Here is a 67669-nt window from a genome sequence, read left to right on the forward strand (position 1 = left end):
TTAGGATTTAGGACACACCTCACAAGAGGGCCACATAAATTGGAACAAAAGTAAACGTTTAAGGGGGGATAAAATGGTGCTTAGATAAACAATTTTAACCTAAACGTCTGTTTTAAGGGAGCATGAAAGAATCTTAAAAGACAGATAATATGAATCGGGAATAGTAATTAGGATTTAGGACATACCTCACAAGAAGGTCAGATAAATTGGAACAGAAGTAAGACGTTTAAGGGGAGATAAAATGGTGCTTAGATAATAAATTATCTTATCATAAACGTCTGTTTTAAGGGGCGTATAAAAGACAAGATAATACAAATCGAAAATAGTAATTATGGTTTAGGACATACCTCACAAGAGGGCCACATAAATTGGAAGAGAAGTAAGACGTTTAAGGAGAGATAAAAGGGTGCTTGGATGATAAATTATCTTATCATAAACGTCTGTTTTAAAGGGCGTGTAAAAATCTTAAAAGACAGATAATACGAATCGAAAATAGTAATTAGGGTTTAGAACATACCTCACAAGAAGAAACTCCTTGAACATCATCAGGTAATCTCATAGCTGCAAGATCACCATAAGTACAATCTCTTCTAAATGCCAAAATTGGAGGAACAACAAATTGGTGAAAATGTGTTCCTTTTGGTGCATAACTTTGTTCTCTTGGTGTTATCCATTTTCCAACTATCCATGCCTATAAATATCACAAGCCAAAATAAAAAATTAATTAGCTGAAAATATAATAATAATAACAACAACAACGTACGAAACACCACCAAAGGATGTAGTGCAGTGGATGGGCCTGGAAAAATCCTTGGTAGGGAGAGCTCCCCCTCCCCCTAATGGGACTTTACTCGGCGCAAATCTGGATTAGTCGGACTCCAATGCGGGTGCCGAACACCGGATGAAAAAACAAAAAAAAAAAACATATTTTTTTCACTTTATTCTAATTTTAAGTGAATATAACTTTCATCTATCTATCAGGTCACCTAACAAATAACTACGTATCTACAATGTATTTCTAACCAAAAAGGACAATGACAACAACAATAATATTAACACATTTTTATTCTAATTTCAATCGAATATAACTTCTATACGATGACAATATAATTATTTTATTTTATCAAATACATAATCGACGCATGAGCAGTGGCGGAGCCGTAACCAAAGAAAGGGATTTCAAATGAAACACCTTTATCGGAAAATTATACAAAATAAATTGGATGATTTGTACATAGACCTTAAAGTATGAAAAGAAAATAATGATAGAAAAAGTCATGATAAAAATATTTGCAAATTGATAAATAAATAAATAATATATATACCTTGCAATTTTTGGCAGCTTGATACTTTGTGACTTGGACTAGGTATTTTTGATATTCAACAGGAGCCTCCTTTTGGATCTTCTGAAATCTTTCAGTTGACAAAGTTAACATCTGCAATTTTCCAATTTAAAAAGAAAAAAAAAAAAGTTATAAATGAGAATTGGTAACTTCCAAATTAACAAAATATTATACAATTTATATTCCCTATCTTCATTAGATGTATCGGGAGCTAATTTTGACAGATCTGAAATCAAAGTTTTCAGTAATTATGCAAAATATCAAAATTTTATGTAATTAAACTCCAAACTATCGGGATTTATATACGTTGTTTCTCCTATTAAGTAACTCGTCTAAACTTCGACCTACTTATCAATTAAGCTATTTTTAATCATCGCGTAAATAAAGTGCATCACGTAAATTGAAACGAACATAATAGAGAGATAGATACAAGTACGAACTTGTCTTGTATCTTTACAAAGAAAAAAAAAGTTATCTTCATTGGATGTATCGGGAACTAATTATGTATCTCGACAGACCCAAAATTGAAATACTTAATAATTATTCAAAATAACAATCGAAATTTATGTTGTTTCTCCTATTAAATAACTCGTCTAAACGTGAACCTTTACTTAGCAATTAAGCTATTTTTATCAAATCGTAAATAAAGTGCATCACATAAATTGAAACGAACGAAATAGAGAAGTACTTACCAGTACACGAACTTGTCTTCTACATAGGTAAAGTGCAATAACTCTACCAAGTTTAGAAGTAGCTCCAGTTAAAAAAACTTCAGTAACATTTTGTGGAATTTCTTTAAGAATTACTGCTGCTGTTAATGTATTTCCATGAACAACTCTCACTTTAAGATTTGGATGTTTGTTCACAAATAATGTTCCACCTCCATTTAGTGCCTCATTCTGTTTAAAAAAAAAAAAATCCAGTCGGAAAAATAAATTATCCACAATTATACATGTTATAAAACGGACAGGAATAAGCAATACCATAAACTAAAGAAAACAAGAAGAACATACAGATTTTACGTGAAAATCCTTGATGGGAAAAACCACGGGCAGAGGAGGAGGAAATTCACTATGATGGAGAGGAATACAAGGAGGAGACGAAAGTCTCAATGACGTATACCCACCCAAAAAAAAAATACTAGATCGCACTTATATAATACGTGCGTACAAACAAATCCTAAGCTCAAAAAAATCTCAAACATGGATCGCAACGCCATCTTTTCAGAGCCAGATCAACAAAATTCGAGTCGCAAACTCTAACAATATATATAGGGTTCATTTGGTTGGAAACGAGGTGTTGATTCTGGGATTAGCTATTCAGGGATTAGTTATCTCACCTTCAAGGTGTGATAGAGGTGTACAAGAATTTAGGAGTCGTGGATGCTCGGGAGATTTAGACATATATATTGACACTCAAAGCTTTAAGATTCCGCATGAAAATCAAAACACTCAATTATCTTCTTGATTTCGCGGGTTTTTTTTTTTCATCTTATACTCATTTTTATATATTTCTTATATAATTATACTTATTTTGCATCGGGTTTAACGGGTGCTGGAGCACCACAATTTTCAACCTAGGTTCGCCCCTGGGTGTGATTGAAGTAGCACTACAATTTCGGAATTAGTTATTCCATGCATTTTATCCCAACCAAATATGGGATAAATTCATCCTAAAATTAATCTCAGTATTAATTATCTCTTATCCTTGTACTAAACGACGTCATATTGTACCTGGATTATATGTATAGTACATCTGGTGGTTATTTTAAGTTTACGTGGTTGAGTGAGCAACTATTCAGATTAAATTCTTCCAAAAAAAAAAAAAAAATCAAGTTATATTCATCGTTAGTATAAAACAATATATACAAAATATGATTACAGGTAATTTCTACGCCGACTATAATTGATAACCTGATTATAATTGATAACGTATTTCTACAACACATTTTTTCACTCGCATGATTCGAACAAGAGACCGCTGATTAAACATAGAATTTATTCCACCATAATTTTTTTTAGTGGTGAATAGATCAAAGTATTTCTATATCTTTTAAATAATGGAGCAAATAAACAAACACTATTACTACCTTGAAGTGTAGGTTAAGTACTTTGATCATAATAAATGATTAATTAATGATTACGCCCATATATGTTCACCATTTTTTATAATTAATGGAATTTAAGTTATGTACCAAATTTTTAAAAGTTTCAACCTACCAAAATGTCCACCACATGCAAATATATTATTAATACTTTACACGTTAAACTTGACTTTGCATAAAAGGTACGTTGCTACATTTTTTATAAATATTTTAATTTATGAAAATTATAAAATCGTCAGAAGAGAATTCATCATTTAAAATTTATGAATTTCTATAACGACTTCAAGTTAATACGCGTAATATTTTCTCACACACAAAGAAAAACTACTATTATATTTCCATGAATCAAAAGCAATTTCATCTATTTTCAAATTTTTTTGTAATAGCTATATGACTCTTATTAATTAAGATATGGGAAACATGATAAAAAAAATTAATTGATGGTTTATTTTTATAATTTCATCTGTTTACGTGAGTTTGTTCACATTATCGGTTCTGATCAAACTCAAACAAACAAAAGGAAGGGAATTTTGATATATAGGTTAAGAACTAACGAAAAATTAATTAATTTATGACAAATACTCACATGATATTATTTTATATAATAGAATAGAATTATTTATTTATTTTTAAAGAGAAGATTTTTTGTTTTTTTTTGTAAATAAATACCTTATTTAATGCAGCAAGGCTGATAACTTTGACTCCCATTTTATCAGCTCTAAGAATTGCTTGTTCAATTTGGTTATTAATTCCTTCAGCAGCAAATGGCAAGAAATACTGTCACACAAAATAAATAAATGAGAATTAATTAATATCACTTCAAAATATAATAAATAGAAGAAATTAATTTCAAGAAAATAAACAATAAACTATATATTATAAAACATTGTCGAAGATATAATTCAGTAAATACAAGTGTATATTTTGTCAATTTTTAGATTAAATGATCATACTGTTTAATATGCATGGTATCTGAACATGCAAGAGGATCGGTTCGATTAATATTTATCTTGCTTCTGGCGTTTACACTAAATCAATCAATTTAACCTTAGAAGTTCAAAAGTTAAAATGAAAATACGTATACTTAACCATGGTTAATTTATAAATACGTGTACGAACATCTACAGATTCAAAATTTCAAGTATGTGGCTCGTACAATGACCCTAAATTCAGATTTTAGCGAATATCTAAATGTATATACATGGTCTGAATAAAAGGTATTGTATTTCACGTGAACCAATAGGTTACAAGCTAGATTCGCCTTTGTATATTCTCGAAATACATACATCATGTGTTCTCGAAATATATATATCAAAAATTAAAGAGAGAATACTATACTTAACCATGGTTAACTTAACGTGTATGAACATAGACAGATTCAGAATTTCAAGTATATGGCTCCTACAACGACCCTAAATTCACATACAATAACAACTGAGTTCACAGAGAAATATCTATAAAATTTTAGCAAACTCCTTAATATATATATTTTTTTTATTATTATTTTAATTTTTTAAAAAAAAATTATTCCTTAATATATATACATGGTCTGAACAAAAGCTATTGTATATTCTCGAAATACATACATCATGTATTCGCGTGTTCGCCTCATGAAAAAAAAGTAGGAGAGCTGAAAGTATAATAAAGAAACAATGAAGGGACCAAAAGGATATATTAACAAACCTGGAAACCAAAGCGAGGAACTACCCAAGTTTGATGCAATCGGCCCCTCAAGTTATAAAAAGTTGCTAAAAAGACCTTAGAGTATGCCCACATGACAAACATGGTCACAAAAACTATAGGCAAAAAAGGTATCAAGAAGAGCCTAGTGCAAAATGGAGTTGAGGCAAATGATCTGAATATAAATGGTGCATGCATTGCAGAACTCATGTCCACTATATGTGCCAAAAATACAAAATCTGGCACCCTACCATTTTTACCTGCAAAAAAAAAAAAAAAAATTAAATAATTTAGTGGAATTTGAAAATAAAAAAATAATTCAGAATTAAAGTCTAAAAAAGTTTTGTTGAGTAAAAATCAGACAATGACAAACCAAGAGACATGTGATTGAGTGGTAGGTTGATCGATGACGGAACGAATGGTCGAGATGTATTGAGATCGGTTGATCGATGACGGAACGATGGTCAAGATGTGTTGAGATAGATTGATCGGTGACGGAACGAATGGTCGAGATGTGTTAAGATGGATTGATCGATGAAGGAACAAATGGTCGACATGTGTTAAGACAGGTTGATCAATGATGGAACAAATGGTCGAGATGTGTCAAGATATAAGTTTTCCATGGGAAAAAAGGTTAGTTTAGAATTAAAATCGAAAGAAGCTTGTTGAATAAAATCAGAAAATGACAAAATAAGCGAACATGTGATTGAGTGATAGGTTGATCAATGACGGGACGAATGGTCGAGATGTGTTAAGATATAAGTTTTCGATGGGCTAAAAGTTAGTTTAGAATTAAAGTCGAAAAAAGTTTGTTGAATAAAAATCAGATGATGACAAACTAAGCGACATGTGATTGAGTGATAGGTTGATTGACGACAAAACGAATGGTCGAGATGTATTAAGATATAAGTTTCGATGGGAAAAAGAAGTTAGTTTAGAATTAAAGTCGAAAGAAGTTTGTTGAATAAAAATCAGACAATGACAAAGCGACAACAAATATTTGCAATTAATAGAAATAGGATTAATGTTAATATAATAACATAGGGACGGATTCAAAATTTTAATTTAATAATTTATGATAAAAGTTTACTTTAAAAAGCATAAGCCATATACTACTTAGAATATTATTTTGTTATAACTAATGTGTACATATAAATTCTTTGCTTGTACTTTCACACACAACTTTATAAGTTATGATAATAAATATGAACTTTATTTGTACAAATAGATACATTTAGAATTATTCAACTATTTTCAAAAAAAAGAATTATATTCAACTAGATTTTGTACTGGCAATAAATAGGTGTCTCATTTATTTACTAAAATAAATAAATGACAAAACATTTAATGATGTTCAAAGTTATCCTTGTTGTACAATAAATAAACTCAACTACTTTGTGTAAAGTGTAATATTCACAAATATGCATAGGGCTGGACATATTTTGGTTCAAATTAAAATTTAATTTTAGTTTCGATTTTTTGATTTCAATTTTCAATTTTTAAAATTCGGTTTTTCCAAAAAAAATTTGGTTAAATCGAAAAAATAAAATTTTTATAAATAATATATATTTTATTATATATATAAAAAAAATAATATATAATACATTATATGCATAGTCAATTCTACATTTCTACTGCCTATGTAAATAACTAAGTTAAATTTAATTAATATGTGTATTTTATGTGGTAAGTACTTCTTCGACCTTAATTAGGGTTTCGGGTTCAATCCCTATACGTATAAAGTTGTCTTTGTTAGGGAACCGCTTCACCGTTTAATCTGAAACTTTTCGATACGAATTTAATTTTAATTAAATTTCAATATGGATATCGAACAACGTACAGAGAAAAATATACGTATTTTATGTGGTAAGTACTTCTTCGACTTTAATTAGGGTTCTCGGATTCAAACCCTATATATAGAGTTGTCTTCGTTAGCGAACCGCTTCACCGTTTAATTTGGGACATTTCGATATAAATTTAATTTTAATCAAATTTCAATACGGATATCGAACAACAGAAAAAAAAATACAATTATTACCTGATTCAACACTTAATTTTGTGTGCATATCCCATGATTTTGGATTAAGTGTATTCCCTAACACATCAAAAATTGGCATAAATAAACAATAATTGGTCCCCTTTTCTGTGTGGTGTAGGCTATGGTACCTGTCAAATTTATGTCCAAAAAAATAGGGAAATAATATATGAGTTATCAGAAAAAAAAAATAGAGAAAAATAAAGGTTGTACTTGTTTTTTGTTTTTTTTTCAAAAAGTAATAATTTTTTATTATGGCATTAAATGTTTTTTGTTATCTATACCAGAGGGTAGGCATCACCTTTTTTCAACCATATAATTTTATTTAATGCCTTGTCGATATGTAAAAAACACTTTTTCTCTCCCTTAATCATTTCATAAATTATTGCAATAAAACTATTCAACTTTTAAAAAGTAATAAATAATTTTTTTTCCAAACCATCAAATATTTCTATATAGATAAAAATGATCCTATAAATATTTTTGTCTTATTAATCTCTCCCGTGTCAAAATAATCTACTTTATTAAGATTTGATATGAAATAATAAAAAATATAATTGGCCACAAAACCAAGATACACAAAACTTTCTGCACAAATTACTGAAAAGCAAATATAGTTTTCTAAAATCAAAACAATAATTAAATCATATTAGTACAACATGTTGACGACAATTTATGCACAATTTTTTAAAAAGAAAAAACAAAGTAGCTCAATGTACATATTCTAATATTAGTATTAATAACTGTTTCTATGACTATGACTTGAACTCGTGACGTATAAATCGAACGAAAATTTATGTATAAATTATTTAAAAAAAAAATAAAAAATTTACTTACGTTGGGGTGTAGATTAAATATTTGAGAAAAGGAATTGCTTGAAATAATTGATGAGGAATAATCTCAAAATTGCAATGTCCCAAACATCTTAGCCAATCAAATATCAACAAATATCCATAAATCATAGTTAATGATCCATATCCCAATAAACAAGATCCAAGAATTGGAATTCCAATAATTCCACCTAATATTATATGCTCCAAAAATGTAGCATGACCAGCTGAAATTTCCACAAAAAAAAAAAAGGAATTAAAAATTTATTAAAACATATAAAACAATAATAATAAATACAATGAGTGTGGATTTATCTTATATATATATCTTATATATATCGATCGATAGGGTAAAAATATTTTTACATTATTATTGTTGTTTAACCGTTTATTGCAGGCAAGGACAGAGGTAGACGCAAAAAATTATACTGATAAAGGGGTTCAGAAATTGCTTTTAAGTCATCGCCGTTCAAAATCCTAGCTGTGACATAAATTATTATTTTCTTAAAATCATATTATTTAAATTTCTGACTCTACCAGTAATTTTTGCCTTATTTTCTATGTTGCTAATTCCATTTAATATGGACAACTACCTCTTGTTATCTTACATTTAAAAGCAAGTACAAATAATAACTCATAGTAATAAATGAAATTAGTAACCTAAAAAAGTACATATGATATAGTATTCTATTATGACGTGTTTAAATTAAATTAACACTATTTAATTAATTAAATTAACACTATTTAATTAGTAAAGAAATTAAATTTACCTGTAAATGGTTGGGGTACTGGTGAAGAATGATGAAGTGAATGATAATTATTGAATAAATAATTTCCATGAAAGCATTTATGTAATAAATAATAAAGTGGCTCTGAAATTGCAATATGGAGAATTATAATAGCCAAAAATCCTCTTAAATCCCATAAAGGAAGATTTATTTGGTCTTGAAACATGTAGAAACCTAATGAACCCATCATAGCTTGAAGCAATACAAAATTATCCCTGAAAAAAAAAAAAAAAAATTGTTGATCATGTAAAATATTGCATGAATATAATTAACATAAAATAAAAAGATTTAATTTGATGGTATATGAATATTCTGTCCTTAAGAAATTTACGCCCCTCAATATACCATTGTTGGGGAGAAAGTAATTGATTCGACATAATTTAGTATCTTTAACCAAAAATCATGTATTTACATTAAAGTTCACTTAATATATATAAATAATTTATCAAAAACTTATCAAACTATATATTTTTCTAGAACTCAGAATTCATAAGCCTATAATTCTAACTTCGCCTATGCGGTCGTCAGACGATACACAAAGCATCTGGCGACCACACATGGTTCAAGGAAAGACCGCACCCCGAGGGGTTGTTGTAACATAGGCAACAGAAACTGACACAAGCATAAGTAGCTGATTCCACAAAATTCAAGATTGCAAATGAATTACACAAATTCAAAATTCTAACTTAGCGTTTGATGTACAAAGCGAGGCGGAGCCACCTTTAGCTCAGGGGGTCATCCGAACCCCCTTCGATGAAAAATTATACTATTTATATATGGTTAAAATTATCTTTTATGTATATATAGTTGACGTTGAACTTTCTTCAGCTAGTTCGAATGTTTAATTCTGAACACCTTAGTACAAATCCTGGCTCCGCCAATGGGGCGAGTGATATGATCACGTAGGGTTTCAAGAAGGACCACAACCCAAGGGACTGTCGAGTGATATGATCACACAGGGTTTCGAGAAGGACCATACCCCAAGGGACTGTCGAGTGATATGATCACACGCAGGGTTTCAAGAAGGACCACACCCTAACGGATTACAATATAGGACACACAAAGAAACAAGTACAAGCATCATTAACTGATTCCACGAAATTCAAAACTACTACAAATGAATTATAGAAATCAAGATTCAAGAAAATTACCAATCCCATTCATTGTCAACTTGCTTGAAATCGACACCTTCTTTGATTATTCTTCTATTTCTTGTTAAGAACAACATGTTACTAAATGAATTCCAACAACTATGGATTGAACATCTTAGAAAACATATGATGAGAATATGTAAACACCATGTTGTTTCTTTGATGTTATTGTCTTCTTGTGATCTTGAATAAAACCATTTTGCTATGAAAGGTCCATATAGTAAATACTGTTCCAAAAATAACAAAAAAAGAAATAAGTAAGTACATATTATTCTAGATAATATAATAATAATAATAGCACGCGCTAGCCACTTTTCAGTAACGTAATCGAAAAATAAACTATCGATCTGGAGTTGTAAGTTCTACAAGTATAGTTTCACTTGTAAAAGTTGAAACTCCGAAACATCACTATTTTTCTGTTATAACGGTTGAAAAGTGATTATAAAGTTGAAACTCCGAAACAATCACTAATTTTTCTATTACAAGGGTTCAAAATAGGCTATTTGTGAAAAAAAATTTCTGACGGACGTTTCATTTAGAATTCATCTAAAATTTGAAATAATCTTCAACTAAATTAAAGTTGTCAAAAACAATTATTTTTTTATTATAAGAGTTGAAAAGTGATTATCTCATGAACAATCACTATTTTTCTATTATTAGGGTTCAAAAGTGGCTATTTGTGAAAAAAAAAATCCCAAGAAAAAAAGAAAATCTACTAGAAACACGAGTTTTTCTGGCGGACGTTCCATTTAGAATCTCGTATAAAATTTAAAAAATCTTCGATTTGATTAAAGTTGTCAGAAACAATTATTATTTTTCTATTATAAGGGTTGAAAAGTTATTATAAAGTTGAAACTCCAAAACAATCACTATTTTTTTTTTTTCTATTTTTAGGGTTCAAAAGTGGCTATTTGTGAAAGAAATTTCCCATGAAAGAAAAAAAATTACTAGAAACACGAGTTTTTCGGACGGACGTTCCATTTAGAATCCCATCTAAAATTTCAAATAATCTTCGACTAAATTAAAGTTGTCAGAAACAATTACTATTTTTCTATTATAAGGGTTGAAAAAAGTGATTATAAAGTTGAAACTCCGAAACAATCATTAATTTTTCTATTATTAGGGTTCAAAAGTGGCTATTTGTGAAATTTTTTCCCATGAAAGAAAGGAAATCTGCTAGAAACACGAGTTTTTGTGACGGACGTTTCATTCAGAATTCTATCTAAAATTTGAAATAATTTCAAAAACAATTTCGACGAGCATATTTCTGACGAAAGTTCATCTTAAAAAACACATATTTTTGATAATAAAAAGAAATAAAAGAAAAGAAAACTTCAAGTACCTTGAAAGTTCCCAAATTGTTCCATGGCCATGTTGACAATGGACCTTCCATGTTAAACAAAAAAAAAAGTACTCAAAATCTTCTTTCTATTAAAGAGAATAATAATAATAATATTTTGAACAAGAACAAATCTTTATATAAGAAAAAGAGAAAGAATTTGTTTTTTCTTTCTTTAATAATATAATAAAGATAAGATTGTGTTTGTGAGTTTTGTTGAGTTTCTCAAGAAAGTGAAATGATATATCTATGTTAACATGAGGCTATCTAACATATATATAGATGAAAATAGAAATATAGTCCCTTTCTGTCACGTTTCGCTTTTTAAGAGTCGATTTATATAGACGATAATTTCATTAATATATTCATACGAATTTTTTCATCACATTAATATAAATGGATTACAATATATAGTATTTTTTATATAATTTTTGACTAAATTTAAATTTTAATAAATTAAACTAATCTAATTCAATTGAGCTTTGAAGATTTATCAAATTAATTCTCGTGAAGCAAAACGTCATAAGTAAAATTGTACAGGGGTAAAACCTTGAAAAAAAAAAAAAGGGATAATTATTTCTTTCATTAAATTTATCTTCTGATTTTGACTTGACATGAATTTTTTTTTTTAAATAAAGAATTAAGACTTTAAATTTTGTTATCGTAAATGAAAGATAAATAGAATGTATAAAAATGTTAAAATTCTTTTTAATTATGTAGTCATAAATATGTTATATAAAAAGTTGAAATTAAATAATTATAAAAAAGAAAAGATTTTTTTTACAATGAACTAAAAGAAAATAAGCCAAACAAATTGAAACGAAAATAAAATGTTAATTTTTAATGTCACTATCAGTCCAATATTTTGCAACAGAAAAATTTACTTTAAAAAACCTAACTGTAATATTCAACACGTCAGATTTATTATTATTATTATCATTATTATTATTATTATTATATTTTCCATTGATTTTGGAGTAGCACAGCTGTAGAGACAGTAGAGATTGGTGAGAATTTAATGTGGATATATATATATATATATATATTATAGAGAGAGAGAAGCAATATGGGCAAGCATACTTTGTAGTTGTTTGGCCTTGAAAATTACTTTTTTTAGAGTTGAAGTTGAAGATAAAGTTGGAGTTGGAGTTGTGTCATGTTTTTTTGAAACCTTAATTAATTATTTTCACTTGAATTAATTATTTTATTAAATTTGATCTTCTAAGAAAAAATTACGGATGAATTATTTTTGAATAGATTAGTGCTAATTTTTTTGCTTTTTTTTTATTGATGATATTGATTTTTCTTGAATATTATTGTATCGTAAATATGGATTGTTACGTTATGTTTCATATGCGACTTTATTGATCACTTTTTAATAATTTATTAAAATCATAAAAGTCAGTATATGACATATACAGAAAATTAGAATAACAAGAAAAAAATATTAAATTTCTCACTTTTAAATAGCATAATGTACTAGGCCTTATATTTCTATAATATAGTTCATTCTAAACAAAGTTGATATATTTCCGCCATAGATTGTCATTTATTATTTTTTACTTCACGTTAGTAAATTTTGGTTAAAAGAAAAAAAAAGATTAGAATATCTATAACAATTAAAAATGATGTTGTACAATACAACAACAACAAACCCAGTGTATTCCCACCTAGTGGGGTCTGGGGGGGTAAGATGTACGCAGTCCATACCTCTACCTCTGATTTTTTTGTTGGTGGTTGATTGTAGTTATAAGAGGTGTTTGTGTAAAAATTTAAAGATTGGGGTTATATGTAATAATAATAAAAGTTGAAAATGGGAGTGGAAAATTGTGAAAATAACAAAGAGTTGTTTTCACTTTTTGGAATCCAACTTCGGAATAATTTTCTGAATTTTCATGGCCAAACACCATAATTTTCGGAAAAGTGAAAAAAGTGAAAAACAAATCCGGAAAAAAGGAAAAAAATTTATGGCCAAACGGGCCCTTTGTATTGGCCACTAAATTTTTTTGATATATATATATATATATTTTATTCGGTATTCGATATTCATGTTGAGGGTCAGCTAATTTGAAAATACGCCGCGTAAGGCTCATTAGAGATGGAAGTGGTATAACAATATTTTTCGGATTGTCTTGTGAGCACTTCAATTATTTTTCAGATACTTTCAAGCCTTGAAAACAGTGGAAATGTAAGGTGAGGTTGCGTACAATATATCCTTTTGGTGGGGCTCTTCCCCAGACCTTGTATAGAGCGAAAGTTTTAGTGCACCGGACTGCCTTTTTACTTATTAGCCTCTCCCGCTTTAGTACACAGGGTTGCCCTTTTACTCATTACTCCCCCTCCCCCTTTCTCTGATATAGGTCTCTCGGACAAGCTTTTGCACGTCGATTATTTCATCGGACCAAGTATGTACTATTTAACTCCCACTAGTAGTACACTAGAGGAAGTTCAGATCAACTTGTGCATATCGATTATTTTATTAGATCGGGTACTTTTTACTTATGACCTACACTGAATCAGCTTCTGCATCTTGATTATTTTTATTGGAAATTTTTTACCTCTCGCCATCGTATATATCAGATTATCCTGTCCCCAAAGTTTAGATAGATGGGAAGAAATCACCTAACTATTGTTTTTGTGTCTATAGGAACTGAAATCCTCATCTCTTGTATGTAAGCTCATTTCATTGATCACTGGACTACACCCTAATCACTGGACCATCTTGTGCGCGATTTAATTATTCGACCAGATACTTATTACCTTCCACCAGTATATAAGTGTTTCGTCCAACTTACATGTCTCAACTATTTCGTCGGACCGGGTATAAACCTACTACCTACCTCCCAACGGTAGATAGTAGTTTAGTACATGTGTTCGTACCAGCTTGCATGCACCTCTACTATTTTCATCGAAAATCTGCAGTCTCTCACTCATACAAACACCGAATAACTTTGGGAACTACCGCACTTAATAAGTAGATAAACGAAGTTATCTAGCTAATAGTTTCATCTCTGCTAATATTTGAACCCTCGTAACCCGAGACGGACCTATAGCCAAACTTTTGGTGCTCCGACACTCATTAAATTCGACGAAAACTAGGTATAATTGTATAAAAAATGTATAAAATCTGGTATATGATTTAGAAAAGCACCCAGTAAGCCAAGAAGATTGTTTGGTGCTTTAATTTTCAGACAAAACCTTAAAGCTTTAGACCCGTCAATATGTGTGTTCGAACTTTCTGTGCACTCACAACACCTAAATTCTGAGTCCATCACTGCTCGTATCTAGAATTTTTGTTCGCTTTATTGACCACTGGATCATAACGTTGAATACGTGTGTGCTCTTAATTGCACAGAGGTAGCTACAAAAATATATCAAGTTGTACTTTCACCCCACCCCCCACCCCGCAAATCTTTAATTGTTGATATATTCAAATCTGTTCAAAGTTTGCTGTTGATTGTTGTTGGCCTATTTAATTTGCACTCATAAATGTATACATAAAAGTGTTACCAAATGCATGTATTGTGGACTAGTAGTACTATGTTCACATTGAATTTTTCAAAATTATTTTATCTTCTATATTCACTTTTTTTTTTTTAACCTTTTTTAAGGGAGAGGATGAAAAGAAATAATATGTCACGACCCAAAAATAAGAGTATCTAAAATCAGGCGCGGAGCTAGCATATATTCAAGAGTTCGGATGAACTCCCTTCGACGAAATATTGCACTATTTATATATGGTTAAATTATATATATATATATATATATATATATATATATATATATATATATATATAATAGATAGTGAAATCTCTTCAGTTAGATTGTGTGTGCCTTTTTTAATCCTTTTAATGAAAATCTTGGCTCCGCCACTGTCTAAAATTGATACATTTTAAGGCTAATCGACCATTATTAAAATTATTTAACGTACAAAAAAAATTGAGTTTAAGTTATGTACAACGATAGTGTAAATATTTTTTTTTAAGTATCAGATTACTCAAGAAATATATATGAGGTGTTTTCGTTATAACGTGAGAATTATAATTTTAGAAAATTATAAGACAGGTTGCATGATAGATAGATAAATGTGATCGAATGATATAAAGATTTCATATATTAATAATAATAATAAAATATATATATATATATATATATATATATATATATATATATATATATAACTCAAACTCGAAAATTTATACCATCAAACATATATCTATATATATTATAAAGCACAGGACGAAGCAATGAGAAGAAGTCACGTAACGATCTATTAAGAAGCCACGTGACAATTTTTAGGACAAAACTATTGAGTGTTATAATAAAACTTTATATTAAAGAATATTAAAAATTTGAATTTAAAAATAAAAGAGAAAAAAAAAAAAAAAAAAAAGGGAGTCTTAACCATAGCATCCATACTAAACACATTTTTGTTCTCTCAGTTTCATGTTTGATTTACATATAGTTAGTGAATTACGTATTCATACTTGTATTTAATATCCATCATCCCAAATCATAATATATAAAATTGAAAATAAGATTTATAAATACATTATTCTTTACAAAAATATTATTAGTTAGTTTAAAAATAGAAACCTACAGTAAAAGAGTTCTAAATGAACTCTTATATTTCCAAACTTATCTATAATAAATATAATGATAAATATATTATTATTACTATTATTATTATTATTGTTGTTGTTATTATTATTATTAATAATATAAATAATATATTTGTGGTGTGTATCTAGCACTTATCATTACTTGCAACTATTTTTAAATTTAAAATATAAATTTTAATTTAATAATTAAATTCAACGTATATATCTACTTTAAATACCTTTATATATCTAAGTTGTCAAATTTTTTTCTATGAAAAAAATTAACTAACAAACAAAAGAGAGAAAGAAAGAAAAGAAAAAAAAAAACGTGCAACAAAAAAGATAAACTATCAAAAGATAATCAAGACTAATAAATTATTAATTTTAAATTAAAAATAATCATAAAATAAAATTACTTATTAGAAATAGTTAGTTATCACATTAATAGTTTTAATTGGACTCTTTGAAAGATTAAGTATTTGATTTTCAAATACATTATCCTTTAAATAAAAATATTTTCATTATATTAAAAATAGAAACTCATAATTGAAGAGTTCTAATAGATACTTTGCTATTTCAAATTTATCTCTTTACAATTTAAATACTATAAAATATATTTAAATATAATCTTATATTTCATAAACTTATCTATATCAAATATAATGATAATTAAATAATAAATATTTGTGGTGTGTGTATCTAAAACTTATCCTTACTTGTGATTAATTTAAAATTTTAAATATAAATCAAAATTTAATAATAAGACTCAACGTATATATCTACTTGAAATACCTTTATATATTAAAGTTGTCAATTTATTTTAAAAAAATAACAAACAAACAAAAGAAAGATAAAAGGACAAAAAAGAAAAGAAATGAAAAGAAGGAAAAAGTGCAAAAAAAAAAACTCAAAAGGTAATAAAGACTAATAAATTATTAATTTTAAATTAAAAATAAATTATAAAAAATTACTTATTAGAAATAGTTAGTTATCACATTATATAGTTCTAATTGGACGCTTATCAAGTTTTGAATTGAAATATTAAGTATTTGAATTTGAAATACACTATCCTTTAAATTAAAAGATTTTCATTATTTTAAAAATATAAACTCATAATTGAAGAGTTCTAATAAATATTTTCTATCTCAAACTTATCTCTTTAAAATTTAAATGCTATAAAATATATTTAAATATAATCCTATATGACATAAACTTATCTATACCCAATATAATGATAAATGTATTTAAAATATTATTATTATTATTGATAAATATAAATAATATATATTTGTGGTGTGTAGCTAAAACATATCCTTACTTGTGATTATTTTAAAATTTTAAATATAAATTAAAATTTGATAATTAAATTCAACATATATATCTACTTGAAATACCTTTATATGTTTAAGTTGTAAATTTATTCTTATAAAAAAAAATTAGCAAACAAACAAAAGAAAGAAATAAAGGAAAGAAAAGAAAAAAAATGTGCAAAAGAAAAAAGATAAACTATCAAAAGATAATTAAGACTAATAAATTATTAATTTTAAATTAAAAATCATTATAAAATAAAATTACTTATTGAAAATAGTTATTTATCACATTAGAGAGTTCTAATTGGTCTCATATAAGTTTTGAATTGAAATATTAAGTATTTTAATTTTAAAATATATTATCCTTTTAATAAAAAAACCATTATTTTAAAAATAAAAACCTATAATTGAAGAGTTCTAATAAATATTTTGCTATTCCAAACTTATCTCTTTAAAATTTAAATATTAATATTCAAACTTTTAATATTTTGCTATTTCTATTTATATATAATAATAATATAAAAATATAATTTTTAAAAATACTCAAATTATATCTCTATTTATATTTTGTATTAACATAAAACTATAATTTAAAATAAAGTATGATAGATAAATTCAAATAGTGGAAAAATTATGAATCATACAAGTTAAGAACTAAATTAAATTTCAAGAATTAAGAAAATACATATTTATTTATATACATTAAAAACAGATAATAAGTAGGAATATTAAGCAAATTGATATATAAATGTGTTAAAAAGCATAAATAACACATAACTATAAGTCAAGACAAAACTAGAAAACAAGTTACAATTATAGTGTAAAAAGTTTGAAGGGTGTGACTTTCTATTTAGATAAAAACGTATTTTTAACTATAGTAAATCGAATCTTAAATAATACATACAATGTAACTAAAATTTTGATAAATAGTAACTAAAAATTTTGATAAATATTAAAGTATAAAAATGTAAGTAACTTAAATTTTAAATTAACATTGTATGTTTGAAATTAGCAAGAACATAAATATCAAAATACAAGAGAAAATAATTAAATACAATAGGAAAAAATGTAAAGACGGGGGAGTGGGGGTGTGGGGGGTGGGGTAATATTTTGAACTAATTTTAAAAATATAATGTAGTAATTAGATAATACATATTTTACTATCTCTAGATTTTAAATTGAAAAGATGTAGATAATAGAATAAAAATGAAAAAATGAAAAAAAATCACAAGTAAATAAAATTAATATATTTATTTCATATTAACCAAAAGAGCACTTAATAACTACATTACACCAAGTGATAAGCTATTAATAATTAATATTAACAAGTTAATAATAAATTTAAATAGTGAGCATCATTGTCATTATGTGTATAGCTTTGACTATGGAATGGCGAGGGAGGGGGGGGGGGGGGGGGGGGGGCGATGATTTGGGAGTGGGAGTTTATTTCATTAAGGAACAATATGATGATTGAATTTTGTTTAAGGTAGTATGATTTAACATGCTCGATCGAACAACATAATTCGAAAAGATTAAAATAATTTTTTATCCGCGCATCGCGCGGGTATGTATACTATTATAATATATATAATAGAGACACCCTATATTTACTTGAAGACTTAAAAGAAATTGCGGAGATATATCCGAATTTTAGGAGGGTCCTATTACCCCGCTAGACTAGTTAAAATCGTATTTTTGGCAACCTTAGTGCCTACGTGGCACATCAATGAATCAACACTGAAGGTATAAACCTACCTCCTAGCGGTGGATTCGTACTAGCTTGCATGCACCTCGACTATTTCCATCGAAAATATGCAGTCTCTCACTCATACAAACACCGAATAACTCTGGGAACGTACTACCGCGCTTAATAAGTAGATAAACGAAGTTATCTAGCTAATAGTTTTATCTCTGCTAATATTTGAACCCTCGTAACCAGGGGCGGACCTATAGTCAAATTTTTGGTGCTCCGAGACTCATTAAATTCGATGAAAACTAGGCATAGTTGTATAAGAAAATGTACAAAATCCGGTATAAGATTTAGAAAAGCACCCAATAAGCCAAAAAGAAGTAGGCACACTTATGTGTCACGTAGGCACTAAGGTTGTCAAAATATGATTTTAATTAGTCCGGAGGTAATAGGACTCAGACACCCAATGGCAGATCTACCCTTTACCGAGGGGGGTTCATCCGAACCCTCTTCGGCGAAAAATTATGCTATATATGCATGGTTAAAATTATTTTTTATGTATATATATTAGATGTTGAACCCTCTTCGGTTAGTTCGTATGTTCACTTATGACCCCCCTTCGTGAATAACCTGGCTCCGCCACTGATAGGACCCTCCTAAAGTTTCGGTGTGTCTCAGCAATTTCGTGTATAATTTAAGATGGAAACAATGCATTTTCTCAATAATTTAAGATTCAATATAATTTACAAATTTTACTCGCAAAGCGAAAATAAACAAGGTTCGCACTACTTGTAACATCAATTATGTGAGACATAAAATAAAATTTTTATAAGATGGAAACAATGCATTTTCTCAATAATTTAAGATTCAATATAATTTACAAATTTTACTCGCAAAGCGAAAATAAACAAGGTTCGCACTACTTGTAACATCAATTATGTGAGACATAAAATAAAATTTTTATTTATTGTATTAATGTTTGTTCACATAAATTTCATAATTAATTCTACATGTAGAAAGTGTGTTGAAAAAAATAATGGTTCATGCAAAGTTGGTTTTTGCCGGTTCATTTTTAGCAAGACAAGGGACAAACCAAATAATTGTATAATCATAAATTCATGATAGTGTTATACATTTCGAATTTAATAAGTGAAGAATATATCATATTGTATAATTTTGAATTTTTTTTAAAAAGTGAAATTTAATAATAATGTCCTAGATTTCGTCTTGTATGTTGTGATGGAGTTTCATTTTTTAAATTTAGAAATTCATAATAGTGTCATAAACTTCAAAGACTTAACTATTTTCTTCGTCTTAATTTATTGTAACACTTTCTGGAGATTCAATTTAACTAATATTTGAAGTTAAATTGAACACAATATTTTAAAATTAATATTTGAATATTCTAAAATTATACGAAAAATATTACAATTAAGTTGCAATTCTTCTGATCATGTTAATATGATTAAATAAAAGGTATTTTAAATATGGTCAAAGTTTATATATTTTGAATAAGCAGATGTTTACAATGTTGTGTTTTAATTATTTTCTTATATGTAATTAAAAGAAATTATAGGTCCCCCCATCGTTTAAATATACAGTTGACATTCAGAATAAGAAAAACAAATTAATTGAGACAGCATTTATAATTAATTATCATATACTATTTTTAGTTAAAAGTCAAACTAAAAGACTCAAAACTAAGCTTGTGAAACAATTTCCTAATAAATGAATTTATAATAAAAATACACTTGTTAGTTAGGTTATAATTTATTTTGCCTATGTAAACACGAAGACCAATTAATTATTTTAACCCCCCTCTCAAAAAAAATAAATAATAATAATTACAGTATTAGGTACGAATTTAAATGAATTGAGTTTTTTTTTAGATTTTATATTTGTATTAAAAAGAGATATGATTCTGATGGCAAGTTTAGAGTCGTAAAACTTCAAAATACACCTGCAACATTTAAATTCAAATTAAATTCTATCTTTAATTAAGAGTTAATTTAGGTTTCAAGATTTATATTCTTATCATGTTATTACAATCAAGTTTCAATTTATTTTTTTTTGGGAATTTGAGAATATAAAGTCATGAATTTAAATTATGATTATAATTACATTTTCAATCGCTGCTTTGAAATTATGAAATGAAATTACTTGTCTTGTTTATTTAATGTTAAACTTCTATATTATAATACTCACATTATTCCACATATTAAGGGCGTGTTTGATGCATTTATGTATAATCTAACAAAATGTACAAAGATGAGGAGTAGGGGTTGAAATTTATTTTTTCTATTTTTGTTATAAAATTTTTATTTTTAAAATTTTTAAGAAACTTTCTTCTGTCATATATATGAATTGTCATCTTCAATGTTATGTCAATTTGAGCTTGAAGAGTAATAGTTAAAGTACATAGTACAATATGCTTCCTCTATCATCAAATGAATATGTTTTTATTGTTATAATAAAATATTATATTATATAAAAAATATTTATTATAGAAAAATTTGACTGTGTTAATTAATTCTAATTCCTATCTTGGAGAATCACGAATACGTCTACCAAACTTCTTACAATAAAGAAATTTTTAAATGATTAATAGATTTTTAATCTCGTGGCAAAGTATATTCTACGACTTGAATTAATTTTAATTGTTGTCTTGGAAAATGAATAAATCTACCAAACTTCTTACAATGAAGAGATTTTTAAATTATTAATAAATCTTTTATCTCGCAGAAAAATATATTCTACAACTTGAAGTAATTCTAATTCCTATCTTGGAGAATGAAGACGTCTACCAAGTTTCTTACAACGAAGAAATTTTTTAAATTATTGATAGATTTTTTTTTTTTATCTCATGTCAAAGTATATTCTACGACTTGAAGCCTCTACGATCCACAAAGCTCGACGAAGCCGACCAAGAGTAAGGAACGAAATGTGTATATCATCAATAGTCGATTTTAGTAACTTCAGCGATTGATAAGTGACTGATATACACTATTCAAATTTCATACTCAATCGAACTGCAGGTCGTTGTATAAATTGAAACCAAACGAATATATTATTTTATACTTTATAAATACCATTATAAATATTTTCGAACCGTCCTACACCTAATATGGGACCATATACTTAATTAGCATGTTATGGGGAAGGTATACACACCATGATTTTTGGCAAAAAATAGTTGGCAGGGTTAAGATGCATTTATTACAAACTTTGAGGGTTCAAAGTCTTAAAAAGCAACAGAACTTTTGGGCCCTCACAAAAGTTTTTATTGATGCTCTGACTTGTCAATTTTGATAATATAGGCCCCCTTAGTTCATAAATATTATATTTATAGATAATGAACTTTCAATATTTACGTAAAAATTATTTTAGACCACAAATTTTAAGAATTAATTTTGTATTCAATTAAATACCGCAACATAAATTGAAACAAAGGGCAAAGTAATGATTACTCTTTTGTTTTGTTATTAGTACTATATAAATATTCTTCGTCTCAAATTAGCTATCTAATTTTTAAAACTAATTATCACAATTTATTTGTCATTTTTAGAAGCTCGAGACAAAATTATCTCAATTTTGCCTTTTGTAGATTCCATAACAATTTCATAAATGGCAAGTTCGACACAACTGGGATTCATTTTAAAATATTGCGGAAGCCGTTATCAATTCATTCTTGAAGACTACAAACACATCAATTATATGTAAATACTAAATTTAAATATGTAAAATTTGTACTTGTAAATACTAAATTGTAATATATAAAATATTAAATTTTTATTTGTGGAGTATTTTAAGCCAAGTAATGATTTTCAAATTTATTCCTTCACCATTTTATTTGTTTTTTTATCCTCCGTTAATTCTTCGATCCATGAAATTGATCCCTTATTATTATTATTTTTCATCTCAAATATGTCTCTCACACTAACGATTGTCCAGCTTGTGTTGGATATTTGCCACGATCCAAGCCACGTAATATATATATATATATATATATATATATACCCATAAATTGGAATAATATCTTCAATTCGTAATGTACCAAAAATATTAGCAAAATATCTAAGTTAGTAGGGGCTTAGGACGGCAAAATGACCTTCTCGACCCCTGTACTATGTCGGTTTTGTAAGTTGGACACTTCTTACTTACATGTTTGTCATCTGGACCCCTGAACCCACTAAAAAGAAACATTTTAAACCCTTTTTTGGTGAGTGTAACACACTCTCCTCCACATCAGCTGCCATATCAGCTGCCACGTCTGACAGGTCTGCCACGTCATTTAAAAAAATATTACATTAAATTTCAAGTCATTTTTAAAATGCTACATAACAAATTAAATATTAAAATTAATTTAATTAAATAAGAAAAATTTATAAATTGTAAAAAAATTTGAATAATCATGTTTTTATTTTTCTCACAAATTAAACATCAAATCCATTCTAAATAATTAAAATTTTTCTCCAACTAATTTAAATTTTTAACTATAAATTCATACATACAAACATAATAAATTTTTTATTTTGAAATTTGAATATTTTTAACAAATTCACAAAGTTTAATTTTTTTAAGCGAAACTCACTATTTTTTTTCAATATTCACTATCACTCACTTTCAATTTAAATTTATATTTTAATCCCCAAAAAAATAAAAAGATTTCAAATTTAAATTTGATTTAAAAAATGAAAGGAATTGAATTGAGAGTCAAAATTAAAATTAAAAAAAAAGTGAACGTGTGTGTGAGAGGGAGGGGGCTGGAAGTGTGTTTGGGTGGGGTGTGAGGGCTGGGGTGGGGTGGGGATGGGGATGGGAGGGGCATGTGGGTGGGGTGGGGCTGGGTGGGCGGGGGACGGGCTGGGGGAGAGAGCTGGGTGGGGCTGGGTGGGGTGGGGACGGGCTGGGGTGGAGGGCTGTTAGGGGGTATGGCAGTAGGGACCGGTTGGGGTAGGGTGGGGAGGGAAAAAATATATTTTTTAAAATTTTTAAAATAATTTTTTGATTTTTAAAAATATTTTAAAATTATTTTAAAAATATTTGTAAAATTAAAAAGATGGAGGTAAACAAAGGATGCTTTTTTAATTTTTTTTAAAATTATAAAAATATTTTTAATTTTTTTTAAATTATAAAAATATTTTAAATATTTTAAAAAAAATTTTAAAAGTTTTTTTATATTTTTAAAAATATTTTTATATTTTAAAAGATGAAAAAAAAGGACCTTTTTTAATTTATTTTTTTAAATTTTTATATTTTTTAATTATTTTAATGTTAAATTGGCCAAAAAAATGATCCCCACTCACACCCCGAGGCGAATGGGTACACTCTCCTTGTCCTAGTCAGCATGACCTTACCACATAGGCAAGGTCAACGGTCAAAGGGTGCAAAATATTGCCTTTTGAATGGTTCAAAGGTCCAGATGACAAACATATAAGTAGAAGTGTACAACTTACAAAACTGACATAGTACAGGGGTCCAGAATGTCATTTTGCCGGCTTTGGACTCTAGGTGACAAAAGAGTTTTAAAATAAAGTGTGGGTGACACAAGTCTTAATAATTGAGTGGAGGCGACAATTACTTTATTAAGGTTAAGAAAGTAAGAAAAGTTTGAAAATAACCCACAAGAAAAGGTGACAATATACATTACTATATATAATAAGTGTCAACAAGCAGGCACGTCTTCGACATACCTGCTTGTGCTGCTTGCTTCAACTGCTTCAACCATGATTTTACTATATTATCCCTAATTAATTACTATAAGTTATTGAAGTATTAAAAAATTTGTGATATCAAATAAAATATAAAATAATCGACATGCCTACTTGTGTTGCATGCTTCAATCGTAATTTTACTATATTACTCCAAATTAATTACTATAAATTATTTAAGTATTAAAAAAATTATAATATTTAATAAAAAATATAAAATTGACAAAAAAATGCTAAATTAACTTTTGTTTTTTAAAACTAACTTGATGTGTTATATAATGCCTATTTATGCTTTTTTTCACAAGTTTTTTTTATAGTAATTTTATTATATTATTTCTAATTAGTTCTTATAAGTCATTTAAAACATGAGTTTTTCGTTGCTTCAATAGTAATTTTATTATACCACCCCTAATTATTTATTATTATCGCATTAGAAAATTAATAATATTTCGTAAAATAGACACAAAACAATGAGTTAATATAAAACTTTTGATTGACTATCGAAATTATATTACTTCCACATAAGTTAACTTTTGAAATTATATCAGTGTCACTTAAATTGAAATAGAAGAAATAGTATTATAAATCACAATAATTAAAATTATTTTAATAATTAATTATCTAAATTATATTTGTGTCACATTAATTGAGATTAAAAAAATAACATGCACGGCCTTTCAATGTCTAGTATATAGAATAAGTGTCAAAAGCAAGCACGTTTTCGACATGCCTGCTTGTGCTGCTTGCTTCAGCTGCTTCAATCGTAATTTTACTATATTACCCCTAATTAATTACTATAAGTTATTTAAGTATTTAAAAATTTATACTATTAAATAAAAATATAAAATAATCGACATGCCTACTTGTGTTGCCTGCTTCAGCTGCTTCAATCGTAATTTGATTACATTACCCCAAATTAATTACTATAGGTTATTTAAGTATTAAAAAATTATAGTATTTAATAAAAAATATATAATTGACAAAAAATAATAAATTAACTTTTGATTTTTTAAATTAACTTGATGTCTTATATGATGCCTATTATAAGTCATTTAAGACACAAGTTCTTCGCTGCTTCAATCGTGATTTTATTATATCACCTATAATTAATTATTACGATCGCATTAGAAAATTAATAATATTTCATAAAATAAACTTAAAACGATATGTCAACATAAAACATTTGATTGACTGTCGAAATTATATTACTATCACATAAATTAACTTTTAAAATTATATCAGTGTCACTTAAATTGAAATAGAAGATATAGTATTATAAATCACAATAATTAAAAATTAAAATTATTTAATAATTAATTATCTAAATTATATTTGTATCACATAAATTAAGATTAAAAAAATAACATACATTGCACGGGTCCTTCAATGTCTAGTATATATATATATATATATATATATATTGCTTACTTTGATCCATCGTAGGAAGTTGTTGTAACAATTCTGGTCCAACTGTTAATACATGTGATTCTGAACTCATTTTTATAAAGTACACTGTACAACTCATATTTTTTTTATCAGTTTAAGAAATCTAAATCAACTAAATTTAATTTTAAGAAAATTTGAAAAATCTAGAAATAAATATAAAAACGTTAGAATAATAAGAAAAATTTATGAAACATCAAATTTTATTTCCCGAGGTGTAATGTGTATCCCTACGAATCCTGCTTTGATAACAATTATAACAACTCGGGTCAACTCAAAAAGGCCTGAACGAATTTGTCCCTTGGGTTTTAATACTTTATTAGCTATTAAAATAGCACTAATTGGCCCCTTTCTAGACATACTTTTTGGTTTATTGAAATTTGAATTTTGGATAAAATAAAAAAAATATCACAATGCATATACTATACTAGTTGTTTTTGCTACTATTTACAAGTGCATGTACTTGCATGTATAAGCAAAGAAAGGTACTTTATATATATATATATATATATACATATATAGTGTGTATGTATATATATGTGTGTATGTGTGTATATATATATGTGTATGTATATGTATATATATATATATATACACACACACATATATATATACACTTAATTTGTTGATTTCGAAATTCATTATATGAAATATCACGCATAACATATTTTGGATCTTAGTTTTATTCGTCCAAGAATACGTTACTGTTGAAATACAGAAAAATTGAAATCTTAGATTAAAATAATTACTCCCTGATTTTATCTAAGATTTGCAAAAAGACACCTAAACTATCACTTCGACCTAATACCCCATGATTCTTCTTTATTTCATTGCAAACGCACCATTTTGACCCTCTGCGTGTATACACCCACCCTTTCTTCTTCATTAAAGCTCCTCCATTGAAACTTTTTTTTTAAAAAAAAAAATCATTCATTAAAGCTTAGGTGTCTTTTTGAGAATCTCGGCCAACATCATGGAGTTAATTATGTACTTTTTGAGAATCTCGGCCAACATCATGGAGTTAATTATGTATTTACTCTATATTAAAACACTACATACGTATGGATGGTATCATGAATTGCCTAACTAAAAATTCTCGAACATCAAACAACCAGAATTAGATATTTACGATCTAAAAATAGTGAGTCCGAAGCCAAAATATGCCGTGAAATTAAAAAAGTACCAAAATATGTCATGTATTTAAAACGTTACCATAATATGCTTAACTTATTTTTTAAGAGAGTTATATATATTATTTTTAACAGAAGTTCAGAAACAGAGTTAAGATTTTAGAAAAGTACATAACTCTCTTTTTAAGGGAGTTATGCATTTTTTTTTACATAACTCTCTTTTTAAGTGAGTTATGCATTTTTTTTTTACATAACTCACTAAAAAAGATAACAAAATGCATAGCAAAGGCCTTATAAAATAGAACTATCGTCGTCTAGTTTTTTTCATGTGTTGTAGACTTATAAAAGTGAGTTGGTCTTTGCTTATAGTGAAAATAATATGTAAATCAGTACGTAATTTAATAAGAATAAAATTCTGAAATAATCATAAATTTCAAATTGTTTCAGAATTTTGACTTCAATTTTAGTCATTTATAAATTTGCTAATGCAAATCACATTTAAATAAAATGTCCGATATACAGTAGTATATAAAAATAGAAACTTGTATATCATAAAATAGTGTTATTTGGATGGAAGTATTAACTTGAACTTGTAATTTTTTTATTGCAAACATTCAATAGCTTTTTCTCCATGGGTGACGATAAAAAAGTTATAACCTCAACTAGGTATATACAAACTAAATACACGACGAAATAGGATACGTGATTAATCAAATGACACTATGAATTTGCATCGATACTTTCACATTTCTATCTCCCTTCCCCCACCCCCGAGAATCTTTAGAATTTTCAATGCTTAACTTTCAATTCGTCTCTGACTATCAAATGAAATGTCAATAACACATTTTCCTCATGATTTGTCGAGTTTCACCCCTATATAATTCGGATTCATTTCTAGAAAAAAACAAGGAAAGAAATAGACCATAATGAAAAAGAAGGGCAGAATATTAATTATGAGAAATAATTGAACTATCGTCGTCTAGTTTTTTTATGTGTCGTCTAGTTTTTTTCATGTGTTGTAGGTTTATAAAAGAGAGCTATGCATTTTGTTATCTTTTTAAGTGAGTTATGTAAAAAAAAATGTATAACTTCCTTAAGAAGAGAGTTATGTACTTTTCTAAAATTTTAACTCCGTTTCTGAACTTCCGTTAAAAATAATACATATAACGTGTTAACATTATGGTTGTAACATTTTAAATACATGACATATTTTGATTTTTTTTTTTTAGTTTCATGGCATATTTTGGTTTTGGACTCAAAAATAATTGCTTAAAGTGACAAATCCTACTTATGAATTACACTGAATATATTATTGTTATTGAATATAAATATACTTATTTAATTCTTTCTCCCTTCTTAATGTGTTAACATTATGTATTATTCCTTGGACAGTATTTCACATCTAGTTAGTCCCTACACAAAATCAAATTTGACAAGAAGAAATAATAGCCAAGTTTTTTAAAAATAATTTTTTTTTTGAAAACTTATGAATGAATTTAAATATATTTTTAATATTTGAAATAAGCAAGTTGACAACTAATTAAGGTCAATAGGTTTCAAGATTATGACATGCCAGCAATTAAAGTCTGCATAATTGAAAACAATTTTAAATGCCATGTGACAATGTGAATGACTTCTTTCCATCATGAATAGTTATATAATCAGAGCCGAATTCAAAATTTAAAATTTATGAATTTAATTTTTGAAATTTTTATCGTTCAACTTATTATGTTTCATGTTTCGTTACGATTTTATTTACTGTTTTTTGTCTTGAGTCGGGGATCTATCGGAAACAACCTTTCTACTTCTTCGAAAGTAACGGTATGGACTGCGTACATTTTACCCTCCCGAGACCTCACTTTGTGGGAATACACTGAGTTTGTTGTTGTTGTTGTTGCTGTTGTTGTTTATTGTTAAACTTATCGCATTATAGATTATGAATATGTATATCTATTATTCGTTGCAAATTTGGTGAACTTATTTACGTATAAATTTATGTTTTACATCAAAAGTACTGAATTTAGATAAACATGATATCGTAATATTGGATCTGCCCATACCCCAGATAAAGACTTAATCGTCAATCTCGTTCGAATCTTGATGAAGTTATAATACGTAGCTCGGGATCTTAGAAGTCGTGAAAATTTATTTTTTGGTATTCAGTCATTGAAGTTATTTGACTAAACTTATAAACTGATCAAACTTGCTTATTTATGTTTGATAAACTTAATAAGTGTTTTATGAGCTAAAATTAATCAAAAAATCATTAGTTCATCACTCCAGTTGTGATTTTACAGCTTGTAAGCACTTTTTGTTCGACCAATCAATTTAATTGATTATTATTGAATTTAATATCTTTATTCAAATACGTAGCTTCTTATTTATATAATCATTATATATACCTAGTATTATTTATGCTAGTTAAATATTCAATCTGTAATCTGTATATTTAGCTGCTAAACTATAACTACATCTTGTGATTAGGCAACCTTTAACTATGACGCATCATTTATTGCTTAAATGTCAGCTATTTCTGAAATTTTGTCTATTTTTATTCACTAACATTGGGACATTTAAATTCTTTTTACGAATATTTGGAAAAAAAAAAAATTGTGTGCACGCCGCGGGGGTTGTGGGTGGGGGGTGGGGTTTTATGGGCCGGACTTGGCCAAGCCCATGGGGTTAGCACATTACTTGGGCCTTGGGGTTGGACTAAGAGTCTTTTAAGTTCAATTGGGCCTAAAAATGCTAACCAACCACATATTGAAACCCAACTTTGGGGTTGTTGTTTAAGTTGTAGTCGAAGTTGATTTATTTTATTATTTTATGAATTTATGTATTTCGAAGCAATTTCAGATATTTTTCTCTTAAGGTCAACTTCGAATATATTGTATGAACTTCGCATGAAGTTTACGCATATACATAACAAAACTTCAGACATTTTTACAGAAAATTCAAGGGAATAAGTATTTATCGAGAAAAAAAAACAAAACTTGTTCTTCGAATTTTAACAATTAAACATCCAAATTTACTCAATGCCACAAGTCATTAATTTGGGCTTCATTTTAATAAATTAATTGAGTTGTGAGTGACAAATCGCCACATAAAAGATTCCAATTATTATAATATAAAGTATTATTTATTTAGAATAAGATAAAATAACCTATATTAAGTTATTAACCATCCACTTGCCAAGTACAACATCTTGACGAAACCCATTTTTTTTTAATTCTTTTTAAAGTATTTAATTTAAAATTTTAAGTAGGGCATATACTCTCAAAATATTCTTTTCATTATCGAAAATTATGATAGAATGAATAAAATCTAAGTACTACGAAACATTTTTTTACACCTTAATTGTCGCGATCTTGACATTTTTAGCAAAACATCTAGCCATAATAGTTTGTTTTTATTGCGTATAAGTACGTACTCAATGTCTAATGTATACGTACAAATTGGTCGTATAATGTAAAAATCTTAATCTATCTAATTAGTCGAAACCCCAATATAAAATGAAACACCGAGCAAAATTTTAATACGATTTATTTCTTCTATGTAATTTGTTGGCTATTATACTGGAGAAAAATTTACTTTTGTATATATTAAAGCAAAATTTAGTGCGAATGTACCTAGTAAATAATGATTGCAAATTCTCTAGTCGGTACGAAAAAAAAAAGAAAGAAAAAATAACATAAGTATATATACACCTTAACTTATCATATTTACAAAAATTCCCACTCTTACAAAGTAATTATAGAAATCCCAACTAATTATGTATCTTCATTCGATGTATCGGAAGCTAATCATGCATCTCGACAACCGCAATCGAAAAAATGTATCTGTACAAAGAAAAAAATATGTATCTCGACAGCCCTAAAATCGTAAAAAATGTATCAAAAGTTAATTATGTATCTTTACAAAAAAATAAAATTATTGGATATATCGAAAGTTAATTATATATATTAATAAATTTAAAATTAAAATTTTTAATGATGTAAAGTATCGAAATTTTTTGTAACCAAAAAAATATATTGTCTTAATACATGATACCATATATGATTATGATTTGTTTGATTGTAAGTATAATAATTTTATAAGCCGCCGCACTGCAAAGTGCACTTCATACTTACGTAGTCCACATGCAAGTCTTTATGTTTTCAAAATGTTATTGATAAAATTGAACATGGGACACTATATTTATTTTATTTGGATATTGGATCACTTCACCAATCGATAAAATTACTGTTATGTGATTGAGAAGTTATAGATTAAAATTATAAAAATAACTTTTTGCAGAGATATAAAATAAGATTGTATGTAATAAATATTTATGGTTCAATCTCTATTTTAGATTCGGAGTATAGCGAATGTTTTATTATAGTGAATTGTCCTTTTTAGATCTCTTTATACCGAGTAAAACTGTTTTCATGTGATCATAAAGTCGTCGTTTAAGTCGGAGGAATCAGACTCTTCAGAAATATGGAGTAAAACTACATATAATAAACACTTGTGTTGGTCTTTTCTTAGTTTCTGCGCATCGCAAGAGTTTTAGTTCACCGAACTGTCCTTTTTAATCACTTTATTATTGTTGGCATGTGCTCATACACAGCGGTGGAGTCAAAATTTTCATTAAAGAAGTTCAGAAGTGCACACACAAACTAGCTGAAGGGGGTTAACCATCTACGATATATACATAAAAAATAATTTTAAACATATATAAATAGTGTAATCTTTCTACCGAAGGGTGTCATCCGAACCCTCTGAGTATATGCTAGCTCCGACGTTGCTCATAAAATTACGAGTTTAAGTCGTAGAAACAGTCTATTACAAACATATGGGATAAAACTACGTACAATAAATACTTATGATTCAATCATTTTTCAAATTCTGCGTATAGCGAAATCTTTATTATATCAAACTAACTATATTTTTTGTTCAATTTATTTTATATTTTAAATGAAGAGGAAACATAGTCATCATATATTAGATGACAAAATGTATGTTGTTTGTTTATGTATTGTCAAATAGCATTATTTAATTGTAAATTTCAAATCTTCTGACTCAGCTACTCATCATATAATAGTTTGTTTTTATAATGTAAAAATCAATCTTAATCTAATTAGTCGAAATTTCAATATAAAATTAATTTCTTTTAACACAGTTTATTTCTTTTATGTGAGTTGTCAGCCATATTGAAGCGAAATTTAGCTTGCATGCACTTAATAAATAGCGTCTGTAAATTTTCTAGCCGATAATTAAAATATATATATATATATACTAATTTAGATGTACGCGCCTTGCACGTGTACCTCACTTTAATAAGTTCAAATATTATATTAAATAAGATATTTGTTTAAATAGTAAAGATAAATATAATAATTAAATTTAATATTTTTTGAGTATGTAAAGATGGAGAATTTATTTATTAAACCTAATCTTCACCAAAAATATTTTTAAAAGTCGATCGATAATTATCTATCATCTGTAAATTATAACAAAATAATACAATGATAGAAACATCAAAATAATACAATTAAATCTAATCTTTATACACAAAAAAATTCTCAAAATCGTCTGACACTCATCTACCACTTGTAAATAATAACAAAATAATATGATAATAGAGATATCAAAATAATACAACTAAACCTAACCTTTACATAAAAAATTCCTCAAAGCCGACTAACATTTAACGTTTATCTATCACTTATAAACTGCAACAAAATAATACGATAAAAGTGATATCAAAACAATACAATTATACTTAAATTTTACACACAAAAATTTTTCAAACCCGATAAAGATTCATCTACAAACTGTAAACTACCACAAAATAACAAACTAATAGAGATATTACGATAATACAATTAAACCTAACCTTTACCTAACAAAAATTTTCAAAGCCGACCAACATTCATCTAGCATCTATAAATTAAAATAAAATAATAAATTAATAAAGATCAAAACAATACAATTAAACCTAACCTTTATACAAGCAATTCTTCAAAGTCAACCGTATTCATCTACGACCTGTAAATTATAAAAAAAAAATATAATAGTGATCACAAAGTTTCGATTTTGATCCAACAAATTCTTGCCTGAGCAAAAATTTTAACCCCAAAGAATGATTTGAATGAAAACAAAGAAGATATATATATATATATATATATATATATATATATATATATATATATATATATACACGTTTTATTGTAATATATCATCCCCTATATGATTATAGATGATTTGTTTGGTTGTAAATACTACTACTATATACCAACATGGATTATGGTGCAGCGGATGGGGCTGCTCCACTCTTAATCGGAGGTTGAGGGTTCGATCCTGGGCATGGAGAAAATTCTGTTGGGAGCGCTAACCCCTGAATGGGGCCTTACCCGGCGCCAATACGAATTAGTCAGGCTCCAATGCAGGTACCGGACACTGAATGAAGAACCAAAACAATAAAATATAACTACTATATATAAGCGTGAGTGGTCGGCTGGAAGCAGGCAGCTGGCGGTCGACTTGTCTGTTTGCTCCGTGATTTTTTTACTATATCACCCCTAATTAATTATTATATGACATTTACTTATTAAAAAGTTAATAATATTTAATAAAAAATAAAATAGATATTTATAAAGTAAAATAGACATTTATGAAATGATTGTTTCAGCTACTTCAACTGTAATTCTATTATATCACCTATAATTAATTATTATGAGTCATTTAAGAATTTAAAAATTGATAATTTTGATGTTTTAAATTAATTTGACATCTTATTTGAAGTCCACTTTAAAAAAAATTCACAAGTATTTTTTATAGCAATTTTATTATATTATTTTTAATTCGTTATTATGAGTCATTCAAGACGTGCTGGTTTCACTTTTCAATTGTGATATTTGATTACTTTTGAAATTATATCAGTGTCGCTTAAATTAAAATAGAAAAAAAAATTTAAATTACAATAATTTAAAACTTAAATTACTTTTAAAGTCTAAATTCACTATCAATACTACAAAAGTTTGAAAAAGAAGAGTATTATAAATTACAATAGCAAACAACTTAAAATAATAAATTACAATGTCAAAAAAGTATTATAGATTACAATAGTTATCGATTTCATATTAATTAGGATAAAGGAATATTACTTTAAAATTACGTTAAAAATTATATAAATCATAATAAAATTAACAACTTAAAATATCTAAAACTATATATAACAATTGTAATTGACTTTCTAAAATATTTTGTTAGCGACATATAAATTAAGACAAAAAATAAAACATAATATTCAAAAAGTAGCATATTGGGCCTGTGCTGACACGAGCCACATGCAAAATCATATGATTTCAAAATGTTATTGATAAAATTGAACACGGGACAAGTATATATATTATATTTGGATATTGGATCATTTTATTTTATGAAAGGTAGTCATGCAGTACTAGTCGATAAAATTATTGTCATGTCCATCCTTAATCAGAGGTCGATAGTTTGATTCTGGATATGGAGAAAACTCTGTTGGGAGCGCTGCCATCTTATTAATGGGCCCTGCAACGCACGATCCGGATTAGTCAGGGCTCCAACGCGGGAATCGAACACCGAACACCGAATGGGAATTCCAAAAAAAATTATTGTCATGTGATCAAAAAGTCACAGATTAAAGTCATAAAAAATAACTTTTTACAAAAATATAGAATAAGATTGTACGTAATAAACATTTTTGGTTCGGTCTTTTTTTGAATTCTGAGCATAGCAAATGTTTTATTATAGTGAACTGTCCTTTTAGGTTACTTTAACGAGTAAAGTTATTTTCATGTGATTAAAAAGTCGTTGTTCAAGCCGTAGAAACCAACCTCCTCCAGAAATAAGAAGAAAAACGACATACAATAAACATTTGTGTTGCTTTTTTCTTAGCTCCGACACATAGCAAGAGTTTTAGTATACCGAATTGTCATTTTTAATCACTTTATTCTTGTTGTCGTGTGCTCATAAAGTTATGAGTTTAAGCTATAGAAACAGTCTTTTGCAGAAATGTGGAGTAAAATTACATACAATAAACATTTGTGGTTCGATCACTTTTCGAATTCTGCATATAGCGAAAGCTTTATTGCACCAATCTGTCATTTTTGTTCACTTTATTTTATATTTTAAAGGTCAAATACATCGACAGGTACTTCAACTTAGCACGATCTTTCACTTTGATACTTCAAGTGAACTGTGTTCATTTTAAATATCTAAAATAGCTATAAAATGTGTCATTTTGGTACCTTTCGACATCAGCTCTGGCGTTCGCGTCTCAATCGCTGCCAACATGGATTAAACGATCAATTAATTTGTGTCATCTCATTTTAAATCGTCACATCATTATATACACCCACAATTATTTAAAAAAAAAAAATCAAAACACGTGACAATTGTGTCCAATAAATTAATGACACATGTTTTATTGACCAAATAATTTCAAAAAAACTCCTACATTGTCTTAATAGAGGTTGAATTTTTCAAGAATGATAAACATACCTCGTTATTCTCTAACGATGATAGATCCGCATTAATAGCTTCACAAATTTCAGATATATGACAAAAAAAATACGGAAAAGGAGGAGGTCAGTGTTCAATTAAAAAATTAATTAACGGGAGAAATTAAAATATAAATACGATTGGGAGTTGCTTGGAACTAGAATTTCAGATATATGATAAAAAATATGGAGAAGGAGGAGGTCAGTGTTCAATTAGAAAATTAATTAACGAAAGAAAACATAAGTACAATTGGGAGTTGCTTGGAAGAAAACATAGATACTTTACGGGATGAGTGCTTGAAAGTGAATCTTTGCGGATCAAATTTTATGTTAATAATATTCTTTAAGAGTTAATTATCATATTGATACAATACTTTACTTTTCGTTTTTGAATTAGGAACTCAATTTTATTAGTTTTTTTTTAAAGAGTTTGAGTTTGAAAAAATGATGGAAGATAATGAAATAAAAAAATGATGAAGAAGAAGATAAAATTATATTAAAAAATGGATAAAATGAAACTGTCACGAGTCCAAAATGACACAATTGATAGTTGATTTAAATGTTTAAAATAAGCACAGTTCATTTAAAATGTAAAAGTGAAAGTTCGTGTCCACTGACGATGTGTTTGACCTATTTTAAATGAAGAAGAAACATAGTCATCATACATTAGATGACAAAATGTATGTTGTTTGTTTATGTCATGCCAAATTGTACTCATTAACATCATTTAGTCCCCGTTTGGTCACGAAAATATAATTTTTTGGAGTTAAAAATAGAGCTGGAGTTGAAGTTGTGATTGACAATGAATATAAATTAAAGTTGTTTTGAAATTTTATGTGAGAAGTAAGACTGAAAAATTGAAAACAAGTTTTTTTTTGTTTTCACTTTTCCAAAATACAATTCTAAATTGTATTTGAAATTTCCATGGTCAAACACTATGTTTTCACTTTTTTCACTAAAGTGAAATAATTTTTCAAAAAAAATACTCACGGCTTAGTAGCCGTTTGACCATAAATTTATTTTTTTTCGAAAAATTATTTCACTTTAATGAAAAAAGTGAAAAACGCTGCGTTTGGCCATGAATTTTCTAATTCCAATTTTGAAAAATTATTTGAAAAAGTGAAAATAATTTTTACTTGTTTTCTCTTTTTTCACTCATAATTATCTCACAAAATTTTAAAAATAATTTTAATTTACATTCATGATTAAACACAACTTCAATTCTGATCTTTAACTTAAAAAAAAAATAATTTTCATGGCCAAACGAGGCCTAATTGCTAATTCCAAAACTCCTGACTCAGCTACACATCAGACACCTTTTATTTTCATTGAAAATGACTCATCTACAAGTGAAAATAATTCATTTTTTTGTGGGGAAGTGCGTAACAACTTGAGTAGCCAACTCAAAAGGTTATTGAATGTACTTTATGTTAAATTATATTTACAAAAAAAAAAAAACATGAGCAATGATTGGGTAATACTGGAATATTCACCTGTTGTTCATCGATCACGCTTTTCAGTCTGCTCTAATTAGGCATGAACGAGTCTTGCGGAGGGATAATTCTTAAATTTTAGAGGCATCGAATTCAATGAAGAAGAAATGTGAGCAACGATAGGGATAGAACAGAAATATTCACCTGTTGTCCATCGACCACGTCTTTCAGCCTGATCTCATTAGGCCCTGATTACCCTCCATGAACGAGCAGGGGCAGAGCTAACCTATGACTAGGGGATTCATCCGAACCCTCTTCGGTGAAAAATTATACTATTTATACATGATTAAAATTATATAGTTAATATTGAACCCCTTCGATTAGTTTCATGTGGTTATTCTTTCGATTTTGAACCCCTTTAGTAAAAATTCTAACTCCGCCACTGTGAACGAATCTTGCGGAGGAATAATTCTTAAATTTTAGAGACATCAAATTCAACATTTGCAACTTTGCGTAACGCAAGTCGACATGCTTGCTTCCGCTCATATCGAAGCTTCTTTCTAAGCCGGAACGCTTCTCATCATACATAAAATTATAGTATATGTCCATTAAATTCAAATTATTTAGGCTACGTGTTTAATAGCATACGTAGAACTATTATAAGCTCTTTAATAGTTTATCAATTATGCTACAAGCTAAAGAAATATATATTTACTTTATTATCATCTGATCCTTCAACATTGCGCAAAATATCTCTCAACAAAAAATTACTTATATATATTAATAGACTGACATGACTTAAAAATAACACAAATAGATATTAGTTTCGCACATACAGTGAAGTCTCAAAACCGACATACTCATAAATTTATATCGTCAGCAAATTGAATTATGATAATAGATCGATAATACTACATACGCTTTTACATGTGCGCCGCCTTTGTCACAGCCACGTGTATCCAAGCTGGCTAATATCATATGCTCAATCATTCATTGGCTAGTATCCAACTCCAAAGGTTATTGAATGTACTTTATGTTAATTCTATTTTTTTTAAAAAAAAAACAGAAACATGGGCAATGATAGGAGTAGTACAAGAATATTCACCTATTGTACATCGATTACGTCTTTTAGCCTGATTTACGAACGAATCTTGTGGAGAAATAATAATTCTTATATTTTAGAGGCATCGAATTCAATAAAGAAGAAACGTAAGCAACGATAGGGATAGTACAGAAATATTCACATATTGTTTATCGACTACGCCTTTCAGTCTGATCTAATTATGCCCTGATTACCTTCTATGAACGAGTCGTGCGGAGGAATAATTCTTAAATTTTAGAGGCATCGAATTCAATAAAGAAGAAACGTGAGCAACGATAGGGGCATCGACCACGTCTTTCAACCTGATCTAATCGAGACCTGATTGCCCTTCTATGAACGAGTTTTGCGTAGGAATAATTTTTAAATTTTAGAGGCATCGAATTCAACATTTGCAACTTTGCGCTACGCAAGTTGACATGCTTGCTTTTGCTCGTACGGAGGCTTCTCTCTAATAAGGCGGAACGCTCCTCATCATACGTATATGTGCATCAAACTCAAATTATTTAGGCTACATATACTATACCGTATGCAGAACTATTATAACCTCTTTAAAAATACTTACATAACCTATGAGAGACAAGTAGTTTATGTAACATTTTCTATATCGTAGACTATATATTTTGAACTACTCGAATCTAAAATATTCATTTAATTTAAACAATATTTTTTTCGCTAACTTTATCATCTGATCCTGCAACATTTCACAAAATATCTCTCAGCAACAAATTACGTGTATATATAAATAGACTGGTATAACTTGAAAATAATACGAAATAGATATTAATTTCGCACATAAAGTATAGCGTCAATACCGACATATTCATAAATTTATATCGTCAACAGATTGAATTATGATAATAGATCGATAATACTGCATACGCTTTTACGTGTGCGCCGCCTTTGTCACAGCCACGTTTAGTCGAGCTGGCTAATATGACTGCCCAATCATTCATTGGCTTAAGGGGGACCTATATAAATTCACCAATAATAAATCTACCCAAAAAAAAAAAAATTACCACATAAATAGTAAAATAATAATAATTTATAATAACTCTATTATTTCTATGATGTGTCGCCACATTGGCAGAAATATTCTTTAATAACAGATATCATCCTATCCTTCACATTTCACAAAATATCTCTCATCAAAAAAACAAATTAATCGATGGAATTATATTGTAACAATAGTTACCAAAAAAAATTACCACATAAATAGCAAAATGTTCAAAAACTTATTGCAAAAAAATAAAAATAATAATAATAATTTATAATAACTCTATTATTTCTATGACGTGGCGCCACATTGACAGAAATATTCTTTAATAACAATATCATCCTATCTTTCACATTTCGCAAAATATATCTCTCACCAAAAAATAAATTAATCAATCAAATTATATTATAACAATAGTTTAATAACATTTGCATAAAGTATTATCTTTTATAAATCTACCAAAAATATTTATAAATATCTTTTAACTAGTTGCTAGGAACCTACATGGATCCTCATCATGTTACTTTAATTTTTTATTTTATTTTATTTTCCTACATGTTATTTGTCAATGCCATATAATATACAGTTGTACTAAAGTACAAATTAATTATTACTATATATTGTTTTGTTTTATTCTCTATGGTTTGCTTATATATCAACAAAAATTTTCCCATAGCAAATCAACATAAGTCTGTGTTGAAATATTTAATATTTGTTTTTTTAGGAAAATATGGAGTTTGAAAATTATAAACCTACAATTGTTATGATTGTTATGCAATTTATATATGCTGCTAATACATTATTTTGTAGAGGTGCTCTTGTACAAGGATTGAGTGCTAGAGTTTTTGTAGTTTATAGACAAACTATAGGATTTCTCCTCATTGCTCCTATTGCATTTGGGCCAAGGTATGTGTACATTCTTACCCCCATCCCCCACCTCACCCCACCCCATCCCGGACTCCATTTGCTCTTTTTCTTTAAAGAAGTTTTTTCAGGATTTTTATCTGACAGAATTTTGATTTTTGATTCTAATGATCAAATAATCATTGAGTTTTCCTCTTTCTGAATATATATAACACATATAAGGAGACCTTCCCCGGGTCTGGTCTTTTCCTCGAAAGAAATTTTTACAAGATTTTTATCTACTAAAATTTTGACTTTTGACGAATGAATTATAATCATTGAGTCTTTCTCTTTCTGAATATATAACACATATAAAGAGTGTGTTCGCTTCTTACCCTCCTCCCACCCACCACCCACCCCACCCCTTACCCCGCTTGGTCCTTTTCTCGAAAGAAGTTTTTACAGAATTTTTATCTATTAAAATTTTGACTTTTGATTCTGACGAACGAATAATCATTGAGTCTTTCTCTTTATGAATATATAACATATATAAAGAGTGTGTACACTGTTACCCTCCTCCCCCCCACCCCCCAACCCCACCCACTCCCACCCCCGATCTTTTTTTCAAAAGAAATTTTTACAGGATTTTTATCTCTTAAAATTTTTGATTTTTGATTTTGATGAACTAATAATTATTGAGTATTTCTCTTTCTGAATATCTAACACATATAAGGCGTGTGTATACTCTTACCCTCCTCCCTCTTCCCCCCCCCCCCCTACCCCCCACCCTCACGCCCACCCTTTACTCCGTCTGATACTTTCCTCGAAAGAAGTTTTTTCAGGATTTTTATCTACCAAAATTTTAACTTTTGATTCTAATGAACAATAATTCATTGAGTCTTCCTCTTTCTGAATATATAGCACATATAAGGGAACCTGCCAATAATCAAATTTTTATTTGGTCCTTTTCTCAAAAGAAGTTTTAACAGGATTTTTATCTGTCAGAATTTTGACTTTAACACATATAACACATATAAGGAGACTCGCCAATAGATACATTTTGGAGTTTTATGTTTTTTTCCTTTTTGAAAAGTATTTTTACTCACAAATAAAATATCAAAAAATAATTTTCAAGAAAATGATTTTTGTCGTACCAAATACATTATGAATATCGCGAAGTGAGTGAACCTTTATTTTTATTTTACTTTATATATGTTCTTATATCTTCTTTTGGTATAATCATTTTGTATTTGAGAGTTACTAACCTGACTAGTAGATTCCCGTTGTTTAGGGTCCATTTAAAGGGATAGCGTCCCTACTTAGGGGATTTTCATTTTCAAGACTTGAACTCGTCTATAGTAATCCAGATTCCCGTCATTAGAGTCTAAAGGGATCGGATAGGATCCCCTAGCTACCGAGGGGTTTTTTCATTCTTAAAATTTGAACCGAAACTTCTGATTAACGATGCTGGTCACACTCTTTGTGGTTGTAGGGACTTATACTATTGTTCTAAATTATACTAAAAAATGCTAGTTATATATTTATGATCTTTTTTTTTATAATTTTTTTGGACTTATACTATTGTTCTAAATTATACTAAAGAAATGCTATTATATATTTATAATTTTTCTTAATTTTATTACAGAAGGAAAACAGATAGTATTTGCTTGGGATGGAAGAGCTTTTGGTTGATATTCTTGGCTTCTCTAATTGGGTAATTAAACTAGCAAATCTATAATGATTAATTTTTTTCAAAAAAAATTCCACATTTATTTTTAAATTTACATAAATAGCAATATTTAATTTATCTCTATTTTGATTTATGCAGTGTAACAATAAATCAGAATATTTATTTTTCTGGTTTATATTATTCTTCATCTTCTATTGCAAGTGCAACTTCCAATCTTGTTCCAGCATTCACTTTTCTTATGGCATGGGTCATGGGGTAAGTATTAAAAAAAAAAATTATTTAAAAAAAAAAAAATTGTCGAAAATTATAGTTTGCGCTATCAGAAAATCACTAATTTCTATAGAATTTGGCTCGTCGGTAACATTTCCTTTGGAGTATTCGTCAAAAACCCTTATCGACTAGCTGAATTTCATCCATTTGAACTTAGCGATTTTCTGGTAGTGTTATTGGAATTTGGCTCATCGGTAATGTTTCTGATGGATAACTTAGAAAAAAATCAATTTTATATAGAAAATTTGTCGAAAATCGCTAATTTCCATGGAGTTCATCGAAATATTGCTTGTTGGTGACGTTTTAGACGGAATATCCGTCGAATATCCTTTATCGACGAGCCAAACTTTGATGGGACGTCTGTCGAAAATAAGCGGTTTTTCTAGTAGTGTTATTCGAACTTGGCTCATCAATAATGTATAGAAAAGAGTATCCATCAGAAAATCCCTTATCGATGAGCCAAATTTTGATAGGACGTCCGTCGAAAATTACCGACTCTGGTAGTGTTATTAGAATTTAGCTCATCAATCGATAATGTTTCCAATAGAGTATTCGTTAGAAATCTCTTACCGATGAGCCAAATTTTGATAGAAAGTCTGTTAAAAAATAACGATTTTCGGGAAATGTTCTTAATTAATATTTTTGTTATTTTTTTTTGAAATTTAGATTAGAGAAAGTGCAAATGAAAAGCTTGAGAAGTATAGCAAAGGTGATTGGAACAATTTTATGTGTTGCTGGAGCTATTGCAATGGCATTAATTAAAGGGCCAAAGTTACTAAATTCAGAATTTATTCCAACAAATGGATTATTATTATTAACTCTTGGCAAAGAAAATAATTATGAGAATTTGGATTCTAATTGGATGCTTGGTGTAATTTTGCTAATTGCAAGTGCTATTTGCTGGTCACTTTGGCTCATTTTACAGGTATATTTTTATTATCTTTACTGTCAATATTTTTCTTTCTTCAATATTTTTATTTTTTATTATTTTTACTGTCAGTATTTTTCTTTCTTCAATATTTTTATTATATTATAGCGAGTTACTTTTGTATTTCTTTTGAGTTGTTGATCAAGGAACTATTTATAACAAGTGAAATAAATTATCTGAAATTTTACTCGGACGATTTGTTATAACGTGTTAAATTACCTGAATATGAGTTTATCGAATGACTACTATATATCTCTTGCTTTCTCTTGTATTTGTCATGCCTTCTTTACTTCCGTATGTCTGTTCTTTTACTTTTCATAAATGCGATATTTGAGCTGATGATCATTTAGAAACAGTCTCTATACCTCCTCGAGGTAGTGGTGAAGTTTGTGTACACTGTACCTTCCCCATATCTCACTCGTGAAATTGTTGTTGTCGGTGGTGCTAATTATTGAATTTTGTGAACATGTTAAATTACTTTATATATATATTCTCGTATTTTTGCTATGCCTTCTTTACTTCTGTATGCTCATTTTCATCATACTATTTCGAAATGCGGTATTTGAGCCGACAGTTTTTTAGAAACAACCTCTCTGCCTCCACGGGGTAGGGGCAAAGTCTGTGTACACTCTACCTTCCCAAAATCTTACCCTTGAAATTTATGAATTTTGTGAACATGCTAAATTACATTATATATATTCTCGTACTTTTGTTATGCCTTCTTTACTTCTGTATCTTCGTTTTCATACTGTTCTGAAATGTGATATTTGAGCCGACAATCTTTCAGAAACAGCCTCTCTGAGGTCTTACCTTCCCCAGATCTTCCTCATGAAATTTTGAATTTTGTGAACAGGTGACATTGTCAGAAAATTGTCCAGATCATATATCTTTAACAGCATGGTTATGTCTATTTGCTGCAATTCAATCTGCCATTGTCACTTTCTTCATTGAACCTCATATTAATACATGGAAAATAACTTCATCACTTGAGCTCATTTCTTGCTTATTTACTGTAAGTATTATACACATTTAATTTTCCATTTGAATATTACAAATTACAACTGAAAATTGTTAGTTTATTTGGTACGACGGAAGTCATTTCTCGTAAAAAAATATTTTCTTAGAAAATGTTCTGGTGTTTATCTGGTGAGTAAAAGATAAACTTCTGATCAACTTTTTGGTCTTATAGTTATTTCTTAGTATATCGAGGATAACGAAAATAAAAGTGTCTTTGATATGACGAAAGTCTTTTTCATTAAAAATATTTCTTAGAAAATATTTAAATGTTTATTTGGTGAGTAAAAGATAAACTTCTGATCAACTTTTTGGCCGTATAGTATTTTTTAGTATATCGAGGATATTGAAAATAAAAAAAGTGTGTTTGGTATGATAAAAGTCATTTTTCGTTACAAATATTTCTTAGAAAATATTCCAATGTTTATCTAGTGAGTAAAAGATATATTTTGAATATTACAAATTACAATTGAAATTGTTCAGTTTATTTGATATGCCGAAAGTCATTACTCGTGAAAAAATATTTTCTTAGAAAATATTCAGGTGTTTATCCAGTGAGTAAAAGATAAACTTCTGATCAACTTTTTGGTCTTATAGTATTTCTTAGTATATCGAGGATATTAAAACATAAAGAAGTGTATTTGATACGACGAAAGTCATTTTCCATCAAAAATATTTCTTAGAAAATATTCTGGTGTTTGGCGGCGAGTAAAATGACTTTCGTCTCCATAGGAATAAATATTGTTTGAAAACTAAACACTAGAAAGTAACTTTTAATTTTTATAAAAAATGACTTTTGTTATACCAAACGCACGCGATTATTGTTATTATTATATTTTCATTAATTATACTGATAATTTTTTTTTTTAATTTTTTTTAATAAATAGGGATTTGCATCAGCAGTTACTTTTTTTGGACAAGCTTGGTGTATTTCAAAAAGAGATCCATTATTTTCAGCAATGTTTAATCCATTAAATACTGTTATAGTAACAGTATTTGCCTCAATATTTATGCATGAAGAAATGTACACTGGCAGGTAAATTTATCACTAAATAGCATAGCTAATAATTTATTTTTCTTTTTAATAATGTGCTGTTGAATAGAATTAGTAACGGATTTCACTTTTAGGGTGTATTTGATATAGAGAAAAAAATATTTTTAAAATTTTTTCATATTCGGATAGTCAAAATATGTTCTACAAGTAATATTTCACGTTGATTGTGGTTTTTTCACTTTCATATACACCTCATTTTCACACCCCACCCACTATACGATCCCTACCCGCAGGTACGCCCCATCCCCACCTCCTGTAGTATTAGTCTAGATTATATATAAATATATGTTTTTGGAAAAAAAGGTTCGAAATATACTTAAATTTTGGCGAAATTTTCTGTAACACGCTTCAACTTTGCGAGGGTTCTATGATCCCCTCGACTATTTATTACTGTATTTTTGTGCTCAATTGGACCACTGCATGAATACATGCACAATGTGCGTGTAAAGATCTAAAGTGGTCCAGCTGGATAAATATATGCTACAGAAATACAATAATAAATAGTTATGGGGTCATAGGACCTCCTCAAAGTTGAGGCGTGTTACAGAAAGATTCGCCAAAATTTAGGTATATTTCTGACTTTTTTTCCAATATTTTTTACTCATATACCAAACACAAAAAAAATGTTTGCCTTCATATCGAACACATTTTTAACTATTATATTTCTTTGTTAGTAATATTATGATAAGATTATTTAATAATTTTTTATTTTTTTTTGGAATTTCAGTTTGGTGGGATCACTTGCTGTGATTTTTGGACTATATGTGGTACTATGGGGAAAAGCAAAGGACAAAAAAGAAGAAAATCTTATTGCAGAAGAAGAGCCAATGAAGCAAAATAATATTCAAGAAACTACAATTATAATTCAAGATTCAAATAATTCAGATTTAATTACAAGTTGTAAAATAGATTTAGAGGAACCCCTTTTGATTAAAAAATCAACAAGTCATGAAGATGATAAATAGTGTAAAAATTAAGAGAATTAGAGGAATTTTCGAGTATTTGGCGATCTCAGATGTGTTGATATCAGTAATAATTTATTATTTCGATGAGTCGTTTCGAGAAAAAGAACTGTGACAACTAGTCATAATTTAATTTAATTCCTTCATATGTATGAGTATTTATTTTGTTGTATGTAACTAGCCATTTCTTTTTTATTTTCTTCTATATAAAATTTGTTTTAGGGATTTTGTTACTATTATTTTTTTTTCTCTATAAAATTAGGGAAGCGAAACTGAAATAATTCAGACATGTGAATATCGAGGTGTGAGAATGTATCAGTTAGGAGGTGCAAAAGTTTGGCTGTAGCAGGCAAGGGCGGAGCTACCTTATAGTTAAAGAATTCGTCTGAACTTCTTTCGGCGAAAAATTATACTATTTATATATGGTTAAAATTATTTTTTTATGTATATATAGTTGACGCTGAACCCCCTTTAGACAGTTCGTGCGCTTACTTCTTTCGATTATGAACCTCCTTAGTAAAATTTTGCCTCCGCCACTGATAGCATGAGTTAGGGGAGGTAGGCCAAAGAAGAACTGGGGGGAAGGGGGCGGCGTTTAGAAAAGACATGTCACAATTTCAGCAAACTAAGGACACGAACATATATTGTAAAAGTATGGAGTCGAGGATTGTGTAGAAGGTTATCGCTAATCTCTTATTCTTCGATGTATATTACTATTTGTTGCTGCATTTGTTATACATCTTGTTGTTTTTCTTTTACTAGTAGTATTCAGTTATCGCATAATCACTTATTCTTCGATGTGTTACTATATGTTGTTTAGATGATCACATGGAGTATTTTAAAAGACAAGAAATATTTTTAAGTGCAGAAAAATTCATACAAAATCTGTGGAAAAATGCAGGTTTATATATCCATTAAGTGCCCTTTCCGAAAGGTGGCAATGGTTCACCGGAAAGGTGGCAATGGTTCACCGAAAATGTATATCCTTTCTGAACAGTCATGTCTGTCCATTCGAAAGAGTGTGTCTTTTTCGAATAGCCACAACCATCCAAATAGTCATACATTTTCCCCAAATAGTGTGTTTTTTACTCAAAGAGTTGCGTCCCTTCCAAACAACTTTTCATTTTTCATTCACACCAATTGAACCTAACAATATCTTGCTATTTTGCAGAGGCGGAGCCAGCCTAGTAATAGGAGGTTCGTCCAAACGTTCTTCGATGAAAAATTACACTATTAATATATGATTAAAATAATTTTTATGTATATACTGTAGATGTTGAACCCTTTTAATAAATTTTTCTTCAGATTTTGTATCCCCTTAGCAGAAATTCTGACTCTACTTCTGTTATTTTATTATTCATGTTGGTACATTTATCTTAAATAATCCTGCCTGTTATTTTGTACCTCTTATAAACTTAAAAATATCAAGCCTTAGACAAGTCACATCATGTCAAAGTCAAGCAAATTGTGGGTGTCAAAATTAAAAGTCGTTTGGTTATAGAATTTTTTTTTTTTAAAAAAAATTCGTTTACTTTAATAAAAAAAGTAAAAAATATATTGTGTTTGGTCATGAATTTTCTAACTCCAATTTCGAAAAATTATTTGAAAAAATGAAAATAAGTTTTACTTATTTTCACTTTTTTTACTCAGACTTTTCTCACAAAATTAAAAAAAATAACTTTAATTTATATTCATGGCCAAACACAACTCCAACTCCAATTCCAAAAAAAATAATTTTCATGGTCAAACGGGGCATAATAATACATGTGCAAACATGTGTCCCCAACTCAACAAATTGCCATATTTTTCTTTTTATCTTTTTCTTTTTCTTAAAGATAACCTTTGACAAATAGTAGTTTTTTTTTTAAATAGAATTCTTGTTCTATCTATTGCTCAATAATTCATCTACTAGTTCAAATCAAGAAATGATTTAATCAGAAATCTCGAATTTAAATCCTCAGTCATCTTTATTTAGGAGCGCTCAACTCCTTGTGTAAAATTTTCCAAAGCAAATAGTATGAATTTAGTCAAATCGTAATACAATTATCAGACAACAGATAAAATAAAAAAGAAATCAAAAAATACAAAATTTCCCACCATATAAATCTAGGAATTGGTGAAAGTCTCCATCTAATCATGAAGAGCATACCTATCTTTGATTGGAAGCGCTTTATTTTTAATATAAAAATTTTTAGCACGATTTAGTCAGATCTCAACACAAATAAAATATCAAAAATATTTTATTCATAATATTTAGTTAAACCTTGTATTCAAATAATATCACTACAAGATTAAGTAGGCCTTTGGCCATAAATATTATTCATAATATTTTGAAATATGTTTTTACTTTATTTTAGGATACTTATTTGATCATGAAAATAAAAAAAAATATTTCGAATTCGTTTTCGCAATTTTTAAATTTTTGAAAAATATCTCTCGAAGTATTTTCACTATTTTTGAATTCATTTTTTTTTCTTACCACTCTATTTTTAAATACTACCACAACTTTTTATTTTGTACAAAAACCACCACCAAATTAAAAACAATGTCAACTACAACTCCCATTTTTTAATTTTGGAATGTCCAATAATACTTATCCAGTTTATAAAATCAATAGATAATTACTTTTTTTTTTTTTATCCATTTTACCCTTAACATTAAATACGATCCATTATCTAATATATTTTTCAAAACATTAAATTTATTATGATCAAAGGTTAATATGATAGAATTATTCCTATTATTTACCGCATTTTAATCCATGTGCCAATAAGAAAGTGGACAAGTAAAGATGGATGGAGAAAATAATTTTAAAAATTGAGAGTATAAATCATATTTATAAAAATGCACATTCAAAGCCTAAAATATTTTTAAAAAATACTATGACCAAACACAACTCCAACTCTATTTTCAATTTTAAAAAAATATCAAATAAAGTAAATACATTTTAAATTTTATAGTCAAACAAATCCTAAGAATATTTACCCTTAACTTGAATTCACATGGACTTATTAGTCCAAAATATATCAATCATAACAACTTTATGTTAAAATGAACCATTTGAAACATCAAATTCAACAAGTTTACTCTAATTTTGAACATAAAAATACAACCAAATTAAATAAAAAGCAATAATGTAAATTGAACTAAATATAATAATATTTCTTTTATATTATTTATATTTTTGTATCACATATATTCATGAACAAGCCACATATTGATTATTTAATGTAACATCAAGACTTTGTCCAGCATATGTGAAAAATACATTACTTTGTGCATAAATGTTAAAACCTTTATTAACAATATAAATATCATTATGGTCCTTTGTGATGATATTTGTGTTAATTTTAGTAACAGAATTGAAATTTGGAATATTTAATTTCACTTGAAATAAATTGCATGCACATGTAATTGTTAAAGTCACTTTCCATATTTGTTGTCCTTTAATTACTCCTGATTTTGCTTGGGTGATATTTATTGGATTGCATGTGGAACTCTCAATGCCTGAAAAGTAAAAAATAAAAAAGTAAGAAATTAAAAACAATAAAAATTATATAGACATATAATCTTGATTTCCATCACATTATATTCGGATCGCGTGTTGTAGGGTTCATTTTGGGTGTAGGGCTTTCATACCCAAATGGAGGGATCTCAACCATCCCCGACAAACCAAGTCGGATTGCGTATTATAGGGCTCATTTTGGGTGTAGCGCTCCCAGCATGAGTCTTTTTATATCCAGATGGAAGGATCACAACCATCCCACACGAATCAAGTCGGATCGCGTGTTGTAGGGCCCATTCTGGGTGCAGTGTTTCCAACATGAGTTTTTTCATATCTAGATGGAGGGATCCCAACCATCCTGCACAAACCAAGTCGGACCGCGTGTTATATGGCTCATTCTGGGTGCAGCGCTTCTAACATGAGTCTTTTCATACCCAGATGGAGGGATCTCAACCATTCCCGACAAACCAAGTCGGATTGCGTATTGTATGGCTCATTTTGGGTGTAGCACTCCCAGCATGAGTCTTTTTATATCCAGATGGAGTGATCCCAACCATCCCACACGAATCAAGTCGGATCGCGTGTTGTAGGGCCCATTATGGGTGCAGCGTTTCCAACATGAGTCTTTTCATATCTAGATGGAGAGATCCCAACCATCCTGCACAAACCAAGTCGGACCGCGTGTTATGGGGCTCATTCTGGGTGCAATGCTTCTAACATGAGTCTTTTCATACCCAGATGGAGGGATCTCAACCATCCCCGACAAACCAAGTCAGATCGCGTGTTATAGGACTCATTTTAGGTGTAGCGCTCCCAGCATGAGTCTTTTTATATCCAGATGGAGGGATCCCAACCATCCCACACGAATCAAGTCGGATCGCGTATTGCAGGACCTATTCTGGGTGCAGCATTTCCAACATGAGTCCTTTCATATCCGAATGGAGGGATCCCAACCATCCCACACAAACCAAGTTGGATCGCGTTTTATAGGGCCCTTTCTGGATATTGCGCTCCCATTATGAGTCTTTTTATACCCGGATGGAGGGATCCTGACCATCCCACACAAACTAAGTCAGATCGCGTGTTGCAGGACCCATTCTGGATGCAGTGCTCCCAACCATCCCACATAAACCAAGACGAATCGCGTGTTGCAAGGCTCATTTTGGGTGCAACGCTCCCAACATGAGTCTTTTTATATCCAGATGGAGGGATCCTAAACATTCCATATGAACCAAGACGGATCGCGTGTTGCAGGACCTATTCTGGGTGCAGTGGTCCCAGCATGAGTCTTTTCATACCCAGATAGAGGGATCCCAACCATCCCATACAAATCAAGTCAGATCGCATGTTGCAGGGCCCATTCTAAGTATAACACTCCCAACATGAGTCTTTTCATGCCCAGATGGAGGGATCCCAACCATCCCACACAAACCAAGTCAGATTGAGTGTTGTAGGGCCCATTCTGAGTGCAACGCTCCCAACATGAGTCTTTTCATTCCCGAATGAAGGGATCCCAACCATTCCATAAAAAACAAGTCGGATTGAGTGTTGTAGGGTCCATTCTGAGTGCAGCGCTCCCAACATGAGTCTTTTCATACCCGGATGGAGGGATCCCAACTATCCCACACAAACAAGTTAGATTACGTATTGCAGGGCCCATTCTGGGTATAACAATCCCAACATGAGTCTTTTCATATGCAGATAGAGGGATCCCAACCATCACACACAAACTAAGTTGGATCGTGTGTTGTAGGGCCCATTCTAGATGTAGCGCTCCCAACATGAGTTTTTTCATAGCCAGATGGAGGGATCCCAATTATCCGACACAACTATATATATATATATATATATATATATATATATATAAAGAGAGGATAAATAAAAGAAAAAAAGAGTTGAGATTAATAACTACCTCCACACATGAGAGCAAGATAGAAAACTAAACAAACTTTGACCAAGGTTGCCATTGAAACTTTTTGCAAGCAATTCTTAAGTGAGATATTGCTATATGTGAATTATGTTATTTTCACCCTATCAAACCTTTAATTTATAAAAAGTTCATGGAAGGGAAATTAAAGAAAAATATTTAAAGGGAAGTTATGTTAAGGTAAGTAATATATAAATCATAAATTCTACATTCTAAGAAAACCAACAAATAATTATGTTTGACTTATAACTCTAAATTCCATTGAAATTGTAGTTTATCTTGTAAATTTATAATTTTTCACATAATGTCTCATAATTTAGATATATAATTTTATTTTAGATACTTGAATTTTTTTTTAGCTGAATTTCCACACCTATATCCTAGTCAGTTGATACCTTACAACCCTAAGAAGACACAAAACAACCCCTAAAAACGTCACAAAACACACCACAAATCGAGAGCCCAAGGAACCAAGTCTCGGCCAAGAATAACAGCACAAGAATGAAAAGAAAATCCGAGAATGCTTCAACAATGGAGAGATAATAACGGTATAACCACACCAAATCGGCAACAACACTACATTAATGTGATGAACAATAAGCTTACAATAACACCAATCAACTAGTACAAGAAAACAAGACACAACTACTACAAGATGAAAACAAAAGTAAAGGGATAGATAGTTAGACAAAGGTGGTGTAAATCCTAGTAACCAAAGAGTACATAAAACTCTAAGACCCTAACACCTCCACACAAGATTACCTAACTCTTACAATGACATAAGAGAGGATTCCACTACTCAAGCGTCAAGGTTTCTCAAAGACAAGCAATTACAAGAAATTCCACCCTTGAATTGCTATCCTAGTTACAAGTTTTGATTTGCCTCAAGTAGAGAGAGGACTTTGGTGTTTCAAATGTCAAGACTTACAACAATAATCAACTAAGTTATGAAAATCCCTAATACTAAACTATATATAGTCTCCTTATTACATAAAAGATAAAATGACCAAAAGACCCTTAATGAAAAGGGGGCGCCCCTCTAGTGTAATAAATGAGCAAATAGGGCGGCTTTGGTGTGTCTTTGATCCTTCTCACGTCTCATTGGACTTCCTAGGATGATACTTTGCTGCACTTATACACACGTTGATCTTCATAGTCGCACTTGTATTATCAGTGGCGGATGTAGAGTAGAACGGAACCCACACCTGCTACCGTAAGCCTTAAAATTACATAGAAAAATCTCCAAAAATTATAAATATTAATAGGTAAAAATCCATAACTAAACCAAGGGATAGCTTAGTGTAGGAAAGGAGCCCTTGGAAACCCACAAGATTAAAATTCTGAATCCGCCTTTGATCCTGATGGCAGATAGATCAAGGTATGCAGCATTCATAGTGAAACTAAATTAATACAAAAATAAAATTCAAAATTTGGAAGAAAAAAAAACTAGTCGAAGAGGATTCAACATCTAAAAGATATACATAAAATTTTTAACCACGTATTAATAGTATAATTTTCCGTCAAAGGAAATGAACCCCTAGTAAAAAACTGGCTTCGGTGTCCGGTACCACATTTAAGCCCGACTAATCAAAATTCGTGCCGTGTAGGGTTCATTCAGGGTAACACTCACTACTAGGGATTTTTCCATAGTCAGGGATCGGGTGAGATCTCCGGTTAAGGGACTGTTAAAAGTATCACTTGTAAACAAAGAATACAATAATAGGAATTCACATATATCAAAAATCATCCAAACTGTCTATCAGAAGAAATAGAGTCTGTACAATGAAGAACACAAACTCATACTAAGTGATCTATAGTCTATACGATATGATACGATACGCAACATAACCAGTCGAGTCGAGTGCGTTCAAGGATAACGCTTCCAAGCATTGTCCTCTCTGTTGTTCCTGAAGGCACAGCATCCAATAGAGTAGACGACGATGAGGAAGATGAGGAAAATGATGTTGAGCACAGCCACCCTCTTCCAGTCGCTCTTGATGTTATCGAGCAGCCCGGCTTTGCAAGATTGGCAGCCGTAGCACAGTACATTTGGATCGTTGCTCCATGTAGTACAGTCTGGATTGGTAACGGATGATGAGTTCGCTGGCTTTGTCCAGTTTGTTGGGCTCACGTACTCGAAGTTACAGTCATTTGATGGCTTGCAGCAACCAGACTACAAAGATAATTAACCAGGTCAGGAACATATAACAAGAAAACTACGTAAAACAAAACCAGCGCGGCATTGAACAAACAGTAGAGGGTCATTCCCGTGCTGGATTTAAACAAAGAAAATCAATAGCGAAAGAAGTCTAGAGCTATGATTTCCCTCGAAAAAACCAACATATTCAAAAAGACAGAGGAGCAAGGACCAAGCAAGAACCCAACATGTGCGAGTTGTCCACTAGATTCAATCACAAAGCAAGACGACAGAAATATTTATACAATAACTACCAGTAGACACCGGCAAAATAACTAGTGCTATAAGCGCGCCTAACCAAACATAGAGGCAAAACGATTGATGGTGCAGCATCTTTATCTACGTTGTTCGGACTCTCCAAAAAATGTCATCACATGCATGGATCGTTCAAAAGCAATGCATTTTTTGCAGGATCCAATATGAGTCCGAGCAGTACAGATTTTTACAATCACAGCCTTATAGCGGCATAGAAAGAAACTCTGACTGGGGGACTCAAAGGTTACATATATACCACACCTAAGAGTTAACATGTGATCCTCTAACGCCAAGGGTATTCAAACATTCATATACGTAGAAAAATATTATTGTTTTTTCCAATTTGCGAAATATAACTTTTCAACATGTGGCCCCATGACGATAGGCTAATTAAACAAAAAGCCTCAACCTTTAAGACAATATCTTCAAACTTTTTTCTGAGGAAACAAAAAGAATCAACTCTTTAACTCAACAGCCACTTTTAGAAATGGCTATTAAAAGGTATGAATGCCTTTAAACATAGAGTTAAATAAAGCTGGTTTTCTTTTAGAATAAAAAGGCTTATCATCACTTTCACCAAACTAACTTAAATGATTGTAAAGGTGTAACCCTTTTACACAAAAAGAACCATAATAACCATTACTACCAATAGAGTCAAAAAGTCCTAAAGTTTTTTCAACTTTATATAAAGTAGAGCAAAATAAAGTTCTTAACTAACTAGAGAAAAGTTATTGAGTAGTTATAGGTTTTCAACAGCTCATTAATCAACAAAGCAAGAAGTATTAGGTCAACTACCAGAAAATGCTATGTTGCTCAACCCTTCAAAAGAATATTGACGAGTGCATATCGGATCCTCTGAAAATAGTGCATTTTTGGAGGATCACGATTTTCATCACGCGGTTCATCATCTACTATATATAGAGCGTGATATTCCAGTGAAGGAGTTCCTAAGGCAAGATTTACATGGACAAAACAAAACCAGAAAGGAATCACGATTTTCATCATGCGGTTCATCATCTACTATATATAGAGCGTGATATTCCGGTAAGGAGTTCCTAAGGCAAGATTTTCATGGACAAAACAAAAATAGCAAAGGAATCACGATTTTCATCACGCAGTTGATCTCATCTACTATATATACAGTGTGATATTCCGGTGAAGGGGTTCCCCAAGGCATGATTTTCTTGGACAAAACAAAACCAACGACGACGGCTGGATTTTCACGAAGGGGGTTCATGATCTATTATATACACCCTCTACTATACAACAACAACAACAACAAAACCAACAATGAAGGCAGGATTTTCACGAAGAGGGTTCATCATCTATTATATACACCATCTATTATACAACTACTACAACAAAACCAACAACAAAGGCAGAATTTTCACAAAGTGGGTTCATCATCTATTATATACACCATCTACTATACAAGAACAACAACAACAAAACCAACAACGAAGGCAGGATTTTCACAAAGGGTTCATCATCTATTATATACACCAACAACAACAAAACCAACAACAAAGGCAGGATTTTCATGAAGGGGTTCATCATCTATTATCTATACCATCTACTATACAACAACTACAACAACAAAACCAACAATGAAGGCAGGATTTTCACGAAGGGTTCATCATCTATTATATACACCAACAACAACAAAACCAACAAAAAAGGCAGGATTTTCAGGAAGGGGTTCATCATCTATTATCTATATCATCTACTATACAACAACAAAACCAACGACGGCAGGATTTTCACAAAGAGGATTCATCATCTATTATATACACCATCTACTATACAACAACAACCAATATAATCCTAAAAGTCATACACCATCTATTATATACACATAAAAAGCAACATTTAGGCAAATCAAGCATATACACTAAAATAAAAACCATATTAAATTAAACAAAAAACAACAAGATTTACTCTATATATACCTGAAGAGCAGAGAGATGTTCTTGGAAGAAATCATCAGCTTTAGTATTAGACCCTTGATCAATCAACTTCTGACAAATCTTACTATCCTGCAAACAACTATGTATCCTATTCCAATTCTTATCAACTCTTTTCTGCAACCAATTACTATAATCACCAAATCTATACTCCTTATACCCTTTCCCACTTATCTTCTCACCAGCACCTTTATTAGTCACAACAAATGCAAATATAGTAAAACAAAACAACAACAAAATCAACAAGAACATTACTAACAAGTATACCCAAAGTAACCATGTCACTCTACAACATGAGCCAATTATCCCTGCTAATGAAACAAGCAGTATGAACACTCCTAATGCTATTACTGGCTTTTCAAGAAACCTTTCACACTCTGTGTTTGCTTGTTTTGATAGCCAAATACCTCCTCCTATTATTGGTATTGAGATTAACAAAGTCACTATGTTCAATATCCCCACTAAATTGTTGCTACAACGCACCATTTTCCTTTAGCAAGATTCAATCTTTGGGGGTTTTGAGCAAAAATAAGGACACTCCACAAGATCAAGATTCAAGAATGATGTGTTTTGGGCAAAAACAAGAACACCCCACAAGAGAAAAATTCAAGAATGGTGAGTTTTGAAGCAAAACAAGAGGGACCAACAATGGAAAATTTGAAACTTTGAGGGGTTTAGAGCAAAAAACAAGAAATACCCGCAAGAGAAAACTGAAAATCTTGGTGAATGTGGGGAAGTTATGGAGGGATTTGTATGTATTTATAGTAAAATAATAACTGCTCAAAGAAGAGTGGGAAGCGGTGTGAGGAAAGGGGTAAGAAGTTTACAAAGACGCGTATTGTGGCGCGTGGAGTTAACTACTTTGCGGGGCGGGGGCGGGCGGTAGACGGCTCGGTGTTCTAAAGCTTATTTTATGTGTGAATTTCTGGTAAAAAATCAAATCACAAAAGTGTAAGATCGTGAAAAAAGATATTAAATTACATATATGTATAAATTTTGATAGTTGAAGTTTAATTGCAGAAAATTTTAATATTTTTTATAATTATTGAAAATCTTGATTTTGGGTCTTTCGAGATACATAATTAGCTCTTAATATATTCAATGAAGATATAATTTTTCCGTTGTAAAGATACATAATTAACTTTCAATAATTTTTTTTTCAATTTTGAATCTATCGAGATACATAATTAGCTCCCGATATATACAATGAAGATATATAATTAGTTGAGGTTTTTGAAATAATACTGTAAGAATGGAGATTTATGTAAATATGATAAGTTGCGGTGTATGTTTATGCTATTTTGTTATATTATAATATATTCTAATTTTGTAATCGTAAACATGTTATTTAGATATATATCTTCACAAAAAAAAAATCTATTTTTATTAAATATATCACGAGCTAATTATATAATTTGACTGATTCAAAATTGAAATTTTCACAATTATATAAAATATCAAAAAAATTTACGCTAAAGCTCCAAATTATCGAAATTTGGATTGTTTTTAATAAGAATTGTGGGTCCCATAGCAGTTAGAAAAACGTAATGGTCAACTTTTGATGTTATTACTTTGCGAATAAAAATATCTTTAAAAAAAAATATATCTTCATCCACTTATTTAGTTATAATAATTAATAGATAATATGATACTTTTTGAGATAATTAGGCACTTTTTTGGATTTTACGAAAACTTTAGTATATTGAACTGTACTTTATTTTAATCGCAAGCGTACGTTATTAAACTAACAAATATTTTACTTTAATAGAAATGAATTTAGACAAAACTTTATCAATTTTCCTCATTGTATACTTTTAGTATCGCGTTTTTTGCCTTTAAAAACGAGCCACCTACGATCATAAATACTGTCTAATTATGCTTTTATCTTCTAATTTTGCAATAAATCTTAAATTATTTTGCAACTCGCTTCATTTTCGCACATTCATTCTTTCGATATTACTTTTTACCTATACAACGAATTTCAATTAAGCTCGATTCACTTACTTTTTTTTTTACATTTCTCTTTTAATAAGTTTTCTAAAATAGCATGATTAAAAATGGTCCTACAAAACAATGATATTTCATTAAAAGCAAAGTCCAAAATGTTAAAATAAATATCTTAAATTGTACTAATAATTTTTCTATAGACTATAATGTCTTTTTCACAAGTGGTTAAGAAGTTTTTTTTTTCTTTTTTCTAAGTGGTGAACAAGTCTTGAAAATTCCAAAATATCATTTTCAGTACACACGTAGTTGAATTATATTACGTACACTACTTGAAAAAGTCTTAATTAAGGAAACAAAAAAAAAAAAAAAAGGAAAATAATACAAGAATAATATATTAGATATAATTCCACAAGTAAAATTTGAAAAGTTGAATAGCGTATACACTATACGGTCTTATTCTACAAAGAAGAGAAGTTGATTATGAAGATCGTCGGCTCGAGTAATTTTATCGAAAAATTTTACTATGTAATTAAATAGGTCAAAAGAAAGAACTAGTTTGACTCTCCTCGTTGAAAATTCTGAATACGTCACTATATATCCGTATCACCATCTAGTAAAAACATAAAAGAATCATTTCGATAACTAAGCTCTACATCTCGAGAAAGTTATTTCCACTCTTTGAATCGTCGGCCTTTTGATCACACGACAATAAACGCTTATCATTGTATTAATACATCTTAATATAAAAAGGACATTTAAAGCTCCTGCTATGCGCGAAATCTAGGGAAAAACAGAACCACAAATATTTCTACAAAAGACTATTTTCACGACTTGAACCCTGACCTCCTGATCACGTAATCGCAAAATTAATCGATTAGGCCACGTGGAATATTTATAAAGTTTCTATTAAAGTTGACTAGATTTTGTATAGTTCCGCGTAACGTGTAAAATGTGAAATTTTCTTCTATTATTTTTGTATCATATAATATAATATTATATGAATCTGAAAATGAAATTTCTTGGAATGTTCTTTAAAATATCTAGTTATTCATTCAATGTACTCTTACCTTTTCTCATATTAGTATAATATAATTTTTGACTCATTCTCCTATTTTTTATTTGATTATTTAAAAAAGAAATAGTACTTGATTTGGTTATATTAATTTTCATTTTCTGAAATTTTGGCTAATTGGGATGCTCATGCCATTTATTTAACTTTAATTAAAAAACATGATAACTTAAGCGATAAATCTGATAAAAATCGAAGCGATAGAAAAACAACTTAATTGATTTAATTATAATATTTGAAAAATCAACTAAATTAATTTAAAAATTTATTAGACCTGAGTAAAAATCTCAAAAAAAAAAAAAAAGAAGATATTTTCTTCGTTGCAATTTGTATGACGTTTAATTTATGCATAATAATAAGTGAAAGAATCTCATTGACTAATTATTTTTTTGAATTAAATGACAAAAAGTACACTTAATGATCCTAAAAATAATCATTTATTATTGGTTTGAATTTGATATAGTAGTATTTTAAAAGACCTATATTAAGACCAACAAATAAATGAATTAAAGTAGTAAGGTTGAATTTTAATTATTCCAACTAGTCATTTACAATGCACATTCCAACATTTAAAAAAAAAAATCATGATGTCCGAATCAATTTCCATACATTATTACAAAGTAAGTACCATTGGTATCGACTATCAAGTTTGAATACATGAAAAGAAATTACCGAATCTTTTTACTTGCATTGGAATTTGAACCTGCCAGTAAGACTTCATAATTCTCAATCCAGTTCATTGACTGTTAAGTCACGCCTTGGGCGCTTGTGGAATTTCACTGGATATGTTATTATCGTTATTGTTAAGTGCCAATACAGTGTATGAGCATGGGTTACTTCAACATTGTAGCACCTGGTATTCAAACATGAGCAATCAAGCTGGCGAGCCAAGATACATACTAATTAATTTTACCGAGGGTGTGAACTCCCTTATATATGCAGTCACATATGCGGGCATAAAAGTGACCAGAAGGGACCAGAAGGCTTCGAGAATAAAAGTGATTCATTTTTGTTTCTATACACAATTTCCCCCTCCGAGGGTTCCGCCATGCCCAAATCACAAACAGACAGACATACAGCGCCCGATGAGGAGGGACACTAGTGGAGTTCAAGTCAACATCCAAAGTACTCGACGAAAGGGACCAGAAAGCTCCGAGAATAGAAGCGGTTCATTTTGTTTCTATAAACAATTTCCCCCCTCCTAGGGTTTCGCCATGCCTAAAGACAGATAGGGCGGTGAGGAGGGATACTAGTGGAGTTCAAGTTAACGTTCAAAGTACTTGACGAAAGGGACCAGAAGGCTCTGAGAATAAAAGCGGTTCATTTTGTTTCTATACGCAATTTTCCCCCTCTGAGGGTTCTGCCATGCCCAAATCACAGAAAGGCAACGTATCGCCACGTGGCTTAATCGCGAATCACTCCTTAAGGAATAGGACACAATAATATAGCGCACATCAGAGAACAAAGTACCCCCTTTATTATAAGACAAGCCCCCCGCGTCTGGAGCAATCGTCACTCGACAGCTCAAAACCAACCAGTACAAAACCACATGATCTGTCCTCGTTTACGTACCCCACTGGCACTAGCCTGACGCCCTGCCTACTCGTCTTTAACTGGCTTATTTGTACCCAGCTACATGATGGAAGTCCCTTCGACCCTCGGTGAGGAGGGACAGTAGTGAACCCTCCAGAATTTCATTGAGCAGAAAGACTTGTCTGTCACACTTTTGTTATAAAAATTCTGCTACACTAAACAAAGCGACTGCGTACAATAGACCCTTGTAACCTGCCGCTATCCTGAACCCCGCAGCACATAGGGAGAGCTCTAGCGCACTGGGCGGCCGTTAGAAAACCAAAGAATAAAACAAAGACAGGCAGAAAAAAGCCATGTCTATAACCATTAATAAGAACAAAAATCCAATGAATTAAAACTGAGAAACTGTATAAAAGTAGAAAAAAGTCTCCTTATTGTTGATATCTTGACAATTCAAACAAGAACATCAATGCAAACAATTGCTTCTTCATAACAATAACCAAAAAGGATGCTGGCAAATCTGATGGTTTCTAATTAAAGCGGACCAGGGAAAGTCCCGTTCTCCCTCTGCTCGTTCCACTTCTCAACCTGCAGAAACAATCGAGAATTAAGAAAGTACAACATTGATCAAGAATCAGTCGAAGCGAATCAACTGAAGGTACTAAGGACTAATGAAACCACAGGCTATGTGGTACCTAATTACGACAGAATAAAGCAAATAAAATCATTGCATCGTAAAACCTTTCACTTAGCTGAAAACATAACACGATAGAAGCAAGGGACTTGTCGATGCCAGGTAGATGGGATTAAGTCTTATTCGCTGTTGATATAGTTGCACTAAGTCCAATATTGTTTATCAGGAGTCATTTTAATTTACTTAAGAGGCTTGTATGGCCGCTCGCGCCCAAGGTTTTGCAGCGACCACCTCGCCCTCCTACTCATCGGGGCCTGGCACTTGCCCCGACGGCCAAGTGTAAGTCGCGCGCTTAAGCGCCATCCATTTTCGGGGCTAGTTGATTCAGCAGGTGAGTTGTTACACACTCGTTAGCGGATTTCGACTTCCATGACCACCATCCTGCTGTCTTAATCAACCAACACCCCTTGTGGGATCTAGGTTAGTGCGCAGTTTGGGACCGTAATCCGGCTTCCGGTTCATCCCGCATCGCTAGTTCTGCTTACCAAAAATGGCCCACTTGGAGCTCTTGATTCCGTGACGTGGCTCAACGAAGCAACATCCATGCAGAGATAATTGTGAAATATAAAGAACCACTAGTGTTGGAGAACCCTTTGGTTGGCAACAACATACTCGGTGTAATCGCATAAGCAGGATCTGGGAGGATAGAGTTACCCTATTACATATCCAAGTTGTAGAGTATCATGTAAAATCGAATTAGTCGACGATAGTTGACATCAAATTAGAAGGCAGTGGCATATGAATCCAATTGTGTGTTATAAAAAGATAAAAGGGATTACGAGTTAAAATGGCGAGCGCATTCACATAGACAAATCGCCAATCATGTTATGTTTTTTTTGTCCAGTGAATCACTTCCCATATAGCACCACAGACTTGATTGACAAATCCACGAGACTCCGCTAATTGACACCCAAAAGAGGAGATAGCTAACATGCAACGTATAGTAATTGAGTGGGTCGCTAATCTGACGAAAAGTTTGGGACTTGGCATGCTGTGAATGAGGATAGGATGCATGTCATAACTCTCCTAATCACCTAGTCTTTGTCCTACATCGACAAAAGACGGGAGGGATGTGGCAGGCACTCGATAAACTTCTCAATATTCATGCAAACGACCTAGGTATATCTTCTATTTGGCCAAATTTATGTCAATCTTGTGTGCCGATGACAAAAGTCGCCTTAACGGCCAATAGCTGAAAACATAAAGAGAACAGAAAACAAAAGATCCCTGTTGCTTTGATGCCAGAGAGAACCTTCTTTGTCCCCTTTGGTTTCAAACTGGAAAAGGTTGATCTAGACTCACATACGTATGTGCTGAATGAACAAAATATTTTACACATCCATGACGTACGCAAATTCACAAAGTCATCGTCTATATTGACCCCCTTTCATCTCAAATGAGGAATGAAAGGGGATAATGCGAAAAAAGAGAAGTGATGAACTATGACCCACCGCAAATTGCACGATTCCTTATCACTTGACACATACCAAAATACAAGTTAATAGGCATATGACTCACCCATTCACCAGGGCAAAGTGCACGGTAGTATTTTGCGAATTTATTGCAGGCAGCAGCCTCATCACCCTTTGCAGCAACACACCTTGAGGGTCACGAAGAAGTAAGAGTAAGTAAAACAAACACAAAAATGATTTAGCCTCAAAACAACAGCGTCTGATGATCGACATATTGCAAGAACTGTTCAAGCTTAATCAGCTCACAACATTAGGAAAAACAGTATCCAGTTAAATGATTTTCTAAAAGCTGACCACATATATTGCGCCGACAAATTCTTTTATCCTTTCTTCAAAAGATCGGACACAAATTAATATACTTTATGATGCCTCAAACCAATTCACACCCCATGCTAGACTATATCCACCATTTCGTCTCTTTACACAAGTTTTTTGGTTAGTGGATGGGGGAATGATAAGTGCGTCTACAGAATTTGTTTCGTCATAAAATTTAACAATCTTGTTTCACTAGGGAAAGGCACGCATTAAGAGAGTGTCGCACTGTCTATCGCAGCATGTCAATATCGAGAGTTCAGCCCCTAGTTTAGCAGATAATTAGAATCTGATGGCAACGCTAGTCTGGACCAAGACTTCATTTTCTCTTTCAGGGAAGAAATAAGAACAAATAACCTCATCTTCTAAAGAGATTCTCAATCCATTAAGGGATCGTTTGGTACGAGGGATAAGGATAACTAATCCCGGGATTAATTTAGAAGAGGAGCTTATCCCATATTTGGTTGAGACAAAATGCATGGGATAACTCATCCCGGCATTAGTTATCCCGGGATTGTAGTGTTTGTCTTATCCCTCCTTGAGGGTGGGATAACTAATCGCGGGATATCTAATCCCGGGATTAGTAATCCCGAGATAACTTGTTTTCCAACCAAACAACCCCTAAATGTCTAGCTTACACAAGCAACAGAGTAACAAGTCTATGAAGCACCAAATTGTGTAGAAAACAAGGGACCATACCTATGAAACTCGATGTAGCGGGTAAAACAGTGCCTTGTTTGATTGGTTGTTGGGAACCGGAAATCAGCTGGAGCAGTCTTAAGTTCAATCTGAAAGGCACACAGAGGAAAAGGAAAACGCAGAACATGAGTAACAAGAATCAAATATAATCTAAGTGAAGTAAATCCAACCGCGAAGTTAGAGAAAAGTCTTAAACTTCTTAAAAAGAGAGGTCATTGTCACTTATCTTCCATTTTTAGTTACAATCTGTTTTTACCTTTTATCAATATAATACTCGCTGACTACAACAAGAATGGTAACGTTCTCTACATTCTAAAATTAAAGCTTCTGAATACCAGAATATGCAGAAACAGCTATTTACATTTTAGAATTTCAGCGAGAAGCCGGTCTAGAGCAGGCTGTATTAAGTAAACTTTTGAAGTAGCAATACAGCTCACGCCAAAAACCAAAATATTTGCACCAAACTGAAAATTTAATCGAGAAACTTCATGTAATAGGTGAACATATTCACATTATTTTGGAAACGGATCAGATAAAACAAAACCAGGCCAAAACCAAAAAATTTATTTACCATGATGCCTAAACATCACATCCAATCATCATATTGTTAGCCTTCTTTCCCTCCAAATGAAATTACCCCTTGGTGAGCCGAAACCATAGTAGTAATACTTTTTTACCTGACTCCAAAATTCTAAGCGATGATTATATGAGCATATAGGCTATAAGTACTCAAGTATAAGCGATTTCTTTGTCCTCAAAAGTGAACACCAACAGTACTTTCTGGTAACATCATGCGATCCACCGTTTAAACAAAGTGACGCTGAGCAACCTCGTCAAAAAAAATACTGAGAGAAGCTTAAGCAGCCATTTCCACAAACAAGCCTCACCATAATCTATTTAGTGAAAACCTTTGAATGTGTTATCGGCCTTAAGTGAATTGTTAACCTGAACATCAATTCGATTAACTTATCACCATCTTAGTAAAAAAAGAAAAATACTTGAAGCGAGTACAACAACAACAACAACAAACCCAGTGTATTCCCACTTAGTGGGGTCTGGGGGGGTAAGATGTACGCAGTCCATACCTCTACCTCTGATGAAGTAGAAAGGCTGTTTCCGAAAGACCCCCGGCTCAGGCACAAGATATCACACAAACACATAGTAAAGCACAGAAGCAGATGACAATAATATAAATACGGCACCCATACGGAATACAAAACAGAGGCAAGCAGAGGAAAGCACACAGATTCGTAATAAGCATGGAACACTGAATACGGAATCATAACAGGAATAAAAAATAAAAAACCCCCACCAAGTAATTCCCTACACTAGCGACCCAATCTGGCCCTACTCTTCTGCCGTAATTCGCGTCTTCCAGACCTTCCTATCTAGGGTCATGTCCTCGGTGAGCTGTAACTGTTCCATGTCCCGCCTAATCACCTCACCCCAGTACTTCTTCGGCCTACCCCTACCCCGCCTAAAACCATCCAACGCTAGCCTCTCACACCTACGGACCGGGGCATCCATGCCCCTCCTCTTCACGTGTCCGAACCATCTCAATCGTGCTTCCCGCATCTTACACTCCACTTGAAGCGAGTACGCTACAACTAAAAATTTCTAGGACCCGTTTAACATGGAGATAAGAGACATCAAACCTCAATCTAAACTGTTGGTAAAACTTACTATTTCACATAAGCGCTAAAATTCTTCATTCTATAACCATTCAACTACTCTAGTTGAATCTAACATCCAAATCCTTTAACTAGCATCCTACAACAACGACAACAACATATCTAGTGTAATCCCATATGGGCAGAGTAGTACGTACGCAGACCTCTTGTTCTCGTTGTTTAGGTTCTTAATTTGTTATGTCACGTGAAAAGCCTCGGGACAAAAAAGACTTACAGACTTTACACCTTTCCAGACACCAATTTGCACATTTATCCACAACCACAACCGAGAAAACCAATAACCTCCGCAAACAACTCCTTAACTAAGAAAAAGAATCCCACATCTATGCATATTTATCTAAGCACGCACACAACAAGTAACATGGTTCTATGGAGAACTGCATAGATCGCCGAAGATCTAAGAAAAAATCTTTTCTTTTATATTTAGTCTATCATGTATCACCATCTCACTTGAAAAGCAAAATACTTGAAGCTTATAGGCTACAAACTACCAATTTCTATAACACTCATTCAAGCTGGAGATGAGACCTCAAACCTCAATCAAAATTGCTGCTAAATCTAATACGTACTACTTAACAAAAGCGTTTAAAATTCTTCATTCTATCACCATTGAACACTAGTTGAATCCAATACCCCAATCCCTTAATTATACAACCTATTCATCCAAATTATTCTACTTTTTTCTCTTCTTGTTTTAGTTCTCTATTTATTTCTCACATGAAAACGCTTAGATCAACAACTTGGTCATTGCCCTTTCCATAGACCAACTTTCATATAAATCCACAACCCATAAAACTAATAACAGCGACAAGCAATTCTTTGACTAAAAACTAAAACTCACCTTATACACAAAAACATATATTCCCACATCTATACATATTTACCTAAGCACATATTACATCAACCACAACAACCTGAAACATGGATTCTGCAGAGAACCGTTTACATCACCGAAGAAATTTTCTAAGAGAATACGTTCAATTATATTTACTCAATATATCACCATCTCAGTAAAAAGGAAAAATACTTTAAGCTTATAGGCTACAAACTACCAATTTATACAACTCATTTAAGATGAAGATGAGACCTCATATCTCAAACTTCAACTTCTATTTGCGGCTCAAGCTTAGTACTATTTCACAAAACTGCCAAAAAATCGTTTCATTCAATAACAATCCAACACTCTAGTTGAATCTAATACCCCAATCCGTCAATTATACAACCTATTCATCCAAATTCTTCAAATTTTTCACCTTCGTGTTTTAGTACTTTAGTTATTTACAACAACAACAACAACAAACCCAGTGTATTCCCACATAGTGCGATCTGGGGAGGGTAAAATGTACACAGTCCATACCACTACCTCCGGAGAAATAGAGCGGTTGTTTCCGATAGACCCCCGGTTTTAGTTATTTCTCGCCCAAAAATGCTTTAGGTCAAAGACTTGGACTTTACACCTTTCAAGACACCCAACTTTCACATTCATCCACAAACCATGAAACCAATAACCTCTACAAGCAACTCTTTGAGTAAAACCTAATACTCACCTCATACACACACAACAACAACGACGACATACAAGTGTAATCCCACAAACTGGTCTGGGGAGGATAGAGTGTACGCAGACTTGCCCCTACCTCGTAGAGATAGAGAGGTTGTTTCTGATCGACTCAAGTGAAGTAAATCAAAGTATTTACAAAAAAAGGAAGAGGACAATAAAGAAAATATGTCAATTAATAAAGGGAAGCGGTACGGAGCATTCAGATAAAGAAACAATAACAACAAATAATGTGGTAACTACAAAGAAAATATATGTATAAGGCTAATACTACAACAGACACGGTGCTCCTAGGCTCCTACCAAGCCTAAACCCGCCGAAAAGTGAGTCAAAGCTTAACTACCTACTAACCTTCTACCTTAATCAGCGACCTCCATACCCCCTTATCTAAAGTCAAATTCTTGGTAAGCTGAAGCTGACCTCTTCCCAGTACTTCTTCGACCTACCTCTACCTCTCCTTATACACACTATACACAACCTCTCTGTTACGACCACGTGATGTGGATCTTGTCACTGGACGATTCACTGAGAAGTCTGTGCTTAACAGATCCTTCTCCTTATTCTTATTTCGTGAGCGACCAATTTTTTTAATAAACAATAAGCTCGTTAAAAGGGAGCCTACAACCTTAGGACTCGTTAGAGAGAGACCCAGATCTCTTGTTATTTTTGATGTAAATTTTTCTTCCCTTTCGTCTATTACTTCCCCTCTTTATATAGAATCCTATTACAAGATATTTAAGGAAACTAAGAAACTACTAACATGGAAAAATCTATTTAAAATAAGAATTCTAGTAAAACTAAAATACTATCTATTTTTAATGCCCACAAAATCTGAAGGTTGCAAAATCTACAGATTCTCTTTGCCGTTTCTTTCCTTCT

The 67669-nt window shown here is 30.4% G+C and overlaps 4 protein-coding genes across 4 annotated transcripts in view; 1 reads left to right on the forward strand and 3 right to left on the reverse strand.

Moving 5' to 3' along the window:
* The window catches only part of LOC107854254 (very-long-chain aldehyde decarbonylase CER3), a 16164-nt gene extending 4644 nt beyond the window's left edge, over nt 1-11520 (reverse strand). Inside the window, exons 1-10 of the mRNA XM_016699260.2 lie at nt 11274-11520; nt 9932-10158; nt 8763-8995; nt 8000-8219; nt 7166-7293; nt 5131-5387; nt 4117-4224; nt 2036-2242; nt 1326-1436; nt 518-691 (exon numbers count right to left, since the gene is read on the reverse strand). Coding sequence (XP_016554746.1) covers nt 518-691; nt 1326-1436; nt 2036-2242; nt 4117-4224; nt 5131-5387; nt 7166-7293; nt 8000-8219; nt 8763-8995; nt 9932-10158; nt 11274-11324 — 1716 coding nt within the window. The 5' untranslated portion in view covers nt 11325-11520. The remainder of the gene's footprint in view (nt 1-517; nt 692-1325; nt 1437-2035; nt 2243-4116; nt 4225-5130; nt 5388-7165; nt 7294-7999; nt 8220-8762; nt 8996-9931; nt 10159-11273) is intronic.
* A 28332-nt stretch (nt 11521-39852) lies between these two features.
* LOC107854253 (WAT1-related protein At4g30420) lies at nt 39853-46160 on the forward strand. Its single transcript, XM_016699259.2, has 7 exons — nt 39853-40112; nt 41695-41763; nt 41878-41994; nt 42676-42934; nt 43791-43949; nt 44839-44987; nt 45733-46160. The coding sequence occupies exons 1-7, from the start codon at nt 39937-39939 to the stop codon at nt 45968-45970; spliced, it is 1167 nt and encodes a 388-aa protein (XP_016554745.1). The 5' UTR covers nt 39853-39936; the 3' UTR covers nt 45971-46160.
* Nucleotides 46161-53111: 6951 nt separating this feature from the next.
* Nucleotides 53112-56609, reverse strand: LOC107854231 (tetraspanin-8). Its single transcript, XM_016699228.2, has 2 exons — nt 55801-56609; nt 53112-53572 (listed from the first exon to the last, which is right to left on the reverse strand). Exons 1-2 carry the CDS (start codon nt 56299-56301, stop codon nt 53267-53269), a joined length of 807 nt encoding a protein of 268 aa, XP_016554714.1. The 5' UTR covers nt 56302-56609; the 3' UTR covers nt 53112-53266.
* Nucleotides 56610-60751: 4142 nt separating this feature from the next.
* On the reverse strand, nt 60752-63630 carry LOC107854242 (cytochrome c oxidase subunit 6b-2; the record flags this gene model as incomplete). The annotated part of the gene is given in 3 exon segments (XM_047415076.1): nt 60752-60952; nt 62577-62658; nt 63542-63630. Coding segments are annotated over 3 exon segments (225 nt in total), but the record flags the coding sequence as incomplete, so codon positions are not given.
* Nucleotides 63631-67669: the final 4039 nt, after the last annotated feature.

The sequence above is a fragment of the Capsicum annuum genome, chromosome 7, assembly GCF_002878395.1.
Source record: "Capsicum annuum cultivar UCD-10X-F1 chromosome 7, UCD10Xv1.1, whole genome shotgun sequence".
NCBI lineage: Eukaryota > Viridiplantae > Streptophyta > Magnoliopsida > Solanales > Solanaceae > Capsicum > Capsicum annuum.

Bases quoted from the DNA above. Each gene is read 5' to 3' on its own strand.
- LOC107854231 (XM_016699228.2), bottom strand. From the start codon at position 56,301: ATGGTGCGTTGTAGCAACAATTTAGTGGGGATATTGAACATAGTGACT. The intron at 53,573-55,800 runs GTATATATAGAG...TTATCTTTGTAG, and splicing joins AACATCTCTCTGCTCTTCAG to TCTGGTTGCTGCAAGCCATC.
- LOC107854253 (XM_016699259.2), top strand. From the start codon at position 39,937: ATGGAGTTTGAAAATTATAAACCTACAATTGTTATGATTGTTATGCAA. The intron at 41,995-42,675 runs GTAAGTATTAAA...TTTGAAATTTAG, and splicing joins CTTATGGCATGGGTCATGGG to ATTAGAGAAAGTGCAAATGA. The intron at 42,935-43,790 runs GTATATTTTTAT...TTTTGTGAACAG, and splicing joins CACTTTGGCTCATTTTACAG to GTGACATTGTCAGAAAATTG.